Source organism: Solenopsis invicta, chromosome 8, assembly GCF_016802725.1.
Source record: "Solenopsis invicta isolate M01_SB chromosome 8, UNIL_Sinv_3.0, whole genome shotgun sequence".
Lineage (NCBI taxonomy): Eukaryota > Metazoa > Arthropoda > Insecta > Hymenoptera > Formicidae > Solenopsis > Solenopsis invicta.
Window position 1 is genome coordinate 23,255,590 of NC_052671.1, and position 72,089 is coordinate 23,327,678.

A 72,089-nucleotide genomic window follows, 5' to 3' on the forward strand; every position below is an offset into this window, starting at 1 on the left:
GGTGTTGTATTTGAACAATATAACACTGGTCCGACCCCCTCTCGTAGAAGTCCCTTTAATCCTGTCGACTCATCATTTAACACCGTTAACCCCAATAACTTTATTGATAATCTAAGTAAATTTTTCATAAATGATTTCTTGCCTTTATTACTCAAAAAAGATTTTACAGCAATTATTGATGGCTCACTTAACTTTCTGTCTGCTCATATCAACACAAATAACATTGTTTGCTTAATAAAAACTTTTTAATTGCAAATTTAACGACACTGACACTTTTAATACTGATGTCCCCTTAAACCAATATTCGGAAAGCTTACCAACTTCCCAGTCGAACAGGAATAGCCCAGGCCGTTCATCACCTATTTTAACCCTTCCTAAACTCGTCAATACTAATCTTTCCTCTTAAATTTATCAACTTTTCTTAACTTGAACTTTACTTCCACATATCATTAACTATTGACTTCTCAAACTCAAACACCCCTGATTATTCTTACTTTAATAACACTATGAATTCCAATTCCTCCTCCCCTTCCTCTTACAAAAATAACTCTCGCAATCCCTCAAATAAAACATTTAACATATTGCAATGGAACTGCCAAGGCCTTCGCAGTAAAATTCCCACTTTACAGTCTGTAGCTTGTAATTACGAAATTATTTGTATCCAAGAATCCATTTTGTATGAAAACAATTCCTTCCATTTGAAAGGATTTCAGACCATTAGAAAAGACATTGACACTCATAACAAACGCGGATTGTGCACACTCGTGCGCAATGACATTTCATATTCCAATATCAATCTCGAACACATCGCGGATCCTTCTATCGAAATTCTAGGTATTATAATTAAAGTTAACAATACCCAATGCCTTATTGTTAATTTGTATTGCCATCCTGATAGACGTACACCTTTCTCAGTATTTAACAAGATACTAGAACTCCAAGATAAATTTCAACTAGTACTTTTAGTGGACGACTTCAACTGTCATCATTCCTACTGGAATAACTCATATGATGATGGTCCAGGCAAATTATTGACTAAGGCTATTGATCAACATAATTACGTTATTCTTAACGGCAAAAATCCTACACTTTTGCTTCCTTCTGGTTATAGAGACTCGACCATTGATCTTTCCCTCTCCTCTCATAAATTAGCCTCTTTATGCCTTTCCAAGACCTCGAGTGACTCCTGGGGCAGTGATTATTTTCCTGTAATTACTCAAATTAACAGCACGTTATCAAAGCAGAAAAAATTCATTTATAAATGGTCCCTCTCTCGCAATCAATTAAACGCCTTTGGAGCCCTCTGTCTTAACAACCCAGTTTCCTATGAGGGAGGGTCCCAGATGCGCACAGACTCGATCGGACACCACCAATCACGTAATCTAATCTAACCCCACCAACGGAAATACTCTAGGCATCGGCCGCTATAATTGGTGGTGTCCAATTGGGTCTGTACGCATCTGGGACCCTCCCTCCTATGAGAACCTCTCCGGTGCCAATGCTTGCGAAAAATATGATAGCTTTATCACACATATCACGAATTTAATATTCAATTTTATCCCAGAGCATCAGAGATTTCCTAAATCCGCCACATCTAAACCTTCTAAAGGTGTTCCTTCTTGGTGGAATGTTGATTGCCAGAAAGCTGTTGACTCTAGAAGAGAGGCCACTGCCATATACAAACGCTTTCCCACATTGGAAAATTATAGACTTTTTATTCAAGCCAAAAGTGTTCTAAAATTCTTAAAAAACAAAAAAGAAACAGCTGGAAGAACCTTTGTAAATCTTTCAACTCTAAGACCCCTTCGGCAGAACTTTGGTCACTGATAAAACTTTTTAAAAAACGCAATCTAGCTCAATCTTTACATCAACAAGACTCGTCAGTAGTGGTCAGGTCACAGCTGAAATGTGTTGATAAACTGTGTCCACCCTCGTGCTTACTCGACCTTCAAGCACTACGTACCATATCCTCTTATTTTACAAAACATCATCCTAATACTAATTCAGATGAAAACCACACCGAAAGTTATAACTTGCTGAACTCTGATATTACTATTTTGGATATCGTTTCTGTCTTACAAAACATGAAGACTCATTCCGGGCCTTGACCAATTTACATACAACATGATTAAAGCTCTTCCTGACTGCTTCCTTTCCACTCTGGCGGATCTCTACAATGCTATCATAATGGAAGGTTCCTTCCCAGAACAGTGGTATCACTCACTGGTAGTTCTAATCCCTAAGCCTCAAGGTGGAGTAAGACCTATTTCACTTTTGTCATGTTTCCTCAAAATCCTGGAAAAGATATTTTATTACAGACTTAAATGGATTGTTGAGAATAACTGTTTTGTACCAGATTTTCAGGCTGGTTTCAGATCAAACAGATCCTGTATTGACAATCTCGTCTCTCTCTCTCTCTAGCTTCGTACATTCTGCTTTCATTAGGGGGGAAATTGTTGCTTGTGTGTTTTTAAATATTGAGGGAGCATTCGACAATGTTGTTCCTTATATATTGATTCAAGATTTGGTGGACATGGGCTTGCCCCCCAACTTTTGTAAATTTATTGCCAACCTCATTATGAAAAGAAAACTCTTTTTTATTACTGACGGGGAACTCAAAGGTCCATTTCTTACACGCAAGGGCACCCCTCAGGGATCCACATTAAGTCCTACCCTTTTTAATATATACCTCAGGCATATCGGCAAACACTTAACCAAAGAGGGCCAGATTTTGCAGTACGCAGATGATATTGCTCTGTTTGTATCTGCTGAAAGCGTCAGCAGTGCGCTTAGTCTCCTACAGCATAACTTGGATCGAGTTTCCAATTTTCTTAAAGATAGAGGCTTTGTCTCCCGCCAAATCTCAACTTTTGATTTTCTCCCGGAAACGCTCCTCTTCACAAAATATGCATGGTTCTTCGGACATCTTCATAAATGGTGCTCTAGTTCCCAGAGTCCCTAGCGCCCGTTTCTTGGGTATCTGGTTTGACGAAAAACTCAAAGGAGATACACACTTAAAATATCTGATTCATAAGGGCAGGAAATTGGCGGACATTATCTCATCTCTCTCCGGTGTTTGGTGGGGGGCTCATCCCCGTCTACTTTTGCAAATTTTTCGAGCTACCTTCAGAAGCTCTATTGAATATGGAGGTCAGATCTTTCAATTTCGCAACAACTCATTCGATTTTTTGAAACTAAAAAGACTCATTTATAGATGCATCAGAGTTGCTCTCGGTTATAGAATCTCCACCCCCATCAACATAATGCTATATGAATTTAAAGAACCTCCATTAGAAGTCAGAATCTCTCATATTTCCTTTAAATACATTTACAAAGCCCTTGCCAATAAAAGTAATCCCGCTACTTCTCTCCTTAAATCTCTCAGGGATCTGGTGGTGTCATCACAGGACAAAGTTAATCTCATTAAAAAATTCCCCATTTTTGGAATTTATATTCAAGCTTCACGAGACTTAATAAAAATATTTCGCAGCACTATTCCTCCGAAATTCCAATACTCTTATTCTGCCTACTCATTCTCCCCACGTATCAACAATTCTCTCATGAAGCTGGACAAAGATGCCTCTAAGGACCTCGTCAACCAAAGTTTCCGGTACATGACTGATAAACTCTTCAAAGAACACACTCACCTTTACACGGACGGCTCAAAATCTGAATACTCTTTGGCTGTCGGAGCCAGCGTATACATCCCTAATCTAAATAAAGCCATAATGCATAAACTTCCAGCTGAAACATCCATCTTCTCTGCCGAAGCTTGGGCGTTGCTTGAAGCCATAGGAATCATCGAGGAACTCCACTGGATCAATTCCGTCATTTTCACCGACTCATTAAGTGTGCTCCAAGCTATCTCGCAATACAATCACAAGGCTGACAATCATATCATATACAGACTTAAATATAAGCTCTTTCTTCTAGATAAATTAAACTTCAACCTGACACTATGCTGGGTCCCGGCACACAAGGGAATTCCTGGAAATGAAAACGCGGACCAAGCTGCCAAAATCGCGATCCGTCAAGGATTTATTCCCCCGTTCCGCATTCCATACGCGGATTATTTTGCTGAAGTTGAACTGTACTACTACTAATAAATTCAGAGCTTATCTGGAAGAAGCGGCACAAGTTAATGGCATCCAACATGCTTCCTTATACCAACATATTTTTCATAAACGCCCTTGGTTTCACTGTAAACCTCTTGGCAGAGAAGAAATAGTAATAGTCAACCGACTTAGAAGCAACCACTACAACTTAAAATACAGCTTATTTAGAAAAAACATGTCAGACTCACCAAATTGCCCCTGTGGGGAAGGTCGGCAGGACGCCAACCATATCATTTTTTATTGTCCTATTACTACTCCGAAATCATCCAATCTCAGACAATACCTTAAAGACAAATACCCTTCATTCCAAATCAACATCTTTCGCATTCTTGGCTACCCTACTACTAAATTATGCCGCCTCATGCTTTCGTACTTCAAATCGTGCGAGCTTAACATTTGAACCCTCCCGCCTCGTGTATAGTGCGTTGCATTGATGCCTGGGGTACCGATTTTAGGGACCACGTTTCTTTCTTGATTATTTTTATGTTCATGACTGAATGCTGCGGTGATCGTTGACAGCAGCATTTGGTCATGAACGTAAAAATAACTAAGAAAGAAACGTGGTTCTTAAAATCGGTATCCCAGGCATCAATGCAACGCACTGTACACCCAAGGACTTTGATTCTGTCCATGGGGAAATTTTCCAAATTAAGAAGTCACTACTTTCTACATACTTGCAGTTCATGATTAATGAAACGACTAAAGCTTATTGGTCGTTACGTTAATCATGAAGTGTAAGTATGTAGAAAGATAGCGACTTCTCAGTTTGGAACATTTCCCCATGGACAGAATCAAAGTCCTTGGGTGTACATGCACGAGTTCACGTCTCTGACGCGATTCAAGGGGAGGGCGCTCAACACTCATCTTACGTAGAGTCCCTAGAAGTAGAGAGTCTGGATATCTCGGGGTTCCACGTGATTGGACTGCACCTAAAATGGCAGCATCAATACAGATCCCTGTTTAATCCTCTTTAGCCAATGCGATAACAGCATACACACGTTCAAGTACACACAATGATAAACATACACACACATAAAGCTCACGTACATACACTGACATATTCATTACCGACATTTTAGGGGCAGATGTCCAGACTCTATACTTCTAGGGACTCTAATCTTACGTGGCTTCGGAGCCGTTTGGAGCGCGCGGGCGTGCTCCCAAAGCTCCGGTTGCTCCGCCATTGCCAATTCGTTTCTATCATCATGATCACCGTCTACCCGTTACATCTTTCAATCCACCATTTATACCTTTCTGCTACCCAAAAATTATTCTGGTTAATGGCCAAATCGTCCCTACCCTACTAGTTACTGGGGACCATGGTGGAAGTATTACATGGGCTGTGTTCCGATATTAACTGCCAGTACTGAAAATGTATAGTATATGTGACGTGAACTATAAATTTTCAGTACTGCCAGTAAAAACGGAACACAGCCATGGTGTGTGCAAAATCCGCAAACCACGCCCCTTTTTCGCTTCGGATACCGCTCAGATCCCAGGTGTACCAACTTCGAAAAATTAAATGTTTGATAATATCAGGTTACTACAACTGTTATGATTGCATCTTTGTCCCACTCTGCTATATGTTCGTTGTGTCCTTTTCTCTGAAAGAATTGCAGTTTGTACCGTTTGTAGTACGCGTGATTTCGAAAGACGTACGTAATTCGAGAGATTTTATGTGAAATTTAGTGAAGATGGTGCGTCGGTGCATTGTAAAATAAATAAGAAGCAATACTTAAAAAATGATGAAAGGAGAAAAAATAAAAAAATGAAAAAATTATTTCCGCAACAAAAACATAATTTTTGCAACAAAAAATAAACATAGACCAACTTTTGGTGACTTAGTCAACGATTTGCGAAAATTTTTAAAGAAAGACTGATCCTGCTTCCTTTAGAGCAGTGCTCGGAATTAGTGGCACATTTCGAGCCGATTTCCGAGGCGACGCCTACTGTCTCCCCTCGAGCCCCTCACTCCGCTCGCGGGCCTACAGCCGAGCTGCCGGCCGCGCGTCAAATGTTGTGGCTCAGGAGCGTAGAGCGTCCCTTGTAAAAGAAATAGCCTAGGGCCTCCTGAGCCACAACATTTGACGCGCGGCCGGCAGCTCGGCTGTAGGCCCGCGAGCGGAGTGAAGGGCTCGAGGGGAGACAGTAGGCGTCGCCTCGGAAATCGGCTCGAAATGTGCCACTAATTCCGAGCACTGCTTTAGAGTGTTATTATCTCAACAAGACTGCATCGACTTTCGTGGTAGATGAGCAACCTATACAAGTCAAACTTCCACAAAAATTAATCAAAGTTTGTAAAATATCAATTTTACATTTACTCGCGGCATTTTGTACAGATCGAGTAAAACGATCGCGGCTTTTCAAGCGGAACGATCTTAAGAATTTTATACATTACTCGCGGCATTTTATGCGGATTGAGTAAAAAAATCGCGACTTTTCAAACGGAGCGATCTAGGAAAAGCACTATATATAGTGCAGTTCGCGGCCTTAAGGCGGATCGAACTAATTTGGGAGATAATTAACTGAGAATTTTTTAAAATTAAATTTTTGTATTTGTTTTTTTTTTTTATATATTGAAAGAGACCTTCAAAGAGTCATTTTATTGCATTTTATGTAATTTTATTTGAAGCCTTTCCAGTTTAATTTATGTTAATATATGAACAAACTTCTTCAATTATTGTAAAATATTAAAAAATATTACTTACATGCAAATCACACTCTTCCTTCTGTTCGAGGCTCTCGTACGATATTCACGTATGCGATAAAAAAAGACCGAGAGAATACAACATGATGTGCGTGCAACGAAGACAACTACATTCAGTTGTAACAACTTTGTGGAGTTAAATAAGATTGGTACACCTGGGGTCTGAACAGTCAGAAAACAAGCGAGAGGGCAAAGAATTAGAGAGAGATACTTGCAAACTGCACACACCATGTTACTTCCACCATGCTGGGGACGGGTGCCAATTCAATAAAAGGAAGAAGAAGAATGTACTAGTCAATCGCAATGTGGTCAAACGGGACGCTACCTAGATTAGATAAACAGCCCAGACAAAACAAATAAAACCTATTTTAAAGACATCGTGAACAAACTTTTCCCTTTTCCTGTCATAAGTCTCAAAAATATTTTGCACCTTTACTAATTTAACTGATCGGTTAATCCATTGGAATTGACCAATCGCGTTGTCTGTTAAATGAAATGATAAATGCAATTAGTCAATTCTAATATGCGGGTCGATTTGCTTTAACTTACCAAAGATTGGTAAAGAGTCCTAAATCAACATAATAAATACTTACAAGGAAACACAGGGAAGTGTCCGCCTCAGATTAAAACGAGTTTTTAATATATTGTAGTACAGATAAAAATAAGAGACACGTATTTTTTTATACGTGCCCATACGCACTTTAAGGGGGTGAAACACCCCTTTGAAGAAAATCGGTTTTTTTCTTTCGAAGCGTATGCCGTCGAAACTATAAGAGATAGAAAAAAATGTTTTAAATAAAAGTTGAATGGCTCGAAGAGTAATTTATAACAACGAAAAAAAATTTTTTTTTTTTAATTTTTTTTAATACTTTCCCCCACCACTTACCTATTTTTTTTCAAAATTTTTATTTTTTTTATAAGCAAAATAAAGCTTATTTTATTACGAATTCAACGGTATATGATAAAGTTACGATACAACATTCCCATTTTCCAAAAATAATTAAAAACCTCTCTATACGCACGGTACGCGCACCCGTCCGCGCGTTCGTGCGCTACGGAAGTGACTCCCTTCGATTTCGACGTGCCTTTAATATGTTGTACAGATTAAAATAAGGGACACATATTTTTTACACGTGTCCTAATACACTTTTAAGGGTGAAACACCCCTTTGAAGAAAATCGGGTTTTTTTCTTTCGAAGCGTGTATCGTCGAAACTATAAGAGATAAAGAAAAATGTTCTCAATGAAAGTTGAATGCATGTTTTTCTCGCATAAGATGACAAAAACATTTCGAGGACAGTCTGTGTCTAACATGAAAACGCAGACATTGAGAAAAACATTTACTACAAAATAAAACGACACTACACTAAAGAATTACGGTGTTGTAAGACATTAATTTCTTGTTTAGAAAATAATATGTAATTAATATAAGTTAAACATTTATTTACTGGTCTACATGATTCAACTAGAATATTTGTTCTCTTCAACATTTTATAAATAAGGAGACTTGGATTACAAAAAATTATTACTCACACATTCCATACCTTTACTATCTAACGCCAGCTCATCAACTAACAACAAGAGAACTAAATGTTCAACAAGAGAACAAAATCGGAGGGAGTCACTTCCGTAGCGCAGAGTGCGGACGGGTGCGCGTACCGTGTGTATAGAGAGGTTTTTAATTATTTTTGGAAAATAAGAATGTTGTATCGTAACTTTATCATATACCATTGAATTCGTAATAAAATAAGCTTTATTTTGCTTATAAAAAAAATAAAAATTTAAAAAAAAATAGATAAATGGTGGGAGAAAGTAGTAAAAAGAATTTTAAAAAATTTTTTTTTCCACTGTTATAAATTACTCTTTGAGCCATTCAACTTTCATTTAAAACATTTTTTTCTATCTCTTATAATTTCGACGGCATACGCTTCGAAAGAAAAAAATCGATTTTCTTCAAAGGGGTGTTTCACCCCCTAAAAGTGCGTATGGACACGTATAAAAAAATACGTGTCCCTTATTTTTATCTGTACTACAACATATTAAAAACTCGTTTTTAATCTGAGGCGGACACTTCCCTGTGTTTCCTTGTTAGATATATGAAGGAAAACAACTTTAATTATTTATAATTGTTTTTATTTTTTAAGAATTTTAAAAAATTTATTTTACATCATTATTCACACAGTAACAGCACTGTTATTATTTTTCTATGTTTGATTTTAAATTGAATGTGTTATTTTTAAATAATTCTTATTTTTCATTTTTTAGTTACGTTTAACCGAATCAATTTCCTAAAAATAGACACAAAATCTTATTATATTTAAATTTTAATATTGTATTTTATTATAAATATATTTTACTTGCTTTTATGATAATTTTACAATTATTTATCCAATTATTATAACTCTTAAATAATAAATTTGTGATGCGGCACGCATCAGAGCCGCGTACGCCCACAACGTTCGCCCGGAAGACGCGCCTGCTTTAAGGATTAAAGATTATTTATTTCATGAAACTAGAAATGAAATTATGTTAACGGAATGGTGAATTGTACCAACTGAAATCGTCTTTAGTACCATGTTAAAATGCCATTAACACCAAAGACACCAATCAGAGAACTGCATTAGCATATCAAGACATTACTTAAGATAATCTTGAAATAAGAATTGACTGTAAGAATCTCTTATTATTACGCAACTCGAGAATCCATAAGCGATGGAAAAACAAAAGAGCTGGTCAGGACTTGAACTCGGGATCCTTCGTTCCAACAGTTAGCTCACTACTCTCACTGCTACACCAAGCTTCACTGATTCTCTAATATTTTCCATTCACATACCAACACTCTACGACCTTTCGTTTCTGACAATGAGTATCACAACTATGAATGTCAACTATAGTCCGCTCTTAGATTTAAAATCATCTTAATTATCATCTAAAAACAGCAATCAAAGAGCCGTATTATCATTTAAAGACATTACTTAAGATGATCTTGAAATAAGAATTGACTATGAATACTGGCCTAAGTTTAATTCTAGAAGCTCACATGCAACGTTGTTTCTCCGTTAATCTACATATCTGAAGATTCCAACTTCGTAAATAGACTATAAAACTTTTATATCAAGCAAATATTGTCACGCTTCATAGCTCTAGACGCCATATTTGTCTAAGAAATGATAAAAGATCTGAATTAAACTTTTTTTTTTCGTTCTCTGCATATATATAAAGTCTATACTGCAGATATGTATTAATGAACATGCTTTAATTCTGGAATAGGATTTCTAAATATGTAAAATACATGTGAAAAGTTATCACAAAATTATTAATTGATACCACAAGACTTCAGAATCCCCTTAATCATGGATTTTGCAATAAGAATGCATTTTTTTATATCATATCTTAACCAAAAATTAATATTCTTTAACTTATTTTTTTATATAAAGTGCAAATTTTTTAAAATGTAAACTCTTAAATCATATTATATTAAATGGTTGAAGTAAATTAGTAACAGCTCAAATACATATCAAAGACAAGTATTTTACTTATTATCATGACCTCCCGTCTTAATGCAATAATCAAATAAGTATGTTTTTGAGATATTTAATATTATGTCAAAATATGTTCAAGAATAAAATATAAAACTTTATAAACTATATTAATGTTTTAATAACTACCTCGTAATATTTTTATATATAAAATAATTAGAAAAATATCTTTAAAAAATCGTAATTCTGTTTAAAAAAATAACGATGACCTTAAAAAAAAAATCACATTTTTTCGAAAATTGATTGTCATTATTTGACCTCTTTAGAACACACTTGTGTCTGGAACATTTTTTGCTATAATAATTTTTAACGCTTTAAATGTCCCTTTCTATGTGTATATGGATGTGTGTGCGCATGTGTAAATTAAGAAAAAATATCGGTAAAATATCTTAAAAACAAGCTATTTGAGAAAAAAGTTTCAAATGGTGAACAGGATAAAATGATATACAAGATCATGAGTAATGTTTTTGACAATCAAGATTATTCGATTTTCACCTTAAACGTTTTGTTTTAAATGCTTTCAAAATATGTTTCTATTAAAATGAGATACCCAGTATAGACTAATCTTAATTCTTTTTAGAATTATATTTTCTTTTTAGAACTTTTATTTTAGTAACATTAGTGGAAAATGAATTATTCCAAATTAACTGATTTATTCTAAAGAGAATTTTTATACTTGAATTCGAGGTTTTGCTTAGAACTACTTATGATACACTATTAACTTTTTTCATAATTCATTGAATGCGAACAATTGGTTTCAGACTTATACTAAACAAATACATAAAAAAAAATTTCTCACAAAAATTTAAATAACGATATTTTCGTTTAGTATCGTTTGTATTTTCGTATAACAAGATTTAAAGTAAATTAATGTTAATGATTTATACACTGATCCATTTAATATGGAACAATCTAAGTGGCATGTAGATGAGGACACGTCACTAGATACTTTATAAAAATGTCTCTTAATCTTATCCGAGTTGCTAGAAGTTGTACAACGATCCTCTGAACAATACCAACGATGCATATTCCATGATTCTTCCAACAGATACATAATGACCAATAATGAATTAAAACTGAAAAGAAAGTCCAATATTAAGTGAATACAATAATATTTAAAAATGTAGTCTTAGCCAAAAATATTAGGTACCTCGTGGTTTTATTTTTTTTTTTTTTTTTTTAACTGGAGAAACTTAAACAGAAATTAAAATGTAAATTATCCTTTGTTTCAAGAACCCTTTAAACTTATGTATGATACCAATAAACAATATGAAATAATAAATAGAATTATAGATAAACGAAAAAAATATAGGTACCTGATAATTTTGGTCTAGTCTGTAGATATAGATAGTAAAAATAAAAAAAAAATAATACTCACCCTTTTTAGGAATTCCTCTGCACATATGCGTGCTCTAGCATTAACCGATAGTTTCATTTCACTGATTTCTCTATCAATTTCTTCCATAAAGTGAATGACAAAATCTACTATCTTATGTTTGTACATTTGTTCTACATGAATATTAGTAATTAAAAAACTAATGTCGTATCCCTAAATAAATTATATAGCATAATTATTAAAAATTACATAAAAGCTTAAATATTTACAAATAATAAACTTATGGTTGTGTTCACCTCTACTGGTTTTCTTCTAAGAATCATAAAATGTTCAGCTCTCATTGTCATGAATCTTGTAAAATTGTGACAAAGAATCTTTTCTAGATCATCAGCTTGTTTTACAGCAATGCTTATCCTCATACTATTTATACTGGATTCAATCAAGACCTTCTCTTTATCATTTCTACTGATCAAAATGGGTGTCAAAAGCAGTTCTTTACTCGCCCTTACTTCTACTTCTGGCTTGTTATGTTTTTCCACAATTTGAGAGGAGAAGTTCTCCAGGCACATAGCGGCGGTAAGCGTACGCCTGACTGCTGTCAAATAGGGTTTCAGTGTTCCAGACTGTAAAATAAATAAAATAAATAGTACAAGACGTCAAATATTGATTTGGAATCGATGATCGCAAGTCGGTATACACGCGTGATTAATATCAATTAGAAAAATTCAAAACATTTTAACTCAAGATCAGAAATCCAAATCATTATCAGAACCCATGTATTCTCGCATGCTTTCTACACTCGGTACCGCTAAGGAAACGCTGTAATTCTTAGAAGCAAGTCAAGCTCGAAATTATGGTTGAATAATAAGACTTACCATACTTGTGAAAGATAATTCACAGATCTCGATACAACATTCGCATTCGCGTTAGTTCAACTCTTAAAAGCCTACCAAATTTTGCTCTATCCGATTAATCAGAACATACGGAAACGACACATTATATCGGTCAGAACACTTTGACTCACTAATTCAGCTTACGAGTTGGCAAATTCAACAAGCCTGATACACTTTAATTAATTCAGCCATTCATCCGATCCTCCTTGATTCAGCCGGTGATTTCTTCGACTTGTTCAACTTCCAGCAATTAGGGCGTCAACGACAAGTATCTCAAACTTGTTTTCAATCGTCGAAATTTGATTGCAGTAATGCCTCCTGCACACTGGATGCAGCAGCGTTTGCACAGCAAGAAGTACCGTGGCCAATGAAATCTTCTGTCGCACGGAAAAAAATTTAAGGCTTTGCACACAATGGCCTAGTTTACACCGAGTACTTGATACGCGTACTAACTCGTAACTTTCTATTAATTTGTCTTACTTTCGACAATGCGTGTATACATAATACATATATTTAATTATCTCCGATTCATATTGTACCAACTTAATATACTATTTTTCAAATTTATTTCCGAAATTAAGATAATTTAATAGAAAATTACTAGTTAGTACGCGTATCAAGTGCTCGGTGTAAACTAGGACAATGAAAGAATATTATCAACTACCACAGATTTGAAATTTGAATGTAATAGCGTTTTCGACTGCAGTGACTTTGATGTCACGAGTGTTTACGATAACTAATCGGATCTCGGATTGGATTGAACAATGGTACTCAACGTAAGTATAGAAAATTTCCCTAGGCTAATCGGATTGACGATTGCTGTCTCAAATGTAATCCGATTGATGACGAAAGCGTGGAGACCGAGAAGCATGCTTGAAAAGTAAGTCTTTTTATTTTTTTAAATAATAACACAAAAAATCAAAGATTAAGTTACAAAAAATGATTTGAATTTAGATTTATTGTAATTTTTTTGTCTAAACACTGGATTTCGTTTAAATTTCTGTTTGTAAAAATTAATTAATCTATTCTAAGGTTTGTGGTTATATCGGAAACAAATCAAAATTAATAAAACAATTATTAATTATTAGGTACATATTAAAGCATATAATATTTCAAGCATATCATATAGAATTCCTGTTTATTATAAACTTAGTAAACATAACTTTGAAATTATTCAACTACATTATACATTAATCAATATTAATTTATATGTTAAAAATCAATAATGTTTCTAAAAATGTTCTTTTTATTCTTTTCCAGATCGTAAATAAACTTCAATTCCATGAATAAATAAAAATTACTGGAAAATGGATTTATATGAAGAGGGCATTATTGAACAATATCAATTTGTGCTAACTTAAAATTTGTAAAATCTACTTTTCTTTATTAGTTGTTTATTAGAGAGTAATAATATAAAAATGTAATATACGCATCGTATATGCATACAATTATTTTAATTTTATTTATGTATATTCCGTTCTTATATTATTACTCTCTAATGAACAACTAACAAAGAATAGCAGATTTTACAAATTTTAAGTTAGCACAAATTGATAACGTTCAATAATGCCCTTTTCATGTCAATCCATTTTCCAGTAATTTTTATTTATTCTTGGAGTTGAAGTTTATTTACGATCTGGAAAAGAATAAAAAAAACATTTTCAAAGACATTATTGATTTTTAACATATAAATTAATATTGATTAATGTCCCACATAGCACGTAATATTTCTGTGATATCACAGAATCATTGCAATATCACAGAAATATTACATATTACTGTGAAATATCACAGAAATATTACTGTGATATTACACAGTGATAATGACATTGAAATATTCCACTGATATCACAGAAATATCACAGAAATATTATTGTGATATTACACAGTGATAATAACATTAAAATATTCCAATGATATCATTGCAATATATTGTTGCAATATTTAATTTCAAAGAACAAGGTAATGTCAAACCACGTTTTTATTATGTCTTATTAATGCAACGTCACTATCTCTTTGATTAATTTCGATATTTTTAGTATCCTTAATATTCTTGGTAATTTCGGTATCCTATAGAAGAAATCAACTTACAAATAAAATAATTATGTCTTTGCCCTTTCGTGGAATAAAAGTAAATGTTAAGAAAAAAAATTAATTAACTTTATTATTAGTTTAGATATTTACTTAGTTTATTCCTTAAACTGTATATATGTATAAACTATAATGTACGCTCTTCTATGTAATCTATCAATTTAATTGTTGCTTTACAACTCGATCAATAATGATTTTATTAAAAAATTACAGAAAAACCTTTGTATTTATCTTATTGTCATTTATAATTTTTACAGGAGCACAAAATTGATTTTAATTTTTAAAAATTTTTATCATGAGGAATTTAAAAAAAAATGTTTACAAAAAGTTTTGTTAATACACATTTATTATTCACTTGGCAATAAATATTTCAAAGTATATTAAGAAGTTTTTAAAAAAATATACATTTTTACGTCATTTAATATTTATTGCTCGGTACATTATTTTGTGAAATAGTTTATTCATTAATATTGATTAGACTATTATACACCACAGTAAAAGGTTTTTCAAGTTAATTAAAATATTAAATTTCCAACAAATTTTTCTTTAGATTTCACTTTTTTTTCAACTCTATTAAAAAATATGATTATATATATTCTATCATTAATTAGGTATTTTAAAATGTTCATTAATTATATGTATGTACAGTCGTTTTCATTATAGTTGCGACACTTTTTTTTGGATGCATTTCTGAACGCGCAACTATAACAAGAGATGAGAACGACTGTAATTGCGGAGGTTAGCGCGAAATGTCAAATGTTGATATACAAGGTGTCACAAAGAAAATTTGGGCACCTTGGAGGAAATATAAGATAAGTATACTCGCAAATATTTTTCAAATAGAGTTTATAAAAAAATATTCGCACATTTTTCGTATAGGATCGGCTTTGGTCTAATTGAGCTTTACATATTCGTCATTACAGCAACGATGAGCTGAGATGCTTAGATGTAGTTAAATAAATTATAACTACAATAAATATAAAAAATTAAAATTTTAAATATTTGTTACAGTTATAATTATAATTTATTTAACTACATCTAAGCATCTCAGATCATCGTTGTTGTAACAACGAATTTATAAAGTTCAATTAGACCAAAGTCGATACGGAAATGTATTTATTAATTAAAGCTAACTTTTTCTTATTTTTAGAAGAAGTAGAAGATACAAGAATGATATTGAAAGAAAGGTAAATAAGATTTTAGTTTAATTACGTAAGACGTAAGAAAAATTTTGTAATAAATATACAATTTATTATTTGCATAGGTATCACTTTCTGGTCCATTGATGCAACAAGCACGCAACATTTTGAAACAGATGGATGGTAAAGTGATGAAGAATGAATTTGATATTCAAATTCTTGATTTATTGGCGAGTTCTTGGCCAGACAGACCACCAGTTGAGAAAAGCTGGAACTATTGAAGGTAATATTATTTTAAAGTATGCGGCTCTTTATATTTTATTATAATATTTATCTATTGCATTATTTCTTAAAAGGATATGAAGACTGGTTTATTAGAAGAAGGGAAAGCTACCTTACTCACGAAAATGTCTTTGGAAGAAGGGAAACCAGATCCTGTCACATAGAGGATAAAATATTCGTTGCACCAGCGAACTTATGACAAGTGATTTATTTATTCCAATTATGTTTGCACCCATTGCTTGTGCGACAGCATTGAAAATATTACATTCTCCATGGAGGTAAAAAATGATTATTTCAGTGTAATCTTTAGCTTTATATATATATACATAAATCTTTTCCATAACAATAACTATTACGTCCATTTGGTATTAAATCTCGCACATTGTTGACGCCAAATTAATTCACCTAGAAACAACGCATGTATTAAGTTAGAAAAAAAAAATATATATATATATTTTTCTAACTTAATACATGCGTTGTTTCTAGGTGAATTAATTTGGCTTCAACAATGTGCGAGATTTAATACCAAATGGACGTAATACAGTTATTGTTATGGAAAAGATTTATGTATACATATATAAAGCTAAAAATTACACTGAAATAATCATTTTTTACCTCCATGGAGAATGTAATATTTTCAATGCTGTCGCACAAGCAATGGATACAAACATAATTGGAATAAATAAATCACTTGTCATAAGTTCGGTGGTGCAACGAATATTTTATCCTCTATGTGACAGGATCTGGCTTCCCTTCTTCCAAAGACATTTTCGTGAGTAAGATAGCTTTCCCTTCTTCTAATAAACCAGTCTTCATATCCTTTTAAGAAATAATGCAATAGATAAATATTATAATAAAATATAAAGAGCCGCATACTTTAAAATAATATTACCTTCAATAGTTCCAGCTTTTCTCAACTGGTGGTCTGTCTGGCCAAGAACTCGCCAATAAATCAAGAATTTGAATATCAAATTCATTCTTCATCACTTTACCATCCATCTGTTTCAAAATGTTGCGTGCTTGTTGCATCAATGGTCCAGAAAGTGATACCTATGCAAATAATAAATTGTATATTTATTACAAAATTTTTCTTACGTCTTACGTAATTAAACTAAAATCTTATTTACCTTTCTTTCAATATCATCCTTGTATCTTCTACTTCTTCTAAAAATAAGAAAAAGTTAGCTTTAATTAATAAATAACACATTTTCCGTATCAACTTTGGTCTAATTGAGCTTTATAAATTCGTTGTTACAACAACGATGATCTGAGATGCTTAGATGTAGTTAAATAAATTATATTTATAACTGTAACAAATATTTAAAATTTTAATTTTTTATATTTATTGTAGTTATAATTTATTTAACTACATCTAAGCATCTCAGCTCATCGTTGCTGTAATGACGAATATATAAAGCTCAATTAGACCAAAGCCGATCCTATACGAAAAATGTGCGAATATTTTTTTATAAACTCTATTTGAAAAATATTTGCGAGTATACTTATCTTATATTTCCTCCAAGGTACCCAAATTTTCTTTGTGACACCTTGTATATCAACGTTTGACATTTCGCGCTAACCTCCGCAATTACAGTCGTTCTCATCTCTCGTTATAGTTGCGCGTTCAGAAATGCATCTAAAAAAAGTGTCGCAACTATAATGAAAGCGACTGTACACCTAAGGACTTAAGACTTGTTTTCTATTCCTGCACTAGACTGCACTGGAACGTTCCTTCTTGCTTTCGCTAACTTTGAAACATCTATCTATTTCATTTTAAGTGTACACTTATTTAGAGAGTTCAGGAACAGAAAACAAACGGTTTGATTCTGTCCATGGGGAAATTTTCTAAACTGAAAAGTCACCACTTTCTACATACTCGCAGTTCATGATTAATGAAACAACTAGAGCTTATTGGTTGTTACGTTAATCATAAACTGTAAGTATGTAGAAAGATAGCGACTTTTCAGTTTGAAAAATTTCCCCATGGACAGAATCAAAGTCCTTGGGTGTATGTATATAATGTTGCGGCTCGGTCACCGACCGTCACAACATACGACGAAACAAGCGAGCGCGTACACAGCCGCTATGCGGTCCCGCCGTGTGTATAAGACTCCACGCAAACAAGTGAGTGCTGGCACCACCGCTAGGTGGCCGCGCCGCTGGAGACCTTCTCGTGAGTCAAGTGCAGCCTCAGGTGTTATATCTAGACGCCACTGCGGCCGACCGGGCCGACTCACCACGACTCACTAGCTCACACTTCAGTGAGATTTTAAAGAAAATTGTTGCTTGTTGTAATTTGGAAACGAATACTTGTTCTAATTTTTTTCCAATGTAACGTCCCTTGAAAAAAAAGTTGATAAACTTGTTTTAATAAACTGATTACTGATCAGTAACTGATTATATTTTGTCAGTTACTGATCAGTAATCAGTTTATTGAAACAAGTTTATCAATTTTTTTTTAAGGGGTACGTGTGGAACGCTGTTCCATATAAAATTTTATATTTTTACATGTAAATAATATTTTGTATTGTTATTTAATCTTGAACATAAATTAAAATTATAATTCAAATTGAATCTTTTTTAACAAAAATGAAAAAGGATACAAGAGATTTTTTTTGTAAATTAAACATTTATTACGTTTACATTATTGTATTCTGTTTTAATAAATATAATTATTTTTTTTATGTTTAATATATATTACATGTAACGATATGAAAATAATATTAAGAATAACAATAAAAATAAAATAAATTGAAATAATTTATTTATTTAATTTTTTGCAATATTATTTAAATATCACATAAACATCACAGAAATATTGTGAAATATCACAGTAATATTACTATGAAATATCACAGTAATATTACTGTGATGCGTTTTCGCGGACATTTTGATATTACTGTGATATCACAGTAATATTTCGTGATATTTCTGCAATATTTCATTTGTAATATTGCAATGTAAAAGTGATATTGCTATGATATCACTGCAATATTACGTGCTATGTGGGGTATAATGTAGTTGAATAATTTCAAAGTTATTTTTACTGAGTTTATAATAAACAGGAATTCTATATGATATGCTTGAAATATTATATGCTTTAATATGTACCTAATAATTAATAATTGTTTTATTAATTTTGATTTGTTTCCGATATAACCACAAACTTTAGAATAGATTAATTAATTTTTACAAACAGAAATTTAAACGAAATCCAATGTTTAGACAAAAAAATTACAATAAATCTAAATTCAAATCATTCTTTTTAACTTTATCTTTGATTTTTTGTGTTATTATTTAAAAAAATAAAGATACTTTTCAAGCATGCTTCTCGGTCTCCACGCTTTCGTCATCAATCGGATTACATTTGAGACAGCAATCGTCAATCCGATTAGCCTAGGGAAATTTTCTATACCTACGTTGAGTACCATTGTTCAATCCAATCCGAGATCCGATTAGTTATCGTAAACACCCGCTGTCTCAAATGTAATCCGATTGATGACGAAAACGTGAAGACATAGAAACATGCTTGAAAAGTAAGTCTATTTTTTTAAAATAATAACACAAAAAATCAGAAATAAAGTTAAAAAGAATGATTTGAATTTAGATTTATTGTAATATTTTTTGTCTAAAACTGAATTTTGTTTAAATTTCTGTTTGTAAAAATTAATTAATCAATTCTAAAGTTTGTGATTATATCGGAAACAAATCAAAATTAATAAAACAATCATTAATTGTTAGGTACAAATTAAAGCATATAATATTTTAAGCATATCATATATAATTTCTGTTTATTATAAATTTAGTAAAAATAACTTTGACATCACTTAACTATACTACACATTAATCAATATTATTTTATATGTTAAAAATCAATAATGTCTCTGAAAATGTTCTTTTTATTTTTTTCCAGATCGTAGATAAACTTCAACTCCAAGAATAAATAAAAATTACTGGAAAATGTATTTACATGAAAAGGACATTATTGAACAACATCAATTTGTGCTAACTTAAAATTTGTAAATTCTGCTATTTTTTGTTAGTTGTTCATTAGAGAGTAATAATATAAGAACATAATATATACATAAATAAAATTTAAATAATTGTATGCATACATGACTTTTATTGTAAAATGTACATATTTTTCATTTATAGCAAAAATAAAAATTTTTTTGTGATAAAATCACACAAACAATACAAGCACGAAGATCTAGCTATGACCGTTGAAGGCAAAGATTATGTTAAAATTTACATAAAATTTTTATTTTTGTTATGAATGACTGATATGTAGCTTTGGTTACAATAAAAGTCATATACAATTATTTGAATTTTATTTATGTATATTCCGTTTTTATATTATTACTTTTTAATAAACAGCTAACAAAGAAAAGCAGATTTTACAAATTTTAAGTTAGCATACATTGATATTGTTCGATAATGCCCTCTTCATATAAATCCATTTTCCAGTAATTTTTATTTATTCATGGAATTGAAGTTTATTTACAATCTGCAAAAGAATAAAAAGAACATTTTCAGAAAAATTATTGATTTTTAACATATAAATTAATATTGATTAATGTGTAGTTGAATTAATATTGATTAATGTGATTGAATGATTTCAAAGTTATTTTTACTAAGTTTACCCTTACAAAAAAAACGCACGGGCTAGAAATTGTAATCTCTGTGATTATTGTAATATTTTCCTGTGATCTATTCATAGTACGAAAAAACGGGAGGGTCCCAGATGCGCACAGACCTAATTGGACACCACCAATTATAGCGGCCGATGCTTAGAGTATTTCCGTTGGTTGGGTTAGATTAGATTACGTGATTGGTGGTGTCCGATTGCTTCCGTGCGCATCTGGAACCCTCCCGAAAAAACCACACAAGTTTATTATAATACTAACACGTTATTGTAATATTTGTGTGTGAATATTGTAGTATTTTTCTGTTGTCATTGTAATATAAGATTACAATTTCTAGTCCGTGCGTCTTTCGTAAGAGTAAACAGGAATTCTCGTTGATATGCTTAAAATATTATATGATACGCTTTAATTTATATCTAACAATTAATACTGTTTAATTAATTTTGATTCGTTTCCGATATAACCACAAACTTAAGAATAGATTAATTAATTTTTACGAACAGAAATGTAAACAAAATCCGGTGTTTAGACAAAAAATATTGCAATAAATCTAAATTTAAATCATTCCTTTTAACTTTATCTTGGATCTTTCGTGTTATTATTTTAAAAAATTAAGAGATTTACTTTTCAAGCGTGCTTCTGTGTCTCCACGCTTTTGTCATCAATCGGATCATGATGTAAGAAGAAAGGTGAAACAAGTAACCAGATGCGCAGTAGACCATACTCTAGACCAATCAGAACTGGATCCAAATTTTGAGATTCAATATGGCTACGGCTCCGGTACTGGGACGTATTTATACTTGCATTTATACGTGAATCGGAGATAATCGGTAAATCAAAGAAATTCAAAGCTCAAAGGCCCTTAAAGGACCTCGCACATGAAATGCATAACATAACATAAGCACAACATAAGACCGATGGACCAATGAGCATCTAGCATAAAGTCGCCATATTGATTTACGTAAGATTCTCATTGGTCTCAGAGGCCTTATGCTATGTTTATGCTCTGTTATGCATTTCATGTGCGAGGCCTTTAACTTTAGATAATTTCTTCAGTCATGAATTAACATCTAGATAGGATCCGTTCAACTCTCGAGTAGTATCCAATTCAGACGTAAGAGTACACCTGATGTCATGTATACCAGCTGCATGTCTACGGAAAAATCGAAACGCCATCCACATTGTATATTGAAAGCTTTGTTTGAGACAACTTCATGGTATTGTTGCGTTCCTCAATTTTTGTTCATGAATGTGTGCTTTTCATTCGAGAGGTGAAAAACGGTTTATTTTGGAAACATTAAAATCGATTGACGAGTGCGATTGGCGATTAACGTGCAACGAACAGGAGCCATTTTCGGTAAGTTTCCAAGGCGACTTATAACAGAGTGCCGTGCAATTGAGAAATCAATTGTTGCATGGTTACATACTTCTGTCTGTTTACTGGCTATGAACTTCTCGCATTTCTACATGTCCACACTCTCTTAGAACGAATAAGCTTTCGATAAGAAAATAGTTGTTGCGGACAAACTTAGCGAACTCTGAACGGTTGATGCTAAGCTAATAACTATACGTGTCAATTATACGCTCTATATCATTTGCCAAGTGTCTTCAAAATTTTCAACGTAAGTTTAAATACGAAAGAAGTATACTAACACACCATTTTCAATTGATAACACATGCCGTCACAATAAGTAAATTGGGTTAACGTTAACGTAAATGTATACGTAAGTGTACCAAAACTTCATTTTGTTATTATTCATCGCAAATTGAAATGTGTCCAAGGAATTTAGCGTTATCTACTAACGATCGATTTTATCATATTATTTCATAATATCATTATGATGACAATGATATTTTCTTTAATTTACAATGAGAAACTGTCTGTAGAATTTTTGTTCAATAGAAACCTACATGCAATGTGCTCTAGAAATAATACTTTTTTTCTACAAAATTTGAGTTGATATGAGTTAGCAAGCATATATTCATGCAATATATAGTATTGCATGCAATATAATTATTTATATAGATAATATTTACAGTGTATTCATAAGTGGTATTTACAGTGTTAATCTACTTATGGTCAAATATTGATTACTTTTTTGCTTGATATTATAGTTTCAAATCTTACCATTTAACCTTAAATGATGAAGGTTACAGCACAAAATATAAAATGAGACACAAATAATATTGAATTATAGATTACATCATATTGTGTAACTGGAAACTGTGGTATGAGCAATCTGTTTGATGAATCCTTTATTTTATGTTATTAATGCAATATTTAAAACAGTTTACAACATCAGATTTAATATAAATCTACAATAATTGTATATATTGTACATATTAAAAAGTTTTTATTCTTTGCAAAATTTATATTTAAAAAAGATGAAAATAAACTCATTCTTTTCTATATTATAAAAAGTGGAATATGATTTATAATTGTGAATCTAAGGCAAATTATAACAAAATCAGAGTACCTTTCCTTTGAATGAGAACAATTCATTCTTTCCACCTGTAAGATTTCATAAAATCAAGAAACAGTAATATCTCACTTTTAAGTATGCGGCATGAGACCACCCCATGTATCTGTACACGAACTAATCAATTGCAAGTATCTAAGATTATTAAATTTCAATAACAGCTGAACAGATAAAATTCTATGCTTTATTGATAACAGAGGTTACCATATTGACAAGGAAGACCAGCAGTCTATCATTATCGATTTCAATGAAGTTTTGTGAATATATACCCAGTAAACAAAAATGAATTGGAAATTTGTAATCCATTTTAATTCATTTGAATGCATTTTGGATTAAAAGAGCAATTAAGTCATTTTAATCCTATGTCAATAAAATGAATTGGACAGTCTGAAAAAATAAAAATCACTTTATTTCAATTCCTTTTCATGGATTAAAATGGATTATATGGCCAGCATAACTTTTTTGGGTTGAAAAAAATAGAAGAAATTCTGTAATTATAATCTTACTTCATGGATTAAAATGGATTCAAGGAATTCTTAAACTTTAATTGGATATAAATGGATTTGTGTAGTCATTGCCACATCCAAATTCTTAATTTTTTAAATCTATTTCCATCCATTTTAAATATTTTGAACACATTTCCATTTGATGGGTAGTGTTTATTTATACTTGTACAATGAGGTGCATTAATGAGGTCCTATTTTCATGTAGCTAGTGCAAAAATTACAGCAATCTTAGCTCATCAGACGAACTTGCTAAGCCAATGGCAACACATGATTGGTTAAACTGCTGGAGTTCCTACATCGAAAAAGGATCTCATTAATGCACCTCATTGTACTATGATTAAGCCATAATCTAATATCCAAGCATTGTTGAAAATGGAGACAAAATTTTTTTTAGCAACATTAACCTATTAAAGTCCACATTTAAACTAATAAATGCCTCAGTGATCAAACTGGCCTAGATACTCGTCTGGAGAGTTGGGAATCCAGATTCAGACCTTGGCTAAGGTAATAGTTTTTGTAATTGATTTCTTTATAGTTTTGGGTACCAGGAAATTGTACAGATTCATATAAGCATTACAATTATTAAATTAATTAGCAATTTAATTTTTGTAATATTACATTTTGTAGGTTCTTAAAAACTGTGTTTCAACAAATATGCAGTGCACAGTTAGGGAAATTTTGCAATTGTTTGTAAATTTAATTAGAAAATAACACTGAGATCTATTTTTGACTGGTATATAACCATTTGTGTGATTCAAATGTGTAGTAAGTTTAGCAAAAAAGTAGAGGAACTATGTCAGTTGATTCTGTGAGCAAAATTACTAAAAGAATATATATAACTTTTTCTTAAATCATTTTTTGAGAATACCTGACTATTGAATCCTAAGGCTTTATCATAGTACAAGTATAAGCAGTGTTGTGCCTTATATAACCTATCTAAATAAAAATAAGCTAAATTACATGTAAATTTATTTTAGATTAGATAAATATAATTTATCTAGGAGTGCGGTTAAGTTGATGCTACAAATGTTTTGAAGCATCCTTTGATCAGTTAATTTGTAAAATTCTTTGTTTTGATTGGTTAATCAAATTCTTCGAAGCATTTGTAGCGTCCATTTGATTGCAACCTAAATAAAAGATAGAATTATATATAATATGGATTTATTTAAATAATTTTTAAATAATATTGCTATTGAGCAACACAATTAATTTAATGTTTATGTCAATGTTTACATTTCTTTTCTATTTAATTTAATGTTTATATTTCTATTTTTACATCTTTGTTTCTTATAAACAAAAGTTGTTCAGATATGACAAAAAAGTATTTCTTTTTAAGTTTGAATCAATAAGTAAAAATTAAAGTTAAAGAAAATAGAAGATATATATAATTCACTTTGTATGACTGACAAAATGTCTTGTAAGTTTCCAAATTAATAATTTCAAGATGTTTTTTTATATTGTACTACTACTGGTCTGTGCAGTCTGCACTGCATTCAGAACTATATTGCCAGTATTAAAAATCTAGTTTACATTACTCAGTATATACTATAAGTTTTTATGTACTAGCAGTAAATTTCGAAACATTGTTTTTATTATTTTGAAAAATTCTGTTAAGATAAATAATTTGGAGATGAAGTCTAAGAACAATAATACTTCATTCTTATTATTCATATTGTCTTACATAATTTGGAAAAAATAACATGTTTTTTCCACATGTTGGTTATATAAGGAAAAAATAATATACATTATAGTAATTAAGTTAATATAAATTACAATAATCTAGAAACATACAAATAAAATAGAGCATTTTTTAAATATAAATTATCTATGTAAGATATAATTTAGATATAATCTATATAAGTTAATCCATAGAAGATATAATTTTATATAGATAACGATAAATACTGATTCATATCATAGTGATTCATATCACTCATGTGAATACTATATATTCATAAAACTTCATTGAAATCGGTTATGACAGACTACCGAATTTTCCTGTTAAGACGCTAAAACTTTTTAAGTTTTCTCACGAATGGAAAAAAAAGATTTGTATTAAATTAAATACACTCGTCTCTCCCCAGCAGTTAACTCAAATTTTTGCGTTAATTTAACACAATATTTTAGAAAGTAGCATAAATTATAACATAAATATTATGTAAAACCGTAATATAAAAAATTAACGTATAATTAACACAATTTGGAAACATTGTGGAAGCATGTAACGTTAACATTTATAATGTATTGAGACTTACATTTCACATTGGTTTCAGAATTTATGTCTTAAAACTACATACATTATTTTTGTATAATTTGTTTATTTATCCTTAAATTTTTTTCAACATAAATATTGAATATCAGTTTAACACTAAAAATTCAAATAACACAATCATATTATCTTAAATTAATACTTGGTATGATAAAAATTTAACATGAAAATTTTAATAACGATTGATCTCGATACAAGATGTTTTCTAGTGTGCATTCAATTAGTCACGTCTATTCTTATTGAGACAAAATCAATATTGGAATATTCGTTCCGTGCAAAACGCAAATCCGTTTACCTTCCACGCAAAAGCGCGAGCAAAGTATTAATATTCAGAAGATTACGAAAATGTTGCGCATTTGTTTTACGATTCTGAAGGAATAATACTAAATAAGCAATCGACGATGCATGCGACATAGGTTTCGCATTGCCATACACACACATGCGCGCATATATATATATATATATATATATATATATATATATATATATATATATTTGAATCGTACTCGGGACAAGGATAACGCGCGGAAAGAGATTTGCGCGAGTGAGGACACGCTTTTGCAATGTCGCGCGAAATTCTTTGCCTTCGACATGTTGTTCTCTGGCCAAATAAGTAAAACTGACGTCACGCTTCCCTGTAAGAGCATAAGGACGCCCACCGGAATCACTTCCCTCTCATGCGTCACTCTCTTCCTTCGAATGCGTATCCTCTTTCAAATTGACGGATTTTTTTGCGAGTTCGTCTCTTCGTGCGCGAAATCCTCTCAAATTTGAGTGGAAAACTCGAATTTGATACCTGAGTTTGGTACAAGAGGACGTGTCCCGCTTACTGAAAATCGAGTTACAGGGTGCTTTCCAATTGTTTGATACATCTTGACACACACAAACACACACACACACACACACACACACAAATGCACAAAGTGCGACGTTCAAGTGCATGACTTAATTGGAACAAAGTATGTATTAATGTGTACGTTGTGCACAGTTTCAAACAGAGTTAGAATTATTTTTCAATACCAGGCAGATGCCTAGCATTTTATATTCCTGATAGTGATGAAAACTGCGTTTTCATCAGTATAACCTTATTTACAGTTGCCGCGATTAATAACTATTCAATTGTCACTAGAAAACCACAAGCTTACAGCCGACTAGCCCTTGAGCTGATGTGTAGTGTTGTATCGATTACGGCAATCAGAACGCAACTTGTGTCGCCGTGTGTCTAAAAGTGTCTAGGGACTCTATTACAATTGGAAAGCATTTGTAGACTATCAAAGATTTGGGAACTCGAAAAGTTTCGCGATAATGATAATAACTGTAACAATAATCGCGGGAGAAAGAGTGGGGAATAAGCGACCAAGGTCGTGATAAAACTAAGTTTTCAATCGCGCGCGCCTATTCGTGGTCCGTTCGCGGGGTTACGCAGTCACGTCGCAAGTCACCCACGTCGTGATGACTAGTATGTTGGCCACGACTTCACCTGAGATCTGAGACAGAAGAAGAAAAGGAGGGGGGAGGAAGAGAAAGAGAGACACACGGGTGCGTAGGTAGCACACTTGGGGTGCTTTCCAGCTACGACACAAGTCGACACTGTGTAACACAGTGTCCATTAGTAAGAGAGAAAACTTTAGTTGTTTTATTCGACTTGTGTCGTAGCTGGAAAGCACCCATAGATGGACCAAAATCGAATCCCAAAGTGGAGTGAGTCACTTGAGTAGTAGTTTCACATTTATTCCTAGATAAAAAGGCACGAACGCGCTTCTTATCTCACGTGTCTCGTCGCTGAGAGAGAGGGAGCGTTCTCTCCTATAAAGAGTACGCGATTCTATTTGGCGGATAACCAGTTATCGCAAGAGCAACAGTAGAATCGTAGGTCAAAATAGAACGTCACAAACGTCACGATGGCGAAAGATTCTTGAGAGAGAGAGAGGGGGGAGGGAGGGAGAGAGAGACTCTCTTGCATCTCCAATCTCTTTTCTCGCCTTCCCGTTTCGAATTTCAATTCGCGATTCAATTCGATTTGAAGCGAGCCAGAATTTAAGCGTTGCGATCGATGACACGTGGGAGAGAGTCGAGACCGGTAGTAGCGCAACTCTTGCGATTATAATGACCTCCGCCATATTCCAACTATTTTTGATAGTCGGCTTGGTTTAGTCATCTTTCGTTTTCGAGCTTACGCGCTTTCGCAGCAGTTTGCCATCAAGTTTTGTTGTCGCGCGTGCGTCGTTATACCTGCACTTATTTAAATCATTAACGACATCTGCGCGTCGCCGTACATCTCCGATCGAAACATCTTAAAGATGTTTTCCAGTTCTTTTACATAATATAAGAATTTGATCAAGTTTTAAGAATAAATTTATGATCAATCCTCCGTCTGCAATTCTATTTTTACTTTCTCCAGCTGCAATCTATAATAGGTCTTTTTTGGTCAACCAAAGTTTTTTTTTTTTTTTACTTTTCTACATTCAGACAAAAATTTATAATGATGGCAACTATAAAAATCACAACAACAAGTTTTATAAGAATTAATGTTCATAGTTCAATAAACTATAAAATTTTAATTGCAATAACTAAAATAGTTTATTGTATCACCATGATAACAATATTTGTGCAACTATTAGTTTATAATGAAACAACATCTCAACTATAATAAGATAGTTATATAGTATTTACTGCAAATAAATTATGACAGTTACATACTTCTAGCTCACGTATCGATTAAGTATGACCGGAATAACTATGATAATGCAAGGCCTTAAGAGGATGCTAAAGTACCATGAATTATCGACATTTACAATGCACTAAATATCTTCAAATTGGCGTTACAGAATCACAAAAATTTTTTTAGAATTAAAATACGCGTAAAAAGAAAGTGCGCTGAAGTCAATTTTACAAGAAAATCAAACAAAGGTTTATAAATCATTAAAAATTCACTCGTATAGCCATCACCTGAAGTTAACTTTACTTTAACAGAAAAGTTGTGTAGCTCGTACGTACAAAATGATAGTACGTCAGAGCGCACTTCAGAAAACATGCACAAATAACACTGACCGCGTGAAATTACGATTAAACACCTAACAAAAAAGATATCTTAATGTGCTTTTACCACATGCGTATTTCGTTCAGCGAAGCTAAACTGTCATAAACAGAGCAATATGATAGTCAACAGTAGTTGATAGGACTTTTTGCAGATGGCGAAATAATCAAAAAACAAAGACAGATCTATGCAATGGACAAAAAGCAATAGCCTGGTCTTGCTCGAAAAATAATTAGCAGTGATCTGTAGGACCGACGTTGAGGAAGTTCTTCTGTTACTTTAGCATCCTCTTAAGCGCTAGGAAAGATCCCAAGTTTGAATTTCAGTTCAATTTTTCCATTATTTACATTTACGTTACTATCTTTTTATCCACCGATTTTACTATAAATGATTAATATTACTGCAATTTGTTTATATAACTTATTATTTTTACAACTTTATAATGCATAGTTGAGGTGCATATTTGTTTACAAATTTATAGTCGCTTGTACGATTGTTTTCTCTAAGTATAGTTTTAAATAATTTGAAAAAATTTGGAGTTATTTTTCAATATCTTTATTACATTATCAGATAGTTTTCTAATTTAAATGTTAAAACCTATATTTAATAAACATTTGGAGAAATTTAAGAATAAAATTTTACTTACACTAAAAAAGATTCAGATTGCAGGTCGAAGTAATATTCAAAATAGATTATTTTAATTTTTTGTTAAGAAGAGACTTGGCTTATATATACTATTTTTTAACCATACGTATTTATTCTTAAAAATGACTAATTTATAATATATCTATCATGTATTATGATCCTGTTTTTGTTTATGCTATCTTTTATTCTTAGCTTTTATTATTTAACAGCCTTAACATCTCTAACTTCTAAGCTACATTATGTACATTTTCTTATCATTGTTATAATTGTTAAAAATTTTTTAACAAACTTTTATCCTTATCTTTTCTTTTTTTATTTTTATTATTCTTCTTTTCTTCAACTTACTCTCCCTCCTCTCCTCCCCCCTCCCCCACACACCGCGCGCGCACACATGTACACACAAAATTTCCTTAATATATTATCCTTCATTGTATTCAAATCTTAATCATACAATCTACTAAAAAATTTTATATATAAATATTGTATATGTTTTACTATTATATGCTGAGAGGCTGATTTGCGAGTAAGAAAAAAAATGATATATACGATTTTTTTCTTATTCACAAATTAGCCTTTTAATCTATGATACTTTTTTACGTAGTAATGCGTACAATCTATTTCATTTTTGTAAAATGTACAACTCTCATCCAATTAACATTTATTCGCTTTCTCCATATTGCTATATTTTAACTTAATTAGCACCCTAACTTTTTTAGTTTATTATTATTATTATTATTATTATATATATATATATATATATATATATATATGTGTGTGTACCTACGTATGTATGTATGTGTGCGTGCGTGCGCGCGTGCGTGTGTGTGTGTGTGTGCGCGCATACATTAAAAAAAAAATTTTTTTTACATTTCTGTATCGTACAATTTTCAGTAAATAAAATAACATTAAGTTTCATCTAAAAAAATTGTTAATTTAATCGTAAACAAAATATATTTTAAAAAACTATTTATATAAAAAAGAATAAATTAAAAAAAAAAGATTTTGGAATTAAAAATATTAAATTTTGTACTATTTTTATGTAAGATAAGAATACAAAATATTTGTGAATTATACAATTTTCTTTAAAAATATAACGTCGCACTAGTAAAATATGGCGATGTCATTTATTATTACATCAATTATAAACAATTTTTTTACAATGATAAGTTTAACATTAGACCGATAATATGTATGGATACCACAAAAAAGAGAAAGAAATGCTATTTTGCGATTAAATGTATTTTAATGTTTAATATTTTTATATCAATTGTTAACTATATTTTTCAGTTCTATAAACTGTGTACCGATGATTTAAAACGTAATTGTAATATGAAAATGTTAAGCAACCAAGATCTATTTTCACCGAAAAGTAGTACTTCTTATTTTTTGTAATCCTTTTTCAATTTTTTATCCACATTAATAATACAAAAAAAAATAGTTTTAAATTACACAAACAAATTATTTTTTTTTTACATTTTGTTTATTATTTATCATTTTTGAAAATATTGCGAAAAGCTTCTGTGTTAAGAAATATATATTTGAAAAAATACCTTCCATTTTTTATGCTGGAGAATTTCCTTAAATATTACACCGAACGTAAAGACTGCTGTGAACATCGCGTTGTCACGCACCTCAACATTGCAATAATTGCTCAAGGAAGCATGACGATATTCGCAACATCGACATCAAACTTTCAATTGTACGTCTATTTGCAACATCGTTGAAGAAAAAATGATAGCGAGATCAACTTTACGGCATTTTACAGAGAATTGTTTCCACAATATTAAAAATCTTTTTTTGTATTATAAAATCTTATAAAAATGTTTTATGCAAACTGAAATAAAAAAATTTTGATAGAATCATGAAAAAATAGTAAAAGAATGATAAATTTTGAAATATAAAACCAAGTATTTCGAAAGAAAAAATCTTAAAAAATATTCTATTATTTTAGGTTTATAGCTGTATGTTTCTAGTTTAAATCTTTTTTTGAAAAATTATTTTTCTATTATTTGTTAAAAAGTTATTGAATTTAATGCATAAATGCATTCTGCGCACGTCACTTACACAACATCTCGAGTCAAACAGTCTGCCATCGAATAAAATTCAAGAAGTTATAAAATTATTCGAGAACTCATTTTGTATAGTTTCTTGGTCACCGATTTCAAAAATGAACAAATGGTTGAAAATTAACTTTTCAAAAAAAGATTTAAATTAGAAACATACAGCTATAAACCGAAAATAATCGAATACTTTTTAAGATTTTTTGCTTCGAAATATTTGGTTTTATATCTGCGTAGGGTCCGGAATATATGTATTTTCAAAATTTATCATTTTTTCACGATTTTATCAAAGTTTTTTATTTACGGCTTGCAAAACATTTTTCTAAGTTATGAAAAAATATTTTTATTATTGTGGGAACAATTCTGTGTAAAATGCCATAAAGCTGACCTAGTTACCATTTTTTCTTTAATCAAAAATAATTAAATTTGAAAAAACTTTTTCCGATTATTTAAAAAATAAATGGTGATGGAAAAACGGACAACGTAGTCGTTTTCAGCGCATCGAAATCCTAGACCTATCGACAACTTTTTTTAAAGAAAAAGCTGATCTTTTCCGTTTACTATCTAATGAATAATTTAAAATTAAAAATTTGTCTGGATTTTAAAATTTCCATTATGACTTCGAAAGTTTAATATTATTTTTGGTGAAAATTTTTTTCAAATTTTTTTATATAACTTTTTAAAAATTCATAGAATTTCTATATAAATTTTGTAACATTTTTAGAAAATTTCTCAGTTATTTTAACCCTTAAACACATAAGTCAGACTCCATATAAAGTTTCGAACGCTTGCTGTGTGAAGACGGAATGAGATAGGAGGTTTGAACCAGGACGTAAAAAAAGTTTGAAATCTTTTTTGATTGATATGGTTGATTAACTTTTTGGATCAACTAAAATTTGAACAGTACTGCAGGAAAGATTTGTTAGGGTCAATGGGGCCCATATAGTGTGTGAGTGAAACTTTCTTGCAAATAATCTTATGTAAAAAAAACTGGTCAAAATACGTTCAAACAGATCCATACGCGTATGTTACTTTGTATAAAGTTAAAATACTATAGTGCCGCGAAAAAGAGAACTTCTGCGTAGGGTCCGGAATATATGTATTATCAAACACATTAAACTTCAATTTTAGACACCTTGAATTTAAAAATAACATATTTGCCTTGTTACATAAATATATTTTTTAATAGAAATGGCAGTGACATAATTTTTTTTGAAAGTATGACTCTTTAGCTTTAAAACGCCGTATTGTAAAGTTCTTAAAAGTTTTTTGTTGCAAAGATATTTAAAAAAAAAGTGAATTTTTAGGTACTTAAAAATACCTCATGACCTGGTTATATAATTATACTTTTTAAAAGAAATGACAATACCATAATTTTTTTCTGAAAGTATGACTCTAGCTTTAAAACGCCGTATTTGAAAGTCTTTAAAAGTTTTTTGTTGAGATATGATTTTTTGAAGGAAAAGTGGATTTTTGAACAATTTTTCATTTTTGCTTAATGATTTTTCTTTTATAACTTTACAATAAATCATTTTTCGACTATACCGATTATGCAGTCACATTTCTGAAATTCTAAACTTCATGTGAAAAAAAGATTGTCGAAAAATGTTGATTGGGACTAAAGTTATAGCTTTTCAAAGTTGAAAAAGTCTCCCAAACTCGAAAATGTGTTTACGTATTTTACGTAATCGGATCGATGTGTTTAAGAGTTAAATTCTGCTGCCGATTTTTAATAGTGTGGTATTTAATATACTTTCAAAATATTTTATTTTCTTTTATTTCGAAGACCATTTTTGGAAATCAGCTTCTAGACATCACTTTATTATTTTGTTAAAATTGATAGTAATTAAGAAATGTCACATCTTTTATTCGCGCGTGCGCGCGCATACACACGCATGCTTGCATACATACACAAAATACAGTTTTTCTGTTTACAAGGAATATAAATCTGTCGGCTTACTGCTTATTCTATAAGTTATAATAAAAAAGTATTTCTTTCAGAGCAATTAAGAAAAATTATGAAAAAGTTTAAATCTTTTTTTAGAAGTCTTTAATTCCTTTAAATCTGAGTCCCCGCCATCGCAAATCAATTTTGCACTTATTACTACTCGTACATGTTGGAATAAATTAGTTTATCTGAAGAACGCGCGCGTCATACTTTAAAATCAATTACCCAACGTCAAAGAATTTTTTACTCGCATGAATATTGTACCTAAACAATCCTTAGGCATCATATCGAAATACACTAAATTCTAAATTTATTGCTAACACATTGAAAATAATTAGTTAATACAGAATACATGTGCTGCTGTTTAATTTCGTTACCATACTGACATAAACTCTGCATTTTTAATATATTGCAGTTAGTAACAAATTCATTTTGATATATTTTGCTAGAACGATGTTTGAAGATTATTTTGATACTATATAGGGGAGGGTGGGGTAAATCGGATCATGTTCCAAATCGGATCTTTTTAATTTAAATGAATACGGTTAAGCAGATTTGTGTGCCATTTATAATGTAAAATCCTTATAAAACACCGAACATGTGATAGCAGTTTGACAGTTCTCTGTTATATCATTCACAGAATAGACGCGAATGTGTATTTTCAGCCATCGTTCGAAAATTAAAAAAAAAAGAATCTTTGTAAATCATTTAAAAGTTATTAAAAATTTGAAAGATAATTGATTTAAGATAATTAAAGAGTGTAGAATTAAAAAATATCAATTATTTTGTGATCTCTTTTGTGGTTTACTATAAAAATTGTTCCAAAGTTCGAAAAGACTCGTGTTCAAATCGGACTTTAATGTCGGAATTGCAACTTGATGGTAGCACTGGTAATTGACCGATCAAATCTGGTTCTAGAAATGTTAAATTAGTAAAATATTATGAGTCACCAGACTTGAAATTGAATTTTATTGATTTTAACTTTAATTATATAATAACTATCATAACATGACCGGGAAACGTCTAACTATATAAACTGTTACTAATTTGTTTTTTTTATAAAATTTTTATTTTTTACTGTCAAATTGCTCGTTTTTATTTAATATAAAAAAAATATATTATAATTTTTAAACATTTTATTTAAAAGTTGATAAAAATGAGGAGTGTCCGATTTGGAACCAGTAGTTCCAAATCGAACTACTGGTTCCAAATCGAACCGGAAAAAGCGTTTTTACATTTTTTGTTATAGTTCAACACATATGAGATATGTCAAAATGGTCTAAAGCAAAAATGAAGAAAATTAAAGTATCTTTCCATTGACACCTTCAGTTTTACGATCGGACTTTATTTGCGTCTTATAGAGAGCAAAAACTACAGCTAGGTCCGATTTACTCTACTTTCCCCTATAATAAAAAAAATTTTTTGACGATTAGGTAATGGAAGCGTGGCGCATGCGCAACCTGGATAAACTAATTATTTCTAACGTGTTACAAGTAGTAACAAATTTGGAATTTAATATATTTCGACCTGTGTTTTCTAACACATTTTAAGGCTCCTGACTCCTCAGCTGAGAACTCCGCGTTGACGGTAGCGACATTCCGTCGCGGACAAAATTAGAACTAATACACGTGAAGCGTGACAGATTAACAATGAAATGTTATCGTGCATGTCATTTTGTTAGTATGTGTTTCATTGTGAAAATATGACTTGTCTCGTATTTACCAAATTGGTAAAAATTGGTAAAAAGACCGCGAGCAAAATTTCTTTGAATTTTATATGTAAAAGTACATTTTTCACTCCTTTCAATAGCTGTGTTTTCCTGTCTGAATAGACGTCATTTTACATGCTTTTTACGACTATTTACTGACTGCTAGGCGAAAAAAAGATAGTCGTGACCGATATTTAGAAGTGTTTTAAAGCCATCTGATTAGTCTGTTTTATTCAAATTGGCATTATTTAGAAATGGCACGTCGGACAAAATTACGTGCCCATGTATTTTCTGTTTCAATAGCTTCACTTTACATGCTTTTTACAACTATTTACTGACTGTTAGGCGGAAAAAGGATAGTCGTGACCGATATTTAGAAGTGTTTTAAAGTTATCTGCTTAGTCTGTTTTATTCAAATTGGCTTTATTTACAAATGGCATGTCGGACAAAATTACGTGTCATTTCACGCAATTTCTCGCTTCTGACGTCACGACTTTAATATGGCCGCGGCGAGTACTCAGGAGCTTTAACAAAAACTTGATTTATCAAGTTCTATTTACTATAATATTTTTAAGGAAAATGAATTGTACTAATAAAAATTTCGTACTGTCTACTGCTATAAAAGAATTAGAAGTACAAAATATTTATTTTTTTTATGTTTGGAAAATATTTTAAAACTTACATTTTTGCCGTATATCAAAAATAGTGGATTTGCAGTCATTCATGAGTGGAACAAAAAATTACAAGAGCTAAGCACTTGTATTTTCATGTATTTTATCCTTTACTATAATGTCTTTCTACATTTATGTATTTTGAAATAATTAATAAACCTTTTACACTTCCTACAGAAAGATTATTTTACGTAAATTGTAATACATTGCTGCGCTATTCATAACATTGACAAATTGATTCAACTCACAATGGTTTCGTTAATATTAAGAGTAAAAAATTAAAATTACAACACACTACTAATATATCATAAAGGGATATAACAGAGTAGTTGCAAACAAGTTATCTCCACTCCTTTTATTTTTTTTTGCGGCGTAAATTCCCGGCATAAATACCAGAGTTACTCTATATTTTACAATTTAATTTTTTTCTGTATTATATTAATTTATAATAATTTACATTATTTGTATTGTCTACAAAATTTATATAAATATAATGTAAACAATACTTAAATAATTCATGTAGACAAAATCATGAAACATATGGCACAATCAATCCTGACAATTTAACTATTGATTGATTCTTCTCATTCACTGATTCTTTTGTGTTGTCCGACAGGTGGTTTCCTAAGCCCTGATTCATCTCCGAACGTGCTGAACGATGGTCGATTACTACAAAGTGCTTGATGTACAGCGGAACTCTACTAGCGCTGACATAAAAAAAGCGTAAGTTTCATTCATCCATCTACTTCATATGCTTTTTCGTTGGTTGTGAACGATCTAAATCGAGTTTCGAAATCTTGCGAAATGATCACCCAGTCGTGTTTTTGATGAGCTTTGCTAACGTAATATCCGGCATATTTTTGTTCTATAGGTATAGAAAGTTGGCATTAAAATGGCATCCAGACAAGAATCCGGAAAATTTGGAAGAGGCGAATAAAAGATTCAAGGAAATCTCAGAAGCATACGAAGTCTTGAGCGACGGTAGGTATATGCACGTGTCGAGATAATAATGATAATTCTACAAGAAAATACTGCGGTAAGAAGTTATTTTTTAACCACAGAGACAATATTATGTATACATGTATCTCTTTCGATAGCCACATTTTAATTAGATTCTCATAAAAGTCTCATACCGAAAGATTCCGATAATTCTGTTCTAATAATGTGAGATAAAAACATTTCTCAAAAATAATTACGATTCTTTGTAGCGCATTTATAAACGAAAATTGTTTATTATTTACGAAACAATAATCGTGAGTTGGTCCTCGAGACAGGTCCCCAAGAATCATGACTACATGAATATTTCAAGTGTTTTATGCTTGTTAATTAAGACAGATTAAAATAAATCTTAAATCGCCTTCTGTCGCAATAGCATATTTTTAGAAAACTAACGAGTAAATAGTGGCCAATATTCAACAATAAATAAATATATTTTTAGTCATCAAGCGGATCGTTGACCTAATATTAATTTTGCGAGTTATAAACATTCCGTTTACACTTGGAATCACACTGGTTATTATATCCATTCAATTTTACAATTTTTAAAAATGAAGGTACAACTAAAATGCAAACAATCAATTACACTGAACACCATTTTACACCACGATTAATTTGTTTCCGATTAGTTTTGCTTATTAAATACAATTCGTCGTCCACATGACAATGATTTGGCTGTCATGTCAATTTTAAGAAAATTGGCATCAATAAAGTAAAAAACAATGATTTTTATGACGTAGTACCACCAGCAATTTTGTTCTACATTTCATTAATATTGTAATGCGCAAATCAAGTTTTAGTTTTAAAATGCATTTTATTTCAGTATGAGTGTTTCAATATGATTTTTCGAGATGTAGCAATTTGAAAATAGCTCTTTTCCCATGTAATACTTTGTCCAACAAAATTAACCTTTTTTACTAGTATAAATAATCATTTCTGATATATTTTGGTCTGCTAAACACGAGTCCGTTGTTCAAATTTAGCTATCACGTCCTAATTGAACGAGCGCAAACGAGAGGTGTATGTGTGTAGCTTATGCGTATGTGTATGAAAAAGATCGGGGCGATACAGAAAATCTTTCCAGATGTGAAGAGACGCACTTACGATCAGCACTTGTATCAGAGGGCGGCGTCAAGGCCTGGCCGTGGATTCACCTTCCGGAGTTTCTTTGATTCTCCCTTCCAGCGATACTTCGGTACCACTTGAAAAAAATACGATTTGCAGAGTGCTCAAAGCATTTTGTGTACTGTAGTTCTTTTTTTTTACTTACCTTAATAATGTGTTACAATCTCTTCTCTTGAAAAAAAAATTCAAGTGTCACCGAGAACGAGTACGCGGAACGTTTGGCGCGATGGAGAGGCGAGATCGACGGCCAGAATATTCAACAGCTTTGACTTACAAGCTAAATTGTGACTGTTTATAAACATTGTGCTAGTATTTCATCCATAATTAATAAACATTCCTCTTTGATCAGAACGATTTCATCGAATACAAATATCGAGATGCAACGTACATTTGATCGCTCATATCTTTTTATCTTTTTGAAAATGGCGGTGGAAGAAATTTTACAAGTTTTTTCCCATCTCTAATATCATTTCGAATAATCACGCGTTGCAGTTAACCCCGCCTGCATTCTATTACCAGCGTGTGCTAACAGTTAGCGAATTATAATTTAATCCAAAAAATTATACTCTTCATGAAACATTCAATACGTTTTAGTACAAGCAACTTAATGTTAGAAAGCGATATAAATTTTCTCTAAGATTTTTTTCGCATTATATTCCAACTTACACGCCGATATTTTGAACTAACCCTTGACAAAGTCTTGCAGAAGCCTCGCTTATTGGATTTTGGTTGAAAGGAACAGAATTGAGATGGAAAATACAATCTAAAGTCAAATAAGTATTTTACTTAAACATTTTTAGAAAAGAAGAGGCGTGTTTACGATCAATATGGCAAAGATGGCCTTCAAATGCCTGGTGGCAAACGACGCCACGGAGATGACTTTGATACGCACTTTGGCGGCACGTTCGTCTTCAGGGATCCTGAGGAAGTATTTAGAGAATTTTTCGATGGAATACCGTTCGACGATTTGTTTGCCGGTAAGATACATATGGTTTTTTAATCTGAAAAAGTTCTCGAAAATTTGGGAAAGAAGCTTTTTTTCTGATTTTTTTTATCTTGCATATTTGGGGGGGGGGTCGTCTTTTAACATATTTACTTTTATTCTTCTCTACATCAATGGTATTATAACATTTTTTCAAGAATTTCTTTCAAAAATTCTAATAAGTAACTTATCAATAAAGTTCACTGTCCTTATAACAGTCATTTTTTTCTATATTTTTCGGAAAAATTGAAAAAAATCGAAAAATTAAGAATACTAAGCATACAAATGCAAATATACATATATACACACACTGCGCGCGCACACAGAGTGATTATTAATGAATGTCTCCACTTTTTACCATAGGAGCATAATTTACCGACGGATATGTATTTCTAATATATTATTATATTAGAAATTACAAATGTGTTTCCATGATTAAAAGTGGGAACATTCATTAATAATCACCCTGTATATATACATATATGTATATATACATGTGCGTGCGTGCGTGCGTGCGTGCGTGCGTGCGTGCGTGCGTGCGTGCGTGCGTGCGTGCGTGCGTGCGTGCGTGCGTGCGTGCGTGCGTGCGTGCGTGCGTGCGTGCGTGCGTGCGTGCGTGCGTGCGTGCGTGCGTGCGTGCGTGCGTGCGTGCGTGCGTGCGTGCGTGCGTGCGTGCGTGCGTGCGTGCGTGCGTGCGTGCGTTTAGTATCTAGATAAAAAAAATATAATAAAATTACTTAAGAAAAAGTAATATAAACACTTAATCTTGTAGGGTTTCACGGCGGTGGTCGAAGAGGCACCGGGGGCAGACATGGTCATTCGGCTAATAATAGTCTGAGTACTTCTTTCTTGGGACCCTTTGGATTCGGTTTTCGTTTTCCATTTGATGATTTAATGGGGAACCCCAGTGTTGCGGGAAACTTTACCTCCTTCGGTTCTGTTACTAGTTTCGACGGAATGAGCGGTGGCGGTGCCGTGAAACGTACCAGTACCTCGACTCGTTTCATCGATGGAAAAAAAATTACAACCAAAAAGTAAATTTGATATAACCAGGGTTGGAAACATTACCTTAAAAACGCGTTACTATTACTTTTTGCAATAAGTAACTATTATTGTTACTTTTTACAAAAAGTTACTCATTACTGTTATTTATTACTGATTTTAAAAAGTAAGGCATTTTTGCTAGCGTTAAATAACATGAAAAGTAATGGTTCGTTATTTTTTTGTAATGCTACAGTAAATCATTAGATTTTAAAATTACATTTGTTAATTAATGTTCAATATAATCCTAAATATTAAAACTTGAAACTCTAAACTGCTTGCGTATATAGCAAATTTTTTATAATTTAAAAAAATTTTTAACAAGTTTAAAATTTTTAAACATTTAATAATTTTTCTAATTTTTTAGTATACTTATTTTTGCAAGAATTTATATTAAATTTTTTCAAATACATTAATGTCACTATTAAGAATCAGAGTCATGTTATTATTAAGAATTAATGTCATTTCGATAATCACTGCCAATACTGAAAATCTCTAGTATATATGTAATGAAAATTATTCGATATTGATAATGATTTTTGGGGTACAACTCAAGATATAAAAGGTATCGAAATATTTTTATCCAATCATGCAAACTTGATGAATAGATATAACGATAATAGAAATTTAAAGTAACGATAAAAGTAATGAAATTCGTTACAGTCACTATTAAAATGTAATATTACTGTTACCATTACACACAAAAAAGGTAACGTTGTTACCGAAAGAAATAATGAAAACGATAATGACATAAAATAGTAACACGTTACTTCCTAATTTTGAATATAACATCTGCTGTATTTGATAAGATTTATCAGTGTCAATCCTTCCTAATTCGTTTTTTTTCTCGTGTTTTTTACAGAGTCTACGAAAACGGAAAAGAAACGATAATGTCTTATGAAAATGATGTCCTGAAATCGAAGACAGTGAACGGCGTACCACAGTCAATAACGTACAGTTAAAATACATCTCATTCGCTCGATCTCTCCTTGGCAATTGAGAAATTCCTGTCGTCACGATTTGAACATCTGTAAACGAGTACCTGGTATCCGCGTTGGTATCTCTCGACACAGTCCCTCCCTTCGCAGAGTCACTTTTCATCGTTTCATCGAGAACGTAACATCAGTCGACAAGCCCTTAACACGCGTTACTCGCCGAAATTGACATTCGATCATAGTGAGATAGGCTCTCTAAGCCCGAGTGATCGGAGCGTTAATAATTGGAATTTACATAAAACAAGAGCGAATTTGCCTCTTACACGAGCTTCAATTTTTCCGTCATCTCGTTTGTTTGTGTGTGTGTTAGGTTCGACGAAGCATCTACGAGTCAAGTCTGTGAGAACGTCAACGATAACACGATGGGTAACCACAGCTCGAATGCGACCTGCGACTATCTAAAAGCTAGCAGAATAAAGACGCGTCACCATCCGCATATGAGTAAGAAGCACGACAGAAATAAGAGGAAATAAATTATTTCGCTCTCAAGTTCCTTGTGTATCCAAGTCGACGAGTACACGCTACTTATATTCGATATACTTAACAAATTTGATTCCGGAAAAATTTTTGTCTTATCACTATTATATACTATTCTATCTATTATCATCTAACAAGAATTCATAAATTGTTGGTAAAGAAAAAAAATTGTCCGCTAATCTATGTATGAAAGAGGGAGAGTAATATCTTACAAAAGGTCATGACTGGCTTGACATATCTACGCGGTTTGTAATAAAGTTGATTTAAAAAAAAAAGATTTATCGGCTTTTAGTTCAAAAAGCAAAGCGACCTGCTGTCCGTCGTCATTGAGAGTCGTTTAGTTTTGCAAAAACGAGCTGTTTGAATTTAGTTAGATACTCGCGATAGCATACCACTTACACAGCGAATCGAGACTAATTTACAAGTAACATCCGCATTGTTTCTACCTAGTTTTGTGTAACGTAACCGATGCGTTTGCTAACTTGAACCTCGATTATTCGCTAGGTTACAGAACTGATGCAAAACTTAATTTCTCAAAATGATAAAAACATCTTATGCATCTCGTATCGATTAATAGTATAATTAATTTTTTTGCTGCGTACTTTTACTGTCGTTGGCTCTAGCGTTATTTACCAATTTAAGTTTTAGTTACATTCGCGCTGTTGAGAAACTGTGTTAGAAGAACCGTTCTTGATCATATTTCTTTCGATTAGCTATTTACATATGTGTATATAATGATAAGAAAAAAATGTTATAGAAATACATTATTAATATACACTAATTATCTTGAGTATAATCAGAATATGAAATATCAGTATGGGGCTATCGCAAACGGCAGAGATCAAATTACTTCGGAAAGGAGAAATCAATTACGACAGAAATATATGCGACAAGTAGTTTTATGCTGATTGCTAAAAAATCATTGAATACAAAATTCACGCGAACAGGCAGAACAAAAAGAAGTGCGTGTTCGTATAAATTGTTAAATAGAAAGTGTATTTTGTATCATGTATATTATTCACAATACATGATCATTCGTTTAACGCGCATGCGTTTGTAATGATTTTTGGTGCTTCTCATCGATAGTGAAAAAGTTTTGTAATTGATCAGACGAGATCATGCGCAAATATTTAACTGCATGTATACGCGTAATAACAAATTAACTACTTCTTTCCGATCGACGCGATTAATTCCTCCACTTTAGCGATGTATTGCTCTTTCGCCGTTTCTTGTCCCATGCTCTTTTTATTGTTCCAAGCATCCCATTTCGCTTTTCCCTTGAAATCCAACATACCCGGTCTCTCTAAAAAAAAGTTTACAAAGATTACTCTATTGTACATGAGTATACGAAACAAATAATAGATTGCATACAAAAATTTTGTAAAAACGCACCAGTGTTACAGTCACCAATGATGGATTGCTTGTACAATGCGTACAACTCTAATAAATCCTCATCTTCTGGCTGCTCAGCCAATTCCTTTACCGCTATGGCTGCATTATTAAATCTCTAAAAATAGAAAAATGTTTTAATGATCACTCAATATGAAGAACATTTTTTCATGTTATTCAGTGTTATTAAATTTAATAGTGATTATAAGCGACGATTTGGATACGTTTTATCATAACTTTTATTTTAGATAAAAGAAGTTTATCTTTTAAATTATTTAAGTTATTAATATAAACAAAATGTTCTCAGCTTCAATCTCAAAGTTACATTTATCTTAAGAAAATTTTTTTTAATGACAGTTTGCACAGATCAAAAAAATAGTAGCGCAATATGAAAATTGACCCTAAACTATAAATGATTCAAAAATTTGAACAAAAAACTATCAGTTTTAATGTGAGTTATTATTCCCTCGATATTTTTTCAACTTGCAATTTAGTGTGGGAATAGTTTGAATCAAATCACAGTAGATTCGATTCGTATATAGTTCGAGAATTTCGAATCAATTACTCATTTTGTTTTATTTGTATTTTCTACACGACTGATCTTGTATCATCGCATATTAATTCTCGTGCCTGATATCGATTTCCAGAATTTTTTTTTATCATTCTAAAGCTACGATCTTTATCATTCTAAAGCTAAAGCCACTTAATGCTACAAATGCTTCGAAGTATTAAATGTCTCGAAACATTTATAACGTCAAAAGGACTGCAACCTAAATCTTATAGCTATTCAAAAATTTGTGTATATGACAATCGTTTTTGTAAATTTAACATTTTATTAGCTTGTGTAATGATTTTTAGAAAAAAATTAAAAATTCCTTCATTATATTTTCTTGATGTGCATTAAAATATCATATTGATAGTAATGTTATAATTTGTATTCAATGCTCATGTATCAATACTCTCACACTTATTGTTTAATATTATAAACTTTTATTTACCACATCACTTTTTTGTAATTATTTTCTAAAATTCTAGTAATTAATTTTCTTTGTTAAAGAGGATTTCTTCATTACATTTAAGTTCGTATATTATTAATGATTGGGACAACTATTTACCATAAGAGATGACTAACGGACTTCACTCCATATAAATTACATGGAGTGCAGTCGGTAAGTCATCTTTTATGGTAAATAGTTGTTCCAACCATTAATAATCACCCTATATAATGTAAATCTAGGAAAATTTGATTTGTATTCGAATAAAAGATACGATTCGACTTAACAAATGCTTAATTCGCATAGCTCTATTGGATTTTTATTATTAAATGAAACGAAAAACACATTTTGTGTCAGATATTAAATCATTTAAAGAACTCTTTAAAAAATAAAGATTTATAGATGAAAATATGAAAATATTGTTTTATTGCTAAATTATTTTACAACAGCGATATTGTCTTGAAATTATTTAGATAAATAATTTTTAATGACTTTTTACCCAGATAATTTTAAAAAAGAATCATTTTTATCTCATCTATGATACATTATTATATGTATATAATTTTAACCTCTTGAGGACCCGTAAGTTTTTGGACGACTTTTACAGGTTTAGACTTAAAATTTTGTTGACTGTTATTGCATGTATGAAAAAAATGCCGCTGTTCCACAGCCGATATATTTGCTTCCAATCCGAAAGGGTATACAGATTTTTTTCGTATTTGAGCTTTATATTATTATATATTTCTAGAATACATATTTCTAACTTTAACTCTAACAGCATTTACAGTAAATTTTATAAAAAAACAATTATAAAAATACTATTATACCGAAATGTGGGATATAGTAAGTAATAAGAAAGCAATATATGAAATTACAGCAATTTTACTTCATAATGAATTATACATGAATAAACAATAAAATTCACTTAAATCTTCAAAAGCTGATATATCAGCTTCCGGTTCTCTAGAGGTTAATTTAAGCACAACATTGTAATGATATCTTTATAATTTTATTGTATCATTGAGTGATGAGTGATACAATAAACAACTCTTATGCTTTTCTTCTTCCAGCTTAAATGGCCTCGAGCTTTTGACAGAATAAGCTCCACTTTGGCTATATAAACTATTTTGACTTCTGTGTTCTATGTGGACACATAGAAATATTGCATTTTTAGTGATGGTATGTAATGTTAAAATAAAAAAAATAAAATAAGTAGCAAGTCAACATCATAGTGTAACACTATCATGGCTATGTCCCATTGCTGAAAAGCATCCATTACGTAGGCAAAATATCTTTAATATATAAAGATTCATACTACGATTATAAGAAATAGAACGAAAGATAAATTATTGAGTTATCTAGAATTTATTTAGCTATTCTTGCTTCTCTTATTAAAAATATTTTCCACAGTAAAAAAACATCATTGTAACTATAAAAATATCAGACTCATTTTAGGGTGTAAATTTTTTTTTATCAAAATATAAACATTTTAATTTTTTCATTCCTACTAAGTATATACTAGATGCTTTCCAACAATGGAACACAGTCATATACTATATGACACTGTGTTGCACAATGTTAAGCTAAGAGCTAAAACGCTATTTTTTCATTTAACTTTTTTATTTTAACACATTTCACATAAATAAAGATAATTTAATTTTAAATTTGTCTTAGAAAAAGATAAAATTATATATCTAATATATATTTTACTTAACTAATTTTAAAATAATATCGCTGTTGAGCAAAACAATTACGATATAAAAACAATACATTTATTATTTATTTATAAATCTCTGTTTTTTAAATACAAGAATTCTTCAAATAATTTAATCTGATAAAAAAAATGTTCTTTTGATTTATAAAGATTGAAGTTGAATATATGTATATATTTATAATGAGTAATACACACACACGCACGCACGCACGCGCGCGCGCGCACACACACACACACACACACACACACACACACATGCTGCTCAAAAAAATTAGATCACTTTTTTCCCAATAAATTTTTTTCCATCTTTAAACTATAATTACTCTAAACTATAATAATCAAAAAATAATTAATGTAAAAATAAATTTAAAGTATATAGTTTTACAGAGTAAATTCTTCTATAGGGGGTGGGCTTTTGTTCAATTTTTATTCATTTTAATACTTAAAGACATGTCATTTTTACAGGGACTTATTTGAGATATTTATAAAATTATGAAATTTACAGTTTTCTATCATTTTACGAAAAAATTGGTGAATATAATGATTGATACTATCTCAAAATATGGACTTTGCACTTTCAAATAAAAAAAAAAATTTATCCTTCACCGATATTTAGCGAAATAACGCAATTTAAAATAACTCTTAATTTTTTTTATTTTTTAGCATAATGTCGCCAGCATTTTCGTAACTCGATGTGCATGAAGAAGTTGCTCGCTTGGATTTTGCATATCGTATACATGTGTATGTAGTGTACATGTATATATACATGTAGTAAGTTTTTTTAAATAAGTGTTGTCATTTCTTCGCTGTATCGTCTTGCGCAATCTTGATCTCATATTGATGCATTCTTTTTACATCAGATTAAGAAATTCTTTAACGAAGTGCCTTTGTTAAGTCTGCTATAATTGCCGGCTATCTTCGATAATTTGCTAAATAATTTTCCATTATAAATTTTTTTTTTCACATTTCGTTATTTCCACATTCTCCAATGAGCTTGGATTTGAATCCAATAGAATATTTCTTATATACGATGGAACGTCATTAGAGAAATCGTCGAAGAGAGCTAACAACTATAGACTTAACAGAGACACTGCATCAAATTTGGAATGAAATTTCTCAATATAATGTAAAACAAATGCATCAATACAAGATCGAGATTGCGTAAGATGATACAGTAAAGAGGTGGCAACATTTCTTACTAAAAAGAAATTTCTACATATGCATACATACACCTGTGTACTCCATATACATACACATATGATGAGTAAAATTCAAGCGAGCAATTTCCTTATGATGCACATCGAATTACTCAAATGCCGACGATACCATGCTGAAATCATAAAAAAATAGGGGTTAAATTGCGATATTCCGCGCTAAATCGACGTAAAACAAGGTTTTTTTTCACTTGAAAGAGCAAAGTTTGTATTTTGAGATGATACAATAATTATATTAGCCAATTTTTTTGTTAGGTGGTCGAAAACTACAAATTTCATGATTTTGAATATCTCAAATATGTCCTTATTCAAAGTTGATCATGTCTTTGAGAATTAAATGAAATAAAAATTTAGTTAAAGCATAATTATAGTAGAATGTTTACCCTGTAAAATCCTTTTTTAAATTTATTTTTACCTTAATCATTCACTGAGTAATAACGGTTTAAAGATGAACAAAAACTGAGAAAAAGTAATCCATTAATTTTTTTTAAGTAGTCTATATATATATATATAACTTATATAAGTGTAGGTGTACATGTGTGTGCAGGTGTGTGTACACATTTATCTTATCAATTACTACGAATTTCGAAAAATGGGAGAGGCTTTTCTGCTCAGTTGGACTTGCTCTATCAGCCTAGAAAAGGTGTGGCAGTTCCGGACACCTTGTGTGTGTATGTGTACACACACACACACACACACAAATCTATTTTAACTCGAACTACATTGCTTAAATCCAGTATTATTAATATTTGGATAATATAATATATAAACTATTCAAAATAATTATTTGATTATTCAAATCCATGCATTTTTCCTAATAATCTGAATACAGGAATAATCTATACCAAAAGAGTCAAATTTGCACATTTGAATAAAAAAATATAATCAGTAGGAATTCAGTTATGAAACGCAATATCACAAAATTAAAATTATGTAATTTTCATACACTTACTATATATGCATATAAAGATGTATATTTCATATACTTTAGTATCAAACAATGAATATATATATATATATATATATATATATATATATATATATATATATATAGTACATATAATAAATTATATATATTATTATACATAATAATTACATAATTTTAATTTTGTCATACTGCATTTCGCAATCGATTTTCTGTTGATTATATTTTGGATTCAAATGCACAAATTTGACTTTTTCGATATAGATTATTCTAGTATTCGGATTATTAGGAAAAATGCATGGATTGGAATAATCAAATAATAATTATTTCGACTAGTTCATATATTATCCAAATATTAATAATTCTGGATCTAAGCAACATAGAGTCAACATACGTTTAATAAACGTTACAATTAATTTTGAAAATGGAAAATAAACGTTTAAAATTTAATATGTCTTTAACTATTTAATATTTATAAAAACTATTTTCCAAGATCTATATGTTTATTGTAATTTTTCCTATTAATTTAAAATACTGTTTTCATACAAGACAATAAACATTAAAAACATTTAATATACATTTTTATACAGCATAAAAACGTATTGTATTAACGGTTTCTAAACGTAAACGGTTTCAAACGTTTGCTTGGATACGTATATGAACATGTGTTGACTAATCTAACCTAATCTTAAGTTAAATTATTTACATTCTCAAAGGTGTGCTTAGAAACTTGAGTACATTCCTGTATCATTTTATTTATGTTTAACATTCGATGAACAACGAGAATAAATCATATCTCTAATATTTCAGAACATAACCCTGATTTAACTTAACCTATTCCAATCTCTACAGAGCTGTACACCATTCATGAAAATAGCGTTTAACCTAAGGAATTTCTAATTTTTAAGAAGTTTAATCATTAATTTTTAACATTTCATTAGTTTGTAACTTTAACAAAAAATCACATATATGCTACGTTATTGCATTGTATTATTTAAATAAATTCAAAAATAATAGAAATCGATATATTGCGATTGGTCACATATCACATATCACACACCGTAAGAAAAAAATTAATCGACATAAACGTCACTAATTTCATCGATCCAACTACTAATTGTCAATTTCATTCGCTCCAAGTTAAATAACTTTGAAATCCAAGGCCGCGAAAAGATTTCAGGATGCGCGATACACTTTATTTTTACGTGTAGTATTCAATTCATAGTAATTTTGTCACAAACAAAAGTATGCTCGTTGCCCTTACTTCGTCCAGCGACATAATGGATATTGGTTTGAAGTTTTGGATGTAAGATTGTGACGATCGGCGAGAAAGAATCGTATGAGAGGTTACGGCACTCGTGTTAACGGATGTCGCGATGAGGAACGACTACGACGTGGCTATACGTGTATTGGCTCTGGCAGACCAGCGCGATTTGCGACACGCGACGCGCGATTTGCGACACACGACGCGCGATTTGCGACACGCGACGCGCGACGCGCGATTATCCAATAGGCGTACGTCTTTTCAAAAAATTGTAAACGCCTATTGGATAATCGCGCGTGGCGTGTCGCAAATCGCGCTGGTCTGCCAGAGCCATATGGCGGCATACGTGGTCCTCTAGTCTAGCTTAAAGCAACGATTAATTTTTAATCGCAGTCATTATTGACCTTTGATATGATTAAATCACATCGCTATAAATGTCGATTCGATGTCTTTGCTAGCTCATTTCGTAATAATACTACATAGAAATTATGAAATATTCAATACGTGTAGAATATCGTACCATAAAGCAAATTTTGGGATCCTCTCGAAAACTAATATTTTTTCCAATACAAAATTATAATTTCAAACAAAAGCTAAGTAATATCAACTTTTATTGGTTAATTATTTAGTACTATGTAAATAATATATTTTTAACAAATAACTATAAAATAAAAAATATTATAGTTGTGAAGTCTTTGCGTTTTATTGCAAAATAAATAAGTCTAAAGAATATAAAACGCCAAGCCTTACAGCAATCTTTTATTTTATAGTTATTTGTTAAAAATATATTATTTACTTAGTATTAAATAATTGATCAATAAAAACTGATATTATTTAGCTTTTGGTTGAAATAATAATTTTGTAAAAAACAATTTTGGAAAAAAATATTAGTTTTCGAGAGGATCCCCCAGATAGCACAAAATATTTATAAAATATTTACTAAATATTTATAATATTTATTTTAATATTTTATAAACATTTATCAAAACATTTAATAAATGTTTTTATGGCCGTAGATTGGACTGATCATAAATATTTATCATAAATGTTTTAAAAATATTTATGATTTATGATAATTATTTGAAAATGTTTAAAATATCCGCATAAATATTATATTACACCACATAATCTCAATGAGTAAAACAATATTTCTATATTTTAAAAAACAATTTTCACAAAAAATTTCCATTCTTAGGAATTTTTTTCGGAAATTCCGAAGCGGTCACCCATCCAAGTCGCGACGAATATTTTAGAAAATATTTTAACAATATTTTTGATAAAGTTTTTTAAATCTTTTTCCGTCATATATATAAAATATGTATAAAATATTTTTATAATATTTATAAAAAATATTTATGATATATATTTATTAATATTTATCGTAAATATTGTGCTATCTGGGCCCATTGCGATCCCAAAATTTGCTTTATAGTACGATATTCTACATGTACTGAAATATTTTTGATAATTTTTTCAGATTTTTAAAAATCGATATAATTGTTTATTTCTTTATTTAAAACTAAAAAATTAATTTTTTTCAATACTATTAAATTTTTCTCACTAAAAATTAACGTTTTTATCTGAAAGTATGGGAAAAATCCTTAAAAAATCATATCTATAAAAATATTTTAATTTCAGCTACAAATGTTAAAAAAAGAAAACTTTTTTTTTTAAATTGAAACGATAGTCTTCCATATCTTTTATTCAAGGCATATAATATTTATTTTTTTATCCTCAACCTTATACAATATATCCACTAACATATTTTCATTATCATTTTAAAAATCCCAAACAGTTTATTTTTAAGTAGACCCTTTTTACATGGAATGCCCCACATATGTTTTGCATTTTTTTATTAAATGTCTTAGAAATCGTATTTACATTTATTATATTAATCAGATTGCAAATAATAAAAATGTAGAACAAAAACACTAATTATTATGTTAGATATAATTTTTCTTGAACCTTTTTAATACTTGTAATGTTTTAAATATAATATATTCAAGGGTACGGTCAAGATGATGCTACAAATGTTTTGAAGCATCTTTTGATTCATCACTTTGTAAAATTCTTTATTCTGATTGATTATATCAAATGCTTCGAAGCATTTGTAATATCTGACCGCAGTCTAAATGTTATTTCTAAAGTATTTTAAATTTAAAGTTTAAATTTAAAAATAATTTGAAATCATGTAAGTAGACCAATAAGGACAAGCAAAGATTTGGTTGTTGATATAATGTCTCTTTAATTTAGACTTGAACACATAGTTAAAAAATTATTCACACTTTCGACTCTGTGGAGTCCTCTTCAATGTGCGCAATAACACATAATTCAAAAATTATTCACTACTACATTTATGGAGGGCTACACGCAACGGTGTTCATTTTTATATTGTATATATAATGCTAGCAATTCTAATAGACGCAATAAACAATTAAATTTCAAGTATTTCAAGAATAGTGTTGAATGGGTTAAAAAATTAAAAGTTAAATAATAAAATAAAAAATGTAATAACTTAATCAACTTACTATAAGTTAATTTTTAATGATTTAATTTTTAACTTTAATTAATATTTTTTTCAAATACATAAATTTTAATTTATTAACTTTTTTTTTAAATTATAATTTATGTAAAAGAAAAATTATTTAAAAATTCCCATAAAAACATTCTCATAAAAAACAACATTTCTCTCTTATTTTACATAAATTCAATTTACAAATAAAATAATAAATTAGTTTAATGATATTATAATTGTTTTGAGTATAAATCCAACTTTAAAAACTTACGAATTTAAATTCTAAGTGTCTTGAGTATGAATAAATTGCTTTTCAAAAGTAACTTTTAATTTAACTTATATTAATTTAATCTTAACGCAACTTTTTATAATTAGTTTTTTGTTCATGTAACTTTTAATAACGTAATTAAGTTAATTTTAGAAGCCGTTAACTTTGACTTATTTTAGTTTAAAAAATATATTAACCCAACTCTCTCTCTCTCTCTCTCTCTCTCTCTCTCCAAAAATAATAGGGGAGACCAGGGCAAATCATTAGACAGGGTAATTCGATAATTGGAAATATCTTTTTGTGGATACATATTAAAAATTTACTTTAAACACTGTAAACACATCCTAATGTAACAATGTTGCTAACAAAGTTTTGTTGGTAACGGTGTCATATTAAAGTCGTAGTAGTGAAAAATGTGTTTTGTGACAGTCGAAGTAATTTCTGATAGTCAACATTTCTTCGAAATTTAAATAAGATAATAAGGTTTTTTTTGAAAACTTTGAATGTATCGTGTCCAGTTGAATATATTTGAAACATTTCGTGTTTACTTTTTGCTGTGTGATGTCTATTTTTGTCGATCATACGCAATATTGCGCACAGTTGATGTTAGGGCTATTCGAGCACTGGGGCGATTCGTTAATACTGATTGCAGCGCCTAACCTAAGTTGGGTAACCCTAACTCTTCGGTAGAGTCTTATATAAAGAGAGAAGTGACATTGATGTCCGTAGCTCTGATTGGTAATCTGATTGATATTTGATTGGCTAAGCGAGCAGCCATATTGTGACCACAGCTAGTTGCAGAATGATACAAATGGTGTTTGATGACGTTAGAGCGGTCTCAAAATGGCGGTGGAGGACTCAATTGGATACTGAAGGTTGTGGTGGGGGTTCGATGTCGCTTCTCTCTTTATATAGGACTCTACTCTTCGGCTGTGTTACGAACGTCTGCGCTACGTAGAGTTAAACATTGAGGTAAAGTTCTTCATTGATTTAGTTCAAACATGATAATATTGTGTCTTTTAGTACATAGAACATGAATATGAATATAAAATCGTCGCTCTTAAGCAGGTAAAAAGTTATAAAGCATTAAAGATTGACACTTGTGAGGTTAGAAAATCTGTCACACCGATGGCATAAAAGAACATGAGAACGTGTATGTTTGCATTTGTTTTTTGTATACCTACATCCTTTTTTAAATAAAAAAAAGTTTTAACAACAGTTTTTTTTACAACTTTCAACTTAAAATACAAATTTCGGAATATTCCCGGACTAGTTACGAATTACCCCGGGCTTGGGGCTATTCTTAAGGCTCCTGAGTACTCGCCGCGGCCATATTGAAGTCGTGACGTCAGAAGCGAGAAATTGCGTGAAATGACACGTAATTTTGTCCGACATGCCATTTGTAAATAAAGCCAATTTGGATAAAACAAACTAAGCAGATGACTTTAAAACACTTCTAAATATCGGTCACGACTATCCTTTTTCCGCCTAACAATCAGTAAATAGTTGTAAAAAGCATGTAAAATGAAGCAATTGAAACAGGAAAACACATGGGCACATAATTTTGTCCGACGTGCCATTTCTAAATAATGCCAATTTGGATAAAACAGACTAATCAGATGGCTTTAAAACACTTCTAAATATCAGTCACGACTATCCTTTTTTCGCCTAGCAGTCAGTAAATAGTCGTAAAAAGCACGTAAAGTGACGTCTATTCAGACAGGAAAACACACGGATAGTTATTAAAAGGAGTGAAAAATGTACTTTTATGTATAAAATTCAAAGAAACTTTACTCGCGGTCCATTTTTACGAATTTGGTAAATACGAGACAAGTCATGTTTTTACAATGAAACACATAATAACAAAATGACATGCACGATAACATTTCATCGTCAATCTGTCACGTTTCACGTGTATTAGTTCTAATTTTGTCCGCGACGAAATGTCGCTACCGTCAACGCGGAGTTCTCGGCTGAGGAGTCAGGAGCCTTAATATAGGACTCAGGAGACACAAAAGAAAAAAAGGTCTAACGATTTGCCCGGTCTCCCCTATATATTTGCAAGCATATTTTATATGCGTTACCTCCTGTTGTCAATCCAGTTCTCGCTGTTGATTCATCATTCCACGACATATCGCCCCAGATAGCCAGTTGCCCACAGGTTGCTATCAAATTGCTCGAATTATATTGCTTAAGTTGTTTTCCATATTGAGGAAAGCGGCTTCCGATTTTGCCTATTGAATTGCTGTCTTTTTATTGGCACCAACAATTGAAAGCAATTTGATGGCAACATCATGGCAACAATTGCTTTTTAAAAATGAATTATACGAAAATTGGTGGAAACTAAAGAACAACATGATAAAAACAATTTCCGTCTCCAAAACATTTACTAGTACTTTGATGGCATTTTAAAGGAAACCGTTGCCGTTAATAAAAGACTAAGGATTTTAATAGGTTATTCACTTTCACAAAAATTTAATAAATTATATAAGGCTTTTAAATACTCGTAGCGGTAACAATGTAGATCAATGTAATGTCAAAGGAGAGAAGTGACATTACAATTACATTGTTACTACTACAAGTATTTAAAAACCTTATATAATGTATTAAATTTCTGTGTATATATTTTACATATATTTTATTATAAATTTAAAACAAAAAAAGTGTATACGCATAATATGTTTAATTATATATATATTTATTTAATAAATGTTTGTTGCTAACACTTCTTATGTAAAAAAACTAAAAAGAAACTTGTATTAAAAAAATATAAATTCTAAGTTTGTATTATAAACATGTATTAGCTTCATAAAATATTTGCTTTGGTTTTTATATTGCAACACTAATTGTAAGTTTGTAAGCAGCCTCTTTTAGGTACATATAGGTATTTATATATTATATTGCTATTAATAATAATAATGCTATTAATATATTGCTATTAATATTTATATATTATATTGCTATTAAAAATATCAATTATTAAAGTCTAATTAAAAAAAATAAAAAAATAAAGAATCAAACTTATTAATAGCAATCTAATATATAGATATGTATATACTACACAAAACGTAGAAAAATTTATAATTCATCAGAGTGCTCGTCGCTATTGTTTTCATTTTCCGCGTCTGTAATGTGCTCGCCGTTATCTTCGCTTTGATTTCCATCATCTTCGTGATTGCTAATGTTTTCGTCCTCGTGATTGCTAACGTTTTCGTCATACAATGCATCTGCAGCAGCCTGCAAGTTTCTTCGCCTTCCTTGAATTCCAGCATGTCTTTCTCTGGCATTTCGTAAACGTTGTTTTGCAACTTTTAAAGATGCCACAACTTCTTTTTGAAATTCTTCCCTGGTTGGTTTAAGGTAGTACCGATTCGATCCTACGGCTTCTGAAAAATAATAGATATAATAATTTTTTGGTTTCACAATCAATATTGTGTAATAATAACAACGGAATAACAAATATATGTATACATACGGTAAATCGCTTGACATAAAACCGTATTGTAAAATGGGAATTTAACATCAGGAACACCCCACCATGTCAGTTCCGCTGCTACTGCATTATTATAGATTCTTTTACACATTGATGTACGCTGTCTTTTAATGTCATACAATTTAAGAATTTGAAGTAGTTTACCTACAAAAAACAAATTATTACAAAAATAAAAACCTAAGCTAGTTATATATATGCTGTCTAATATATTTTGATATAATTATAAAACGCAATAATTTCGCAAATGCTTCGATTTGTAATAAAAATAATGCTTCGATTTGTAATAAAAATAATTTTCAATGTAATAATAGAACGGTGACTTAGAAAATAAACATAAAAAGAAATTAATAGAATACACGTACACACCATTAATTAGTTCCCGATTTCTATAGTTGATATAGAATATGTTACATATCTAGAACGAATTAATGACGAGTACCGTACATACATATATGCATATTAAAGTGGAGCTTTTTTAACTAGTGTAGTTTTTCTTGCTTTTTTCTCAAAATCGTTTATTTTAGATATCTGAAGATAAAGTCTGAGATGGCTAAAATTTTTTACCGTCGTTATTAACCTAAATTAGCACTAATTGTAATGCAACAATTAATTTAAAACCTTAAAAATTTATTGATTTAATAACATTAAAAAGTATTATTTTACAAAAATTTTTTTCATCTAGGAACCTAACAATGAAGTCGCACATGACAACTGAGCTTTTGTATACTTTATATTATTCTAAAAAAGCATTCATTCCACAACCTAGCATTCGTAATTTCAAAAATAACTTAAAAACGCTCCACTCTAATGCATATATTGTATATGTGTGCATGTATGTGCGTGTGTGTAAAATTGTAAAATATTAATTTAACTTACGACTTCATTGTAATGAACCCTGTCTTCCTTTGTGAACCTTTATATCGCATCTATACTTGAAAATGGGAGGATTCGCGGTTTCATGGGCATTGCATTTATAATATTGCCATCGATTTTTTCTTCTAGCGAATCCAATCGCCTATTTATTCCTCTGAAATTAATAAATTATAATTAATAATATATCATGTCAAGTTTAAAAATTAAGATATAAGTCTTTTCTTAAAAAAAAACTTGTAATTTTTGAAAACCTTCATAAACTATTTATTACAAACTTTCAGAAAAAATAAATATATATCATTTAAATTAGAATTATTATCTACTTGATAATAATTAATAGTAAAAAAATATATAACGTACTGTATTTTCTGCTGTATGTCGCGAAGTATTTCAATTTGTACATCATTTCTTTGTCTCAGTAATGGTGCATTGTTTTTCTCTTGAAGTGGCTCAACTGATACTGTATTTTCCACCTCTTGTATATGATTTGAGTCTTCTGATGGATTGTCGAATGTAATATTTTGAAAAGATTGCTGACGACGTGGTTGTACATTGTTTAAGAGCTGTCTATTATCATTTCTTAAATTTTGAATATTATTTAGCTGAACAGCTGGTTGTCTAATGTTTTCTGTTATAATGTTTGATTCTTGAAGGATTTTACGTTGAGAACTATTTCTATTAATGCTGAATTGTCGTGACAAAATATTTGTATTATTCGCATTAACTGAATGAAAGTTATTAACAGTTTTTGGGTGCATAGTTTGTGCAAAATTGCATACTGTGTTTTCTTCAGTATTATTTGAAACATTTTGAAACGTAGTACGGATATTCTGCATAACAGATAAAATTTTGTTCTTCGCTGTTTCTTCATTAATACGCTTATTCTTTTTAGCTCTTACTTCCTCTTCACTCGAAGTAGTTCTATATCGAGGTGGCTTTTTCAAAGACCTTTTTGAAAATCGTGTGGATCTAAAAGATAAGAATAATAAGAATGTTATTGCGATAATTAGCATAAAGTAACAAGTATGTATAACAAACCTGCAGATATTTTAAGATGATTTACGAGATATAGTATGTCATATCTAATAATTTTTTTAGGCAAAAGTTTATGATCACTTTCGATAGGTACACAAATTTATTATTATTTATATATATATAATTATATTATATTATATTATATTATAAAGAGCATATTTTTAATACATATTTTTTAGTATATTAATAATACAAAAAAATAGATTGTTTTATTCATTATTATAACATTACTGCAACGATAAATTCATCTTGTACTACTTTATCGTGCATTAATTCATTACTAGGGAGACAAGTAAAATAAGGCATTCTAAAACATTTTGCTTTTACATCTTGTAATAAGATAATATCATAATTATAAGCTAATTCAGAGCATTTATAAATACCGACACAAGATGAACCAATGCCAATATTGAAAAAATCTACTACTTGCTGAAATTTTTTAACAACAATAAAATAATCATTTTCATAATGCAAAATATTTTTTACGCAACATATACTTGAATCTGATAAAATGCAACAATCATCGCGTGCACAAACACCAATTGTCATATCCGGAGTTTTCAAAAATTTATATTGATCATATATCCTAGAATCAGCGTCAGCGAAAGGTAATGGACCTTCCTCGTGTTTTTTCCACACTTTAATACAATTATTCTGGACAATAAATTTCTTTTTGCATTGCTCTTTCTCTGCATGTCTTGCAGCAATTTGCTGCAAGGAAAGATGTGGTTTTCTACACATTTTTCTGAAAACAAGCATGCTGTTTTCGCATGGAAATGCTGAATAACTGTCTAAAGGGCCAAATCGGAGTACATCTTCGACCAAATGGAGAATTCCGTGTATATTATATGATAAAAAAGTTAAGCCATAAATGTTTTCACAGAGTAACACAAATTTTTCGATTGCTATTTCAGAAAAAACTAGATTTCTATTCGTATTACATACCGATGAAACAAGAATGAGCATGGATGTATGGAAAAGTAAAAAATGATCATATATGTAATCCTGAACAACTTCTTTAAAGCATACTATTCCAATATATAACATAATTTGACGCCAATAAGTGGCTTTAAATTGATCATAGTCATTAAGTGATTCAACGCGGCGTGCAAATTCTCGTGGACAGTGTTTTGAGAGAATCTTTAACCGATTTGAAATAATTTTAATTTGGATTCCCGATAATTTGGCGTTTTTTGTATAATCCCCACGTATCCATGTCACGATTAATTTTTTCATAACTCCTAGGCAATACATATGCATATATTCAAACACAACATCTTTAACCATATCAAAAGGTAAATGAGATAATGGACTTGAACATTTATGATGTTCCTCATCAATTTGTTGTCTATACTCTTCATGTATACGTTGCCTATGCTTAATGCCTCTAAGTACCGTACATCTTCCAATACTAAATCCGTTTATTGTACATTTTGAGCATGGATTAAAAGAACGGTGACTCTTATGTCCTAAAATAAATGCTCTAGCTGGTGCATCTCCGATAAAACATCGCAGTTTTATTGAGAATTTTTTATCTTTAAAAATGATACCACCCTCATTAAAAATTTCATGAAAATCTGAGTTACAATATTGGAAAAACTCTTCTGCACTCTTAGGTTTTTTTGAACCTTTATATATATTCCTATATATATTCCTATAGTTTTTGGAATAGATTTTGGAATATTAGCAATTCTGCATTGAATTGGCCAAATATTATGTTTTCCATCTCTATATAATTGTGCTCCATCCGTACTAATGTCAATTTCGAGAACTTTGGGAATTGATAAAAAATGTGTTTCTTCAAGAATTTCGGCTAAACATTTTTTTTACCCCAATATGTAAATATTCTCCTGGCTCAACTTTATATAAAATTGAGGAATGCCGTGGCGTCAAAAGTAATGATCTAATATCTGCAGGTAAAAATGTAAAGCAATTATGAGTTCTTAGAAGTTTTAAAATACGATTGCCGAGAACATGATTTGCGTCGACTAGAACAGCTGCTAAATTTTTCTGAAACATTACCGTATTACAAGTATTTCTAACTTTAACCTCATCTATATTGTCTGTATATAAATCAGAAGATTGTTCATTTGTAGAAAGTTGCACAATTGAATTAAACTGAGTGTCTTGTACAAGATGATTTACGTTGCAGTCATTAAAATGTTGAACTTCATTTTTAGCATAGATGTTTGCAGAACAATCATTCTCTATCAAAAGTGATTTTGTTTTTTTTATTATTTGTTTTCGGCGAGCTAATCTTAATCTTTGTTGCCTTCTCGATACCATATGAAGAGGCTTATAGTAGAGCGACTGGCCAGCTTCCAATAGAAAATTTTTCATTTTTATAATATTAAATCCAGATCTGTTATACAAAACTGATATAAAATGACTTATTATATGTAATTATTACAATCTAGCCTTATTCAACAAATATTTTAAAATTATTTTAAATTAATTATTTTAAATAATTGTTTTAAATTTTCATGCATTAAATTATACTGATTATACTGAATTAAAGCACATAAAATAAAATATACATTATTATCATATTCCTTTGTTATAAAAATTTGACTAGTGTTAATAAAATTGCTAAAATATATATATATAAATCAAAGGAATATAATAACGATATGTGCAGTAATAAAAAACAGAGCTTATGTCAACTAATGCGATCTAGTGTAGCTCGTATAGCAATAAAAGAAACAAAGTAAATAATTTACTGCGACATCGTATAGTAAATCTCTTCTAATAGTCACACTTTCTGATGCACTCTTGATACGCTTATTTCACATATATCTAAAATTATAAAAAATACACAATTAGCATATACAATAATCAGTTTATTTGCATTGCTTGCACTTCTAGCATCTAGATTCTGTGGATTTGTTTTTTATTCCTGCACTGGCTTTACTAGGCTGTATTAATTCAAAGTTTATCTTTTTTTCTAATATAAAATGAAAAGATAGCTTCTGAAATAGTGCAATCTTATACAGCCAATGCCAAGAATAAAGGTCAAGTGTAGATGCATTTTATTTTCTTTTCTACAAAAACAATTCGTGAAATCCACATTATTATTACGTCAATTCTACGAATTTTCATATAAAATCCACGTGACAAAAATGTGAATTTCACTGCTATTTTTGTGAGGTTATTTCAACACTGGCTACAGCAAAAAGGAAGTTCAAGCAATATGAACGCGTACATTATCTACTATTATTTGATAAATATAATATTGAATAATATATGTGTCATTTACTTACATTATATTCTTATAAGCAGCTATTGTATCCTCCGCTTCGTAAATTCGATCCGCCCGTGGCGGCTTATAAACACAGCACGCGCGAACGTAAACTTTTCAGGCTCGATAATGAACACTATACGCCGAAGATTTGTGTGTGTGTGTGTGTGTGTGTGTGTGTGTGTGTGTGTATGGTTTCTCCTTTCCTCTATATTTTTTGAAAATTTTTCGTGTTTTCTCGCTTCTCCTAGATATAATAGCCCTTCGATCAATTCAAGCACATGTGCCGTATGCGTCGTACAGAACGTCTTGCTTACAAGCACTCGAGCGCCGTGCGCCGTTTTCAGTGTTGCCTCTCCCAAGTATGGCATCACTGGCCGTTTTATCTACGTTTAAGGCGTGTTTCTATTTTACACGACAAGGCGCAAGACGGCCGCGGCATAAAGTACATTCTACATTAGTTAATCGCAGTTTTAAGTAGAAAGTCAAGTAATTGATAGTATACTTATATATCTTGCCACAAGAGAAATAAACTCAATAGTGTAACTGTTAAGAGTAGGACATTGAAACATTAATACATTAATTATGTAAAATATATAATAATTTGTTTTAGGATTTTGGGAACCAGAAATTCCTGAGACACCATTAACCATGCCCAACAACAAAGAAATATAATTATTCTGCTATATTTTTATTCAATTCTTATTTTAAATATCATTTTAATGTGATCGTATTCTTATAATTTCAAATTATTATTGTAATATTTTATATTAATATTCCATAATTTGCGATTACAATAATTTTGTGTGTATAAGCTTTCTTAATAAAAAAAATAAATTATCAGACACAGATTTAAATATTACACGTGCGCAAATATATAAAATATATATAAGTATAAGTATATTATTATATATATGTATTATTTTATAGTAATTATATTTCCATTAAGTTGATGGAAACATATGACTAAATATTTTGCAACAATAGTTTCCAACATATTGTAGCAACTTTTATAACAATAAATATGCTACAACATTGTGTTTGTTTACGAAAGCAACTGTTGTCCATATAATGCTCTTACATTAGTCGAAACAAAATGAGTATTGCTTTGGTGATAGTGTTGTGCCCCGGTGATGGCTCCAGGGACGTCGGTAGGTATATCGGGATCTTTTTGGCGCCTTAGGAGTTAGGACTCGTAGGAAGGGCCGCTCGGTGGTTGAAGATAAAACACTTGCTTGTTTCAACGTTAAAATAATGTATTTTCTTCAGTATTGCCCTCGTTACACTTGTAGTATGATTATGTATGTCGCTCGTTTGCTTGTTCTTCCCGGACGGCCCGGTATATATAGGTCGGCTGTTATCTCCGGATTGTGTTACAAGCTCGACGTGTAAGTCACGCACGGCGAGTAACACACCGGACAGCTGTTTGTCAAACTCTTCCGTCGCTTTCCGATTTTGTCGCGATATTTATACGGAAATTCGTCGTTTGGTTCGGCCAATCGTGTTCCTTGCGGCATGCAGCTCCCACGCTTAGCCGAAATCCGAATACCGGAAAGCGACTCAGCATTAGCTGGCGCAGCGCGATGGTGTTGCGGGCCGGAAGCCCGACAGACCATCAGCGTCTTTTCGATATTTCTAGCGTATGCGGAATTCAAGTCCGCTACGCGTATACATAGCAATAGGAATCTTGATTTCCTGTTGCTATGCGTATAATTATCGTAGTTGTACAGGGTACAACAATAGCAACATTATGACAACTTAAAGGAAATGTATGTCAAGCAATCATTTTTCTTATTATGCCAAGGAACGTTTCTCTATCTGGGGCGTTTAAATTATAAAAATCAGGTATTAGAGTATTCCTCTCAGTGTGTACTTGAAATTAAATCGGCAATTTTTTTGCGCTTTTGTAATAATTTACAAAAAATTGTAAATATATTGCAAAGCGCGCGCGCAGGAAATAGGCTCCCATTTACCATTCTTTACTTGCGACACGTTTAAGCCGCACTTTTATGTTGATTCAAAATTTATATACTTTTGGCATTGTTTATTTAATTAATTTAACTAATATGTTTAATAATAATATATTAGAAATTAATATATTAATAATTATATTGAAATAATATGAAATATATACCAAATTCAATCATTTTTTTAACTGAAAAACCATCAACGTTACCACACGAATATAACAGCAAAAAATTATCGTTTTACTGGCTCGCAAGCAAAATATTCTTTATGTTAATCTCATTGGAACTATGTTCAATATGAAAATAAATCATTACTAAGTCTGATTCCTATTCTCTTTTATTGAATTGTAACATATAAATTTCAACTTATATATTCCTAAATTTAGGATAAAAATTTGTTTGAAGTTACAACGCACAATGATTAACCACTACACAGCACGTAGTTGAGGATATCACCGATAGGAGGCGTGCGTCAAACGCTCTCTCGTAAGAAAGATTCCCATGCCATGCATAAGTAACGCATTCGCGGACACTCGGCTGTCTTTGTTTACACATAAAGTGTAAGTTTTCTTACCTTTTATCTTGATTGAGGATTGTTAAGCGTGACATTTTCTTGCTAAAAAATTTGCATCTTAACTCTATAAATTAAACAGCAAAGATTTAGTTAGATTTGTTTCAAATAGTTTTTGAAATGTCAAAAATAAGTAAAACGAGATCAACAAAAAGAGAAGTTTTTGCACAAATTTCCACCAATTCTCAAAGACACTTGGGTGTAAATTACATACTTGCTAAGTTAAATGTTGACGTAAAAGATGTGAGATCTGAAAATATAAATCGATTGAAAGCTTGTGTATCTTCTCTAAGAACCAAACGCAATTGCCGATTTAATGCAGCAAGTAGAAAGAGGGATAAATTCGAGTTAAATAATTCTGAATGGCTAGATTCCGAATTCCATATACCAAATTTACGTAAAAATGATATAGAAAATTCCGTTTCTGAATTGTGGTCTGGCCGACCTTCTCTCAAATTTAATGAAAAATCAAAAAGATCTCAGCGCCAAAAAGTTGCAATGATAAGTGCTCAAAATGAACATGATTCAAACAAAATTTTAAAGGTTTGTTGTCACGCAACAAGAAAATCTAGTGAGGAAGATTTACATGCAGTATTAAAAAATATTAATAAAACTCCAGATCATCCAAGTAAAATCAGAAAATTATTAGATACGCCAACACCTTTGATAAAGAAAAAAAGCTTTTTTGAAACTCTCATATTCATGTTGGATAATTTACTTAGTAAAGAAGTATATACAAACCGCCTAAAAAAGACATTAAAAATGTAAAAAAAGCGTTAAGTACATTTTTTTGCAATATATTATTAAGGTAACAAAATTCTTTGTAAACATTTGTGAAATCCGCCTAAAAAAACATTAAAAATGTAAAAAAAGAGCCAAGTATATTTTTTTAAATAAAAAACCAAACTAAACCAAACCAAAACTGCAATGAATAAAATTAAATATAATACCATCAAAAAGAAGTGAAATCAAAAATATTGAAAGTATATTTATTACCGATAGGGTGGAAATCTTTTGACCACGTTGCGATTGACCACCAGCCACTTACAGTGTTAAACAGTGGAAAAACTCTAGACATCGGTCGCTCTAAATGACTGTGATCAATCGCAACGTGGTCTAACGGGACACTCCCGTATCAATAAGCAGCAAATTATGTGACAGATAAAATCAAAGATGAGCAAAATCTCTAGCAGCAGCATACTTAACGCGCCCGTTTTTTTTTATATAACTAATACCGTTAAAGTTATCTTTTATAACGATTTAGTAATAACGTTTTACGACAAGTAATAATTTTTTACTACAATAATAATAATTATAAAATAACGATAATCTTTACTAAGATTATTAGTGCAGAAAATGTCATATAAAGTTCATTTAAATGCACTAACAAACTTATTAAATATTTATTTAAATTAAGATTCATTGTAAGCCTAAAATTTATTTAACAAAATCTTTTTGAAATATTATGTTTATACTTGTAATAAAGTTTATTTTATAAAAGAAGAAACTTTATAGTAAGCAAATTGTTCACACATTGCTTCTTCATGCTTTATTCAGTAAAATCTATATTATTTAAACTTTGTATTTAATACGAAATTTTGTATTTTGTATAAAGCAATATAATCCACTTAAAAAATAGAAATGTTATGTCAAATAATAACTCCTATTGTTACCATAATAAAGTTTAGGAATGAATATCTTTCCAATTTAGACATAAAATAATGGTCATTCTATTTTCCTTTAAGGAGTAACAATAGTAAAATGAGCTGTGTGTGTGTGTATGTGTGCGTGTATGTTGACTTACATCACACGCATGTGCACATACATATATACATATTAATTTAAAATATAACCTACACTTTAATCATTATTTACAAAACTTGTCAAATAATGATTAAATCAATTTTCAGTACTGGCATTGATTGGAACATAGTTCTAATAATAACATTCTTCTTCTTAAAGTGCCATGCAGATTCCTGCGTAGGCGTCCTCCGTTCTTCTCTCGTCATATGACCCTGTTAATAGCCCGTTGGAGAGACTGGAAATCATGTATCCTCGTCCAGTGTCTGATGTTCCTGAGCCAGGACAGCTTCTTTCTTCCTAGTCCTCTCTTTCCACCTTCAATTTTTCCCTGTAGAATGAGGCGTTGAAAGTGATATCGTTCTCCCCGTATAATGTGACCAAAGTAGGAAATTTTTCTTTTTTTAATGCATTCGAACAGTTCCCGGTTCTCGAGTCCAGCCATATGGAGCACATCCGTGTTCCGCACATGATCAACCCATTTTACCTTAAGCATCCGTCTCAACATCCACATCTCAAATGCCTCCAGTTTGTTGATAGAAGCAATATTAAGCGACCATGTTTCCACTCCGTATAACAGAATCGACCAGACATAGCACTTCACCATTCTATATCTGATCTTGAAACTAAGATTCTGGTTTATCACGAATTTTTTCAGTTTCAGAAAAGTTGCTCTTGCTTGTTCGATTCTGCATCTTATCTCGGGTTCTGGATCCCCTCTGTCATTCACACTGCATCCCAGGTATTTAAACCTTGTTACTCTATCCACCAGCTTTCCGTCGAGATGTAGATTAATGTTTGGAAGCTCGTTTCTGGAGATCACCATGAATTTCGTTTTGCTATTATTAATTCGTAACCCGATTTTCTTACTTGCTTTGTTGACCGCATTTAGCAGTGTTTGGATGTCACCTTCACTGTCCGTCATGATTGCAGCGTCATCTGCATATTGTATATTATTAATAGGGAGTCCATTAACTTTGATTCCTATATGACTGCCAGAGGTTGCTTGAATGAAAGCTCTTTCCACATATATAGGTTGAACAGCATGGGGGACAGGATACATCCTTGTCTCACGCCTTTCTTTATTTCAAATTCCTCTATTGTTAGTGAGTTGTGCGTACACACTTCTGCCGTTTGGCCCCAGTACAAATTGGCAATGAGCCTAACGTCTCTACTATCCATGCAGAGCTCTTGAAGGTACGTTATTAGTAGCTCATGTTTGACGTTGTCGAATGCTTTTTCATAGTCTACGAAGCATATGAATACGTTTTTATGTTGGTCGAGACAGTTCTGCACCAGGGTGTAAAGGCTAAAGACAGCTTCTCTGGTTCCAAAACCGCATTTAAAGCCAAATTGGCTGTGTCCACTGGCCTCCTCGCATCTTCTATAAAGTCTTGTGTGCAAGATTCTCAAGAAGAGCTTTAGAAAATGACTCATCAAGCTGATAAGCCGATATTCTTTACATCTTCTTGCGTTGTTTGATTTTGGTAGTGTAATGAATGTGGAGCACAGCCATTCTTTGGGAAAGTTTCCGGTATTATAGATCTTATTGAAGAATTTTACTACCGTTTTTATGTTCTCTTCACTTATTAGGTGGAAGGTTTCCGAAATCATGTTATCTGGTCCTGGAGCTTTATTGTTCTTTGATAGTTTAATAGCATGAAGGACCTCGCTTTCTAATATGCTTGGTCCTGATGGTATCTTACCATCCAGCAGTGTGTGTATGCTCCGCGGTCTGTCGTCGTCAAACAGGTTGGCTGTATATGTTTTCCATGTTTCTAACAGTTTGTCTGGCTCTAGTATAATTCTGTCCTGTTAGTCCATGATGTGATGCATCGGTTTCTTCCTATATAGTCCGGCTATTTCTTTTATCTTTTTGTGGAGATGGAAGCTATCGCCTATATGATATAGACCCTCGGCTTCTACACATTGCTCTTCCAGCCATTTTTCCTTTACAGTTCTTATCTCATTACGGATTCTCCTCTGATATTGTCTGTAACCCTCCATGTTCTTACGATTTTTGCACTGTCTGCGTTCTTCCATGAGGTCTAGTATTTTATCAGTCATCCACATCTTTTTGCTTCTTGCCTCCCTCTCTTGTAAAAAGATCTTGTTCGAGTTTTCCAAAGCACTCTTGATACCGATCCAGCATTCCTCAATGTCATCTGTCTGAACAACACCTGAGAGCTGATCGTTTAGGTGCTCCTCATACTTCGATCTTATTTGATTGTTTTGGAGCAGTTTGACATTAGGAGCACTTGTGATCTTCTTTCTTTTAGCTTTTGCTGGTCGTAATCTGATGTTCGCACATAGCGGGTTATGATCAGAATCGATATCCGCCCCTGGCATTGTGGCAACTTTAGTGATGGAGTTCCTGAACCTATGATTGATCATTATGTAGTCTATTTGGTTTCGTACTATTTGTTGGTTGTTATCCTGTGGCGATCTCCACGTGTATAGACGTCTTGGTGGTAGTTTGTACCACCGGGTGTTTGAAATAAAGAGATCATTCTCCCCGCAGAACTGGACCAACCTATCTCCTCTGTCGTTTCTTTGTCCCAAGCTATGGTCGCCCACTATTTGATCCACTCTGCCTGTGCCTTTGCGTTGAGGTCTCCCGTGACTATGGTTATTTCATCCGGCTTTGTTGCATTTAGTGCTTGGTCAATGTGTTTGTAGAAAGTATCTATTTCTTCATCCGGTTTATCTGCTGTGGGGGCGTATACTTGGATGATGTTGATGTCTATTGGTTTTCCAACCAGTTGAAGAAGGATGACTCTCTCAGAAATTGGTGCCCAGTTTTTCACTGACTGTTTTATGCCTTCTCTCAGCAGAATACCAACGCCATGTTTGTGGCTACTCTCCGTCTCATCTGTCCCCGAGTAGTAGAATGTTTTGTTGTCCTGCCTAATCATTCCCTTGCCTGGCCACCTAGCTTCGCTGACTCCAAGGACATCAATTCCCATTCTCTCCATTTCTTGGATTAAGTTGCTAAGTTTTCCTGCTGCGAACAGGGATCTAACGTTCCACGTTGCTATTCTAACTTTCTTATTCAGTTGGAACCGGGAGATTCTTCGCACCTCCTGACCATTTAAGGTCTGCCCGGGACTGGAGGCCGTTTATTTAGATTTTTCCAACATTACAAGATTAGTTACGGATGGATATCCTGGGGAAGATAATGCGGTGGTTTCCCTCTTGCCTTCCGCATCGCAGTTCCATGACCTTTATACTGTTGCAGTTCCGCCCGTGAGAGTCCAATGACGAGCCAATCCCAGAGTTTCTTCTTTGCGCCCCATATTGGTACTGGTGAATGCTGCTGCCCTTCACCAAGAACGTTTATCGACCTTCCGGTCTAGATCCGTACTGTTCTGCATTAACAGGGTCACCTCTTGTAGGGTGTGATTCTTCATCACGCAGTACGATCTTGACTGACGAGAGGCTACATAGTTACATTTTAGGTCACGTCGCTTCATTCAGTCCTGAGGTGCACAACCTCTAGACCCTAATAATAACATTAATAATAATAACATTAATATTTAACAAAATTAATCCAAATTCTGGTAAAAATGACGTTATAAAATGCAGTATGCTAAAAAATTATTAGGTAAGTTTAACATAAAGATAAGCTTGTTAAATGTACAGAATAATTTAGTTTAAATTTTTACAATATTTATCATTACATTTAATATTAATCGTCAAATAATGTAATTTAAAAATCTCGTGATTTACTAGAGCATTACAAAAAATAATAAAACATTACTTGTTAAGTTCTAAATAATTATTATTGTTATAAAAAATTATAACGTTATTACTAAATCGTTATAAAAGATAACTTTAACGGTATTAGTTATATAAAAAAAAACGGGTCCGTTAAGTATGCTGCTGCTAGAAATTTTGCCCATCTTTGATTTTATCTGTCACATAATTTGCTGCTTATTGATACGGGAGTGTCCCGTTAGACCACGTTGCGATTGATCACAGTCATTTAGAGCGACCGGTGTCTAGAGTTTTTCCACTGTTTAACACTGTAAGTAGCTGGTGATCAATCGCAACGTGGTCAAAAGATTTCCACCTCATCGGTAATAAATATACTTCCAATATTTTTGATTTCACTTCTTTTTGATGGTATTATATTTGATTTTATTCATTGCAGTTTTGGTTTGATTTAGTTTGGGTTTTTATTTAAAAAAATGTACTTGGCGCTTTTTTTTATATTTTTAATGTTTTTTTTAAACGGATTTTACAAATTTTTGTAAAGAATTTAGTTACCTTAATAATATATTGCAAAAAAATATACTTAACGCTTTTTTTTAGATTTTTAATGTTTTTTAAGTGGATTTCACGAATTTTTGCTAAGAATTTTGTTACATTAATAATATTACAAAAAAATATTAGAGGTTTTTTACATTTTTAATATTTTTTAAGTGAGCTTTTCTATTTGTATAAATAAAAGCTACACGTACGGTACGAAAAGAAAAAATAAGAACACTTTTATAATGCCATTTTATCCAAGCTATTGTTCAGATTACTTAAACTTGATCGGTTTAGTTGTTATTGAAATCTAATAATCTTACATGCTTGGAAGTCTATGCTAAAATTATGTAGTAGAGATACCTTCACTCGTCTATTTTAAGAAATCATAAACTAATCACAAAACGGTATGTGATATTTCACGAATTTTTGGTAAATATTTTGTTACAGTAATAATATATCATAGACATAGTAAGGTTATAGACACAAAAGAAAATGTATATGTTTTGTAAACAGTTGCAAAAGTAATTATCTGGACACAAGGAAAAAGAAAGAACAAAAGAGTGCGGTAGAGAGCGAGGGAGAGCAATAGAAAGCGAAGGAGAGCAGACGGCAAAAAAGAAAGCAAGGGAGAGTGATAAAAAGCAAGGGATGAGGGCGTGGAAGAGTGGAAAGCGATGAAGAACGAGAACGAGAAAGAGCAAAGAAGAGCGGTAGAGAGCGTAGGAAAGTGACAGAGAGGGAGGGAGGGTGAAGGAGAGCGAAGGTGGGTGAAGAAGAACGGTAAAGAACAAGAGAGAGAGCAAGGGAGAGCAAAAGAAAGCAAGGGCGAACGGTAGAAAGTGAGGGAGAGCAGTAGAGGGGGAGAGAAAGGGCGGTAGAGGGCGAAGGAGAGCGGTAGAGAGCGAAGGAGAGCGGTAGAGAGCGAGGAAAAACAATAGAAAGCGTAGGAAAACAATAAAGAGGGAGGGAGAGTGAAGGAGAGCGAGGGAGGGTGAAGGAGAGTGGTAGAAAACGAGAGAGAGCGGGGAAGGGCAAAAGAAAGCAAAGGTGAACGGTAGAAAGCGAGGAGAGCAGTAGAGGGCGTGAGAGAGCGGAAAAGAACAAGGGAGAGCGGTAGAAAATGAGAGAAAGAATGGTAAAAATGAACGAAGGAGAGCGAGAGAGAGTAAGAAAAAACGATAGACAACGAGAGAAAGCATGGGAAAGCGAAAGGTCGTAGAAGAACGTTAGAGAGCAAAAAAGAACGGTACAGATCGAGAGAATGGAAGAGAGAGAGGGGGGAGGGGAAGAGAAAGAGACGAAGAACTAGAGCAAGCGAAGGAGAGAGTGAGAAACAGAGAGAGAGACCAAGTTTTTGAAATATTTTTTATATATATTCATATAGCTTTTCAAAATTACCGCCAAAGGCGACAATTCTGAAATTTTGTGAAGAGGAAGACGACGACGACGACGACGACGACGACGTATCTGAATGACATAAATCGGGTTAAAAAATACATGCATAATTCATATCTCAGAATCAAATGCACGGGCATCATTCTTGTGTCGTGCTCGGAAATATCGACACTTACCCCCCCCCCCTTCCCCTACATTCATTTTTTAATAACATTAATTTGTTTAAAAAAGACAACCATTTATTTGTAAAAAACTGAGTTCCTTCCTGTAAATGATACACGGTAGCGTCTTTTATTTACTTGGTTAAAAAAAAATTAAAAAAAAATATACTTAACGCGAGACGCTACCGCGTCTCTTAATATGCGTTTAGAATGTATATCATCAGGAGCAGACATATGGCCACCTTATAATGATGTTCGGAGTGTTAAAGCAAAATGTAGACCTCCTAAAGATGTGATTACAATTACCGAAAATATAGTTGAAGTTCCAGTGCAATCACTTTGAATTATATTATACAGAGAATTATAGAATTACAAAAAGAAGTTATAATCGAAATTATGTGCAGAAATAATTATACAGAACTTGAAGATAAATTATTATGTTTCTACGGATCACGGTAGTACCGGTCATTCCTCTTATAAACAACAATACCAACACCAACATAATAGTTTTAATAATGAAAGTTTATTTGTTATTACTCTTATCCCAATACGATTAGTATCTTTTATTGACATCATATTGTGGAACAATCGAATGTCACTGCAAGTCGACTGACAGTAGACGAATGTCCCAAAAATAGTTGACTTTCAGTCGACTTTTCAAGTTGACAATAAGTTGACTGTGAGTCGAGTATTTGTCGACTATTAGTCACTACAATTTATATAGTCGTATAAAATACGATTGATAAATCAATAATTTAAACGTAATAAATTATAGTTTCCAAAAAAATATTTCTTCTTTTTTGTTTAAAAGGATTAAATAAAAATTAAATTTAAATTAAACATTTATATACAAGATTTAATAACAATACAAATTACAAATTGTTATTTACACGTAAAAATATAAAATTTTATGTGGAACAGCGAACCACATACACATCACATTTGAAAAGAACGAAAGCGAATTTCGTCTCGAGGTTACAATAATTAATCCCCAAAAGTTTCACTGAAGTGCGATTTAGAAAAACAGTCGCGGTGGCACCTAGATATAATGCTTGTGGCCGCACTCGATTCACAAGTAAATCCTCCGCGGCGTGGCCACCTAGTGGAAGCCGCGCAAGCTGCGAAGGCGCGAAGACTGGCGTCGCGAGAAAACTTTGAGACCATAGTACAAAGTCTATGTTTGAGACTCAAAACCAAAGCAAATTGCTCGATTTTTGAAAGCACCGTAATATGTTTTTACGTGTAAAATAACTATTAATAATTGAATGTCTTGGATTTTAACCATATTCGATATTTCTGAAATGATTTATAAATGTTTTTCATTTCATAAA

The 72,089-nt window shown here is 31.5% G+C and overlaps 4 protein-coding genes across 20 annotated transcripts; 1 reads left to right on the plus strand and 3 right to left on the minus strand.

Annotated features, from left to right (window-relative positions):
• Nucleotides 1-10,996: 10,996 nt before the first annotated feature.
• On the minus strand, nt 10,997-12,935 carry LOC105201503 (actin-related protein 2/3 complex subunit 4). The gene is made up of 4 exons (XM_011169531.3): nt 12,572-12,935; nt 11,993-12,319; nt 11,739-11,909; nt 10,997-11,436 (listed from the first exon to the last, which is right to left on the minus strand). The coding sequence occupies exons 1-4, from the start codon at nt 12,572-12,574 to the stop codon at nt 11,431-11,433; spliced, it is 507 nt and encodes a 168-aa protein (XP_011167833.1). The 5' UTR covers nt 12,575-12,935; the 3' UTR covers nt 10,997-11,430.
• Nucleotides 12,936-21,801: 8,866 nt separating this feature from the next.
• Nucleotides 21,802-42,468, plus strand: LOC105198168 (dnaJ homolog subfamily B member 6). Of its 6 annotated transcripts, none has more exons than XM_039452355.1 (8): nt 21,802-22,104; nt 36,688-36,794; nt 36,943-37,052; nt 38,152-38,262; nt 38,993-39,169; nt 39,947-40,208; nt 41,078-41,167; nt 41,521-42,468. In XM_039452355.1, the coding sequence occupies exons 2-8, from the start codon at nt 36,730-36,732 to the stop codon at nt 41,681-41,683; spliced, it is 978 nt and encodes a 325-aa protein (XP_039308289.1). In that variant the 5' UTR covers nt 21,802-22,104; nt 36,688-36,729; the 3' UTR covers nt 41,684-42,468. The 6 variants fall into 6 exon arrangements, with proteins under 6 accessions (XP_039308289.1, XP_039308293.1, XP_039308290.1 ...); XM_039452356.1 differs by lacking the exon at nt 21,802-22,104 and adding an exon at nt 22,129-22,369; XM_039452357.1 differs by lacking the exon at nt 21,802-22,104 and adding an exon at nt 27,063-27,541.
• A 100-nt stretch (nt 42,469-42,568) lies between these two features.
• On the minus strand, nt 42,569-49,442 carry LOC105201501 (putative acyl-CoA-binding protein). Of its 2 annotated transcripts, none has more exons than XM_039452363.1 (3): nt 49,189-49,442; nt 43,080-43,194; nt 42,569-42,990 (listed from the first exon to the last, which is right to left on the minus strand). In XM_039452363.1, the coding sequence occupies exons 1-3, from the start codon at nt 49,201-49,203 to the stop codon at nt 42,851-42,853; spliced, it is 270 nt and encodes an 89-aa protein (XP_039308297.1). In that variant the 5' UTR covers nt 49,204-49,442; the 3' UTR covers nt 42,569-42,850. The 2 variants fall into 2 exon arrangements, with proteins under 2 accessions (XP_039308297.1, XP_039308296.1); XM_039452362.1 differs by lacking the exon at nt 49,189-49,442 and adding an exon at nt 48,985-49,111 and having other exon boundaries at nt 42,571-42,990.
• A 5,303-nt stretch (nt 49,443-54,745) lies between these two features.
• LOC105207192 (myb-like protein D) lies at nt 54,746-61,231 on the minus strand. Of its 11 annotated transcripts, none has more exons than XM_039452554.1 (7): nt 60,633-61,231; nt 60,093-60,152; nt 57,376-59,734; nt 56,698-57,306; nt 56,341-56,491; nt 55,447-55,608; nt 54,753-55,357 (listed from the first exon to the last, which is right to left on the minus strand). In XM_039452554.1, the coding sequence occupies exon 3, from the start codon at nt 58,657-58,659 to the stop codon at nt 57,592-57,594; it is 1,068 nt and encodes a 355-aa protein (XP_039308488.1). In that variant the 5' UTR covers nt 58,660-59,734; nt 60,093-60,152; nt 60,633-61,231; the 3' UTR covers nt 54,753-55,357; nt 55,447-55,608; nt 56,341-56,491; nt 56,698-57,306; nt 57,376-57,591. The 11 variants fall into 11 exon arrangements, 9 of the variants coding, with proteins under 9 accessions (XP_039308492.1, XP_039308493.1, XP_039308488.1 ...); XM_039452553.1 differs by having other exon boundaries at nt 57,376-59,747; nt 60,633-61,230; XM_039452552.1 differs by having other exon boundaries at nt 57,376-59,747; nt 60,129-60,168; nt 60,633-61,229.
• Between the last annotated feature and the right edge of the window lie 10,858 nt (nt 61,232-72,089).

What these genes read in the sequence shown, in the direction of transcription:
- LOC105201503 (XM_011169531.3), bottom strand. An exon ending in TTAGAAGAAAACCAGTAGAG is followed by an intron (nt 11,910 to 11,992) that starts GTGAACACAACC and finishes TAATTTATTTAG; the next exon opens with GGATACGACATTAGTTTTTT.
- LOC105198168 (XM_039452355.1), top strand. Translation starts at nt 36,730, where the DNA reads ATGGTCGATTACTACAAAGTGCTTGATGTACAGCGGAACTCTACTAGC. An exon ending in ATACGAAGTCTTGAGCGACG is followed by an intron (nt 37,053 to 38,151) that starts GTAGGTATATGC and finishes AAATCTTTCCAG; the next exon opens with ATGTGAAGAGACGCACTTAC. An exon ending in AAAAAAATTACAACCAAAAA is followed by an intron (nt 40,209 to 41,077) that starts GTAAATTTGATA and finishes TGTTTTTTACAG; the next exon opens with AGTCTACGAAAACGGAAAAG.
- LOC105201501 (XM_039452362.1), bottom strand. Translation starts at nt 49,026, where the DNA reads ATGAAATTAGTGACGTTTATGTCGATTAATTTTTTTCTTACG. An exon ending in CGATTAATTTTTTTCTTACG is followed by an intron (nt 43,195 to 48,984) that starts GTGTGTGATATG and finishes TTCTATTTTTAG; the next exon opens with AGATTTAATAATGCAGCCAT. An exon ending in CATTGGTGACTGTAACACTG is followed by an intron (nt 42,991 to 43,079) that starts GTGCGTTTTTAC and finishes ACTTTTTTTTAG; the next exon opens with AGAGACCGGGTATGTTGGAT.
- LOC105207192 (XM_039452554.1), bottom strand. Translation starts at nt 58,659, where the DNA reads ATGGTTAAAGATGTTGTGTTTGAATATATGCATATGTATTGCCTAGGA.